The sequence below is a fragment of the Pinus tabuliformis genome, chromosome J (assembly GCF_031772625.1).
Source record: "Pinus tabuliformis cultivar Carrire ecotype Pingquan chromosome J, CPIR1, whole genome shotgun sequence".
NCBI lineage: Eukaryota > Viridiplantae > Streptophyta > Pinopsida > Pinales > Pinaceae > Pinus > Pinus tabuliformis.
This window is the reverse complement of record NC_142295.1, coordinates 1,014,303,536-1,014,365,140: the sequence shown is the minus strand read 5'-3', so window position 1 is coordinate 1,014,365,140 and position 61,605 is coordinate 1,014,303,536. Positions and strand designations below refer to the sequence as shown.

At 38.2% G+C, this 61,605-nt stretch overlaps 1 protein-coding gene and 2 pseudogenes across 1 annotated transcript; 1 reads left to right on the top strand and 2 right to left on the bottom strand.

Annotated features, from left to right (window-relative positions):
* The first annotated feature begins 14,574 nt into the window (after positions 1-14,574).
* On the top strand, positions 14,575-15,853 carry LOC149230302 (L-type lectin-domain containing receptor kinase S.4 pseudogene; annotated as a pseudogene).
* Positions 15,854-20,742: 4,889 nt separating this feature from the next.
* On the bottom strand, positions 20,743-21,540 carry LOC149230301 (L-type lectin-domain containing receptor kinase IV.2 pseudogene; annotated as a pseudogene).
* Positions 21,541-49,173: 27,633 nt separating this feature from the next.
* On the bottom strand, positions 49,174-50,387 carry LOC149230300 (uncharacterized protein At4g08330, chloroplastic-like). The gene is made up of 2 exons (XM_089376034.1): positions 50,083-50,387; positions 49,174-49,763 (listed from the first exon to the last, which is right to left on the bottom strand). The coding sequence occupies exons 1-2, from the start codon at positions 50,160-50,162 to the stop codon at positions 49,370-49,372; spliced, it is 474 nt and encodes a 157-aa protein (XP_089232160.1). The 5' UTR covers positions 50,163-50,387; the 3' UTR covers positions 49,174-49,369.
* Between the last annotated feature and the right edge of the window lie 11,218 nt (positions 50,388-61,605).

Here is a 61,605-nt window from a genome sequence, read left to right as displayed (position 1 = left end):
CGCGATGAAGCCCTTGGAAGGATTCTTTCTCACTTATTCCAAGCCCTATCATTCCAAAATCTATCTTTCATCCATCAGCTCTGTATATATTTTATTCCCATACTCCTAAAATTGTGAGCATCATGTAATCTACCCAGAAAGTTTTTGATTTGCAACTGAATCTGATACCTATCTTACTTACAGAAAATTATTAATGGTTTAGAATGAAGATGGAGACTGTATCCTCACAAAGGGAGTACTATCTGAGAAAGAAAGTGATCTTAACAAAGGGGATGATACTGACTTGAATATTTTGTAATTGTGACCATGGACAGACCACTGGTTAAGGTAATTGTAAAAAACACAAGTTATCAATTGGTTCATAAATGGTATTACCGACCTTTTTAAATTTGTTTGGAAGATCCTATGTCTTATATTCTATGATGGAATTACCTTGTCGTTAGTATACCATCACACAGTGGAAACTATTAAATTAATTAATATGTTTCCATAGTATTTAATAGTTGTGAAAAGGTTAAATGTGGTAAGAGATAATAGTTATTCATTGTTGGGATTTAATAATTTTTCCTCTAATTGTTATAATCATATTGGTAACTGTGATTTGCTTTTAATCCTTAATACACAAATTAATACATTTTTAAACATTTAAGCAATCCTGCCTGAATTGTTTACTGGTGGTATTATTTTGCAAAGGTGATGTTTTATTTGTATTTGAGGTGGATGCATTTTGATTGTTTTAATATTGTGAATTATATGTCGTCTTAATTCTAGCAATGACTTAAGATCTCAAATCTTGTGTTTACTTTACAAACTTCATCTTATGTTTTAAGCATTTTCATTGCTCATCCAGACTTCAAGACCCAAACAATAGTGTAATTAGAAGGCCTTTAGCTAGCTGAAATTGCTCATCCATTAGGCTTGAACCAACATCTCTTCTAGAGAAATTCAACAATTCTAATTTAATAATCCTATCGGCCTCTCTTTGTACCTTTTGGGACAATTGCTAGTTATATAATTTTTTAATATTGATAAGCATTAATTTATAATAATTGTGTTTGTGTGTCTTTTTGACGGTTTAAAATTATGATTATATATATAATTTATCACTTTATAATAAATAATTATGTATTTGTGGTTTTTTAAATGTGAGGATATTTATATAATTTTTTAACATTGATAAACATCAGTCTATAATAAAATTGTGTTAGTGTGTTTATGTTTATTTAAAAATAATTATATATATAATTTATCACTCTACAATAATTTTGTGTTTTTCTTTACTTAAAATTATATATATATATTTATTTATATATAAATATTATATAATTTTTAATTTTCTTTTAAATTTAATAAATATAATTTAATATTGTATACATATATATAAAAATATAATTGAAAATTTTATATTATCAAAACATTAATAATTTCATTTTTTATGTTATAAGAATAAAATTCAAAATTTTATTGTTAATTTCATTTTTTATGTTATAAGAATAAAATTCAAAAATTTTATTGTAAACATATTAATATGGTACATGTTGTGTTGGTTTTGAATAAAAAAATTGAGGATTCTCTATAGATTAACTTTGCTAATTAAAATATATTATTTTTTAATATAAAAAATTATTTATTTATCTTAAATTTTATTGGTTGAAATTTTATTTTGCAATGATTCAAGTGAGTACTGTAGTGTACCATCCAATCAAATCAAATCTAGGGTGCAGTGTACCACATTGCACCATCTATCAATTCAAATGAACATAATAAATGTTAAATCAATTGGTCTCAAAGGTTCTGAACATAAGTAGATTTCATTACAAAACTCACGTCGTAACATATATATAATACAAATATCAATAAATTGTCTCACAACATTGCAACCATTGGCCCATATATTACATGCCACATAATTCTAGTCAAGTACAATGCCACATTATGCCTATGAGGTCAATATCCCATAAATATCGTGTTCAATATAATATCTTTGACCTTATGACACGCATTATATAAAAAACTTGTCATCATTCAATATTAAATAAATGAATATAAAAAATTTGTCATCATTCAATATTAAATAAATGAATATAAAAAATTTGCTTAAATCAGTCTCTTCAATGGTCATTCTATATACACATTACATAATATTTTTTAATTTAAAAAAAAAAAAATAATAAAAAAGGAAAATGTTTTAATTAATAATACTATATAACAAGCCTTGTAATAATAATGTGTTTTTCTTTTATTATCATAAATTAAATTAACTAGTAAAAAAATCATAAATCTAAAATTTTAATCAATTTTAAAAAATCAAATTAATAGTTTTTTGGGGTCATTTCAAACATATTGATCTATCCTCTATTAATGTCTAAGATCCTAATATGCAACTACATCATCATGTGCATGTTGACAAAACTTGACCATCTAAAATACTTTGTTGGTAGTTTTTAAGGGGGTGAACTTTCACTCATGCCAAATGCTTTTGGGTTTTGGGTTATTCACATGTTTTCTCACATCTAAAGAAGACAATCGAATAGCCAATGAAAAGTAGTTTTAGATCATAATCCACTTATGGTGGTGGATGAATTCATATTTCAACAAATAAAATTAGCAACAAAGTTGTTCATACATGCAAACAATGCATAATTACAATTTAACAAAATACCTCAATTTACGTATTAGTAAAAGTTAAATTGATCATATTGTAAACCGTAACATTAGCTTGAATTCAATGTTTTTACTTTAATTTAGTTATATTTGAAGAGTCAAAGACTAGCTACTATGTAACACTTTATGTTATATATTAAGATTTATCATATGTCAATTTTACCTCACAACTAATATTGTGAGTTTAAATATTTGTCTATAAAAAATTAAAAATTAAGTATATTTAACCTATGTATTTTTTTCCACAGGTGGGAAAATCTATCATAACTCAGTTGTCAAACCAGCAATGAGAACATCCATCTCAAGTTGTTATCCACAAATGCACGCTGACTCATCACCCTTATTCAAGAAAAGCCATGCCACCTAGAATAACATACCTATTTCCTTACATCCCAAGAAAATGAACTCGGCTTGGGTCGTTAACTTGTTTCCTTATGTCCAAAAAAATGAACTCGACTAGCTCTTAGCCAAACAGAAAAACAATTTTAAGACATACTCGAGGCTATTAACCATATATTTATATGTGTGTAAATAAATTAAAATGCTTATTTATTAGCTTATTTATTATTTATTATTTAATTAAAAAAAATTATTAACTTTTTGAAAAATTAAAATTCGTGAATAGACCATTGATAAGAAATTTTCCCTACCTAAAATACGAATTAAATTTAAAAAATAAATGTAAATTCAAGTATTTATGAATCATCATATTAGAATATTTTATTAGCTTCCTAGAAGAATTAGGGTCAGTAAAGGGATCATTGATAAGACACTTTCATTCGTACCAAATTAAGTTAAAGAAATGGAACATGTTCTTTCCGAGGTGCAACACTAAATATTGTTGACCAAATTAGAATGTTTGGATACATGAGGTATGAGAGCCAACTAGAGATATAAGTTCTACAATGGTTTATAGCTGATGTGCTATGAAATGTTTTGATAATATACTTTTTTATATTGTTTGCAAGGTTTATATGAATAAAGTAATAATTGTGGATTGAGTAATAAACATTCTTTCACAAAGTTAACATTACTAATTTTTTTTGGAAAAAAATGAATCATTATACAATACAACTAAAGGAATTTTATTCATCGAAAGTCATTTTCTGGAGAAGCTAAAGAAGTTGTGATCGCTGAAATGATATCTTAATATACAGGATGCAAACAACACTCTATCAAACCATTCAAGCTTTAAGAACTATATTATTATTTGGATAGTCTTTTATTTTGATCGGAAAATTTTAGTTTTCAATTAGTTTTGAAATTTTTAAATATATTTTTTTGAAATTTATTAAAATTTTGAAAAATAAATAAATATTTAAAAATATATATTAAAAAATGAAAGTAAAAAATTAAAAAATTTATTCTCCAAGTATTATAATAATATAGGATTTTTTACAATACTATGGGATAATATTATAGACTATCAATATCACATGTCCAAAAATTATAACTCATTTCAAAATCAAAATATTTTATTATAATTTAATTTTATAACATTTTTAAATTAAAGCTTAATACTTACAATATAACAAGATTCTTAAGTATGGATATTTACTCTCATTTTATCATGGATATTATTAACTTCTAAATAGACTTTGTTACAATACCATGGCTTATCAATACTACTTGCCAAAACCATAACTCATTTCAAAATCAAAATATTTTATAAATATCCCCGATCGGGGTGAGAGCTGGTGAAGTGGTCTCAATGTAATTGTGAGGTATAATGATAGATGGTCGGATGGCAAACATCATTCACTGCTTCGCATGTCTAAGGTGGCAATGAATGTTGTTACATGTATTGTGAGGTGTGGGCTCTGATTAGTAAGCTCGCTTTAGAGGTCTGGCTCAAGAATTTCAATCTGGTCGATTGTTGTGGTAAAATGATTCCTCTAGGCTCCAAGGGTGTCTGCGAAAGGGTGGTACGAGTGCATCTTCGTCTCCCAGTCTGTAAATGATGTTGGGGCTTTAACCATTGTTTCGGGTTTATGGGTTTTTTTTCAAATCGTTCCCTTAATGATAAACCAGTTGCTTGAAATGGTATGGGGAGTCTGTAAGAGGAACTACCATGATTGGAAAGAAGCCCTGATTTCAAAGGGTTACTGGGCATTGAAGGCAAAAAAAGGTGGCCTGATGTGTCAAGGTTGGGTCAACTATGTGAAGCATACTCTGTTTTCTAAGTCTCTTGCTTACTATTATGTTGTATCACGTTTTTTCATCTTTTCAGCGATACATTACTTCTAGTCTTGAAAGGCTTTTGTGCCATGTTGTCTCTCTGCGTGATGGTTGCCAATTCAGACAAGCTCCTGCATGGTGGTTGATGTGATTCTCATATTTTGGTTTAGTGTGCTCTTGTGTGGTCTGCAAGTCATCCTTATGGCTCGACCCTCCTCTCATAGAGAGAATGCAAGACAGGGGGGGCCATGCTCAAAGCCGAAGCAAAGGATGAGGTCGATGTGTTGGGAAATCTCAGCCTCTGCAACCCAGGCCTCGAGGGCAACATAGCATTAATGGGAAGACCCAAGAAGATGCTCAGGTTTATCATCTTAACACGCCTCGCTCTATCCATTAGTTGTTCTCACGGGGAGGAATCAAAGTTAAAACAAAAGGCCGAGAATATTGACCTGGACTTGGAGGATTGGCAAACTTTGGTCCAGGATCCAAGCCATTCTCGAGGCGAATATACTCAATTTCAGTAGACGGTTAATTTATATTGGATTATGAAGAATATTGTGGCAAAAGCAATGGCGTCCATTTCTATTGGTTCATCCAAGCCAAACACAAACCTACAAGAAATTCACAGGCAATTTTAACTTATCCAGCGTCAAATTCAACTCCAAAATGCTTGCCCTAACCAGATCAAGAAGCACATCGCTTGCCTCCGTCAAACAGAGCTGTCAGGATGATCCAAGTGGCTCCAAAGACACACGGAACAAAGAGGGATTATGAACGCTCGAAAATCAAAGTGCTCATAATGATTTCAACCCAAGACCAAAGCATAGATCTCGTCGCCATGATCGTGGAGGTGTGAACAGTTTGTCAATCCGAGCTCGTATGAGGGAGAATGAACCAGTCAAAGTTCTGGTCAAAGTTGGGTTGTGGGCCAGGTTTAAGTGTCCTACAATTTGATCGACCCTGGGGAATGAAACCTAGCTCCCGAAGGCAGTCGAAATTGTGGCCTCGTTAATTTTCCCAATATCCCTTATTTTCTAAAGATTTGAAAATCTCCCCCATTTTTAAATAAAAATTAAAAATAAATAAATATATATATATATATATATATATATATATATATATATATATATATATATATATATATGAATATGGTGGCGGGTCACCACCCCCGCCGCCCCCAAAGCCATATAACAAAATTTTATTAAGGGGCCGACGATCCATGACCCCCGCCAGCCCTCCCGCAACCACAAAACCACATTGTAAATCAAATGGGGCTCGGCGACCATCACTCCGCCGAGCCCTCCAACCTCCAACTCGCATTTAACATTAAACATAACACACTGGGGTGGGCACGGGCCACCTCCGGTGGACCCAGCGCACACCCCCTCCCCCCAAACCTTAACTGTATGTCAATGTTTAATGCGGGGCCGGCGGGGATTGAACTTGCCCAGCTCACATGGGTCGGCCCCCACCGGGCGGCCCCCTATCACGGCCATCAAACAAGTTAATGCGCCCATCCATAACGGTACAAACAACCACCCCCGTACGTTGACTCCAATACGCCAAAACACACCCCTATTTTGGTTAAACAAAACAATAATGTATAAAAAAAGGGAGGGGCGAGACCAGACCCCTCCTCAACAAACCACTTAACTTAACCATTGCGCCCAACTATTTCATTGGGTAATTTGCCCTCCAAACCTTAAATGAAATTTCATTTGCACAGTGCGGACAGATGGAGGAACTAGGAGCGGGCACGGATTTCGAGACAAAGGAGGAAAAATCTTGGCACGCAGTTCGAGGCAGCGTTTCGCAGGAGGGGTGAAATTTCACTTTGTTAAATTTTGACAAATTTTATATGGTTTCATCACTTCTCGACACCACGAATGCAATGGCGTTCTCCGTGTATCCATCAGAGTTCTGCATTTTTCAGCCATTTTCAATGTGAGGGTGGAACCATCACTGCTGCAGAAATAGGGAGTGGAACCATGATCCTTGAAATTTTCCCGATGAGGTAATTTTTCTCCATGTTGGAGTGTAGTCAAGTTTACAGTCGTTTTTCATGGTTTTCCGCAGGGATCACAATGGCGAGGTCAAATTCGCTTTTGGAGTTGCAGATTTCCAGTCCACCTATGGAGCAGAATCTTCGAGGAATCTAGGGGGAATCTAAAAGATTCCTTGAGCCTTAGATTCTCAATTTCTCAGAATTCAAAAATTGGACAGTCGATTTTACACTATTCGACACCACAAATCTGATGGTGCATTCAAATTTCTCATTCTCTCATTCTATTCTTCAGCCACTTTTCTAAGTGGGATGCAGGGGTCAGCGTTCATGTGCGAGCAGCGATTTCCATGCGATTGATGTTGTGAGGTCGATGGCACAAACAGCTTCAGCAGTTTGACATCCGCTTCTTCAGATGGCCTTTGGTTGTGAAGTATATGCAGTGTTCATGTACTTCTTTTGCTATGCATTGTGCTGCACAAGTCCCTGCTTGATGGTTGATGTGGGATCATGTTTCTTACTCGTTTGTATGATTCCTTGCTTGATGTGATGCAGAATCATCTATGTGATGTACTTATTTTCATGATTTGTCATGTTGTGTTTTGAGATCCCTTTGTTGTATGTTGATGGGATACTCATGTGTCGCCATGCATGTTTGCTTTGAGATCCCTTTTATGCCATGTTAGCGAGATACTCATCATGCATAAGTTTTTGTGTCATACTAATAGGAGTCTTTTGACTGAGAGTTCTGGTGGTGGAACATCTCATGGCGCCACTCCTGCATGAGGGCATTTTCCTTGTATGATAGTGACATCATCTCTATGTACATCATCACTTTTGACAGCACTTCATGCAGTGGCCTACACCATCTTGACATCAGAGCCCAGAGACGTAGTGCCTCCTAAACGAACTCCGTTATCAACGGCTTATGTTTTCTTGTGTTGATGATTGACATGTTCCTCTTCTTTGCAGTATGCACATGTATTCATTTATGTTCATTTAAAAATGCAATTTAACACATCACGAAAGTAAAAGGTCTTGGAAGGGTCCTTTATCACACCCGGCCCTGGATCAAGTGGTATTAGAGCGGTCTTTGCATTGATGTGAATTGCAAGCGTGAACAATGGAACGTGCAGCGACAGAGGATGAAAAAACATTGTACGAGACCATGCTCAAAATTTCAAAAAGAGTGGAAATGATGTATGAAACTCTACAGAAAGAGACAGAGGAAAATGAGCGATTACAACTTCAGTTGCAAGCCACGGAAGAGGCCCGGAAAGAACTGAAGCACAACAACCAAAATCTTCAAACAGAGAGCGTTGAATTGAAAATACGCCTACATGAAGAGAGAGAGGAAAAACAAAGTTTGCTACAACAGCTACAAGCTAAGGACGAGGCCTTGGAAACGCTGCAGCGTGACCCATGCGAGGTAAAAGTAGTTCTCCATCTTCATATATGTGTCCTGATGATGATTTCGTTGTTTTTGAAAATCATACCACAAGAATTGGCTCCAAATTGTTGAAGAAAATGGGGTATGAAGGAAAAGGCTTGGGCGTTAATGGCCAAGGCATTGTCAACCCCATCAAAGTAGAAGAATTACCCCATCAAGTAGGACTTGGGTATGTCAGAAAGGAAGTTGGGGAATGCATGACCACAGTTAGTAAACCATGAACAATAGATGATGAGAAGCCCTTATCAATTCTTTCCAAATTGACATAGGAGGTAAAATATGTTGATTTCATTTTAGTTTTGTCTTCATATGGTATGATTTCTATTAGAGATTTGGGGATCCCAATTACAGGGACAAACATGAGGCTCCTTACCAGGACAAGGCATGAGGAGGAAAAAGAACTTGGTGTTAATAACCAAGGCATAACTCAACCTTTGGAGGTTATGCATAAACATCAATTTGCAGCCTCAAGATACACTAAAGGAGAATGCTCAAAGGTGTCAGAGTCATCCGAGACATCGTCGAAATCGTCGAGAAAAGAGAATGATGGGAACGCACCCCCTTCATCCCACGACAATGCCCATTGTAGGGAGAGAGCTAAGGCAAGCTCTCATCGCCATATTGACATCAGAGACAACAAGGAAAGGTTTAACCAGTTTTGATATTCGAATGTTCATTTCGGTTATAATCATGTTGTTAGAGATGAACGTAAAACATGGCATCGAAAAACATGTACCTTTTGTGGATTACATAACCATACATTTTCTAAGTGTTGGAAAAGAATTGCAGCACACAAAAGGATGAGGTATGAAAGACCCTCTCAACAGCATGTAAAGAAACAGGTTACGCAGATCTGGAGGAAGAAGAACTATTGCAGTCATTGCGACAGAAGTGGCCATCAAAGAGCCACTTGTTGGAGGCTCCATCCAAAGCAGCGCCTTAAAGACAAGTGTCGGTGCGTGAACTAGGTGAAGCAGTTGTTCGACAAGCAAAATCGCCACAAGGAGGTAACCCATTCACCTTGATAATGAAAAATGGTTTCTAGACATGTTGTCATCTCATGGTCGTGCTTTTGTAAATCATTTGTTGCATTTTAAAATGTAAAAGTGATGATGTGTTTTCCATCACTTGTTCAGCAACAATGATGTCTGGTCTTATTTTGAGTTGCATTTTACACTGTGAAAGTGATGTTGTGTTTCCATCACCTGTCAAAGCAAAACAATAGTGTTTGGACTTATGTTTGTAAATCATGTGTTGCAGTGATTATGTGTTTTCCATCACTTGTTGGAGCAACAATGATATGTTGGCCTTGTTTTCATAGGTGGATTGTTGCGTCCATCTTGATGTAAACTTGACCACGAAGTACGTGTTATAAACTCGTGGAAAGTGTGGGACGCTTGGGTCATTAGTTGGTCATGATAGGTAAGTGTATAGTTTGTGAAACAATGTACTACAGGTTGCAGAGGTTGCAGGTGTCGGCTCATCGCCTAAGGCTCTGAAGAACAAAGGTGAAGGAGATGGAAGTGAGGCCTTTTAGGGTTCCTGTGATGAAGACAAGGTATATAAAAGTTGTAGATTGTTTTTCATGCTTTTGGAAGACCAAAAGCTCCTCAGTGGTGAGGATTGATCCAGCTGACTCCAAAGACACACAAGACAAAGAGGGCTTATGAACGCTCGAAAATCAAAGTGCTCAGAATGATTTTGACCTAGGACCAGAGCATGGATCTCATCATTCCGATCGTGGAGGTGCAAACGGTTCATCAATCCGTGCTCGTATGATTGAGAACGAGCCAGTCAAAGTTCTGGTCAAAGTTGGGCTGTGGCCCAAGTTTAAGTGTCCTACAATTTGACCGACCCCGAGGCATGAAACCTAGCTCCCAAAGGCGATCGAAATTGTGGCCTTGTTAATTTGCCCAATATCCCTTATTTTCTAAAGATTTGAAAATCTCCCCCACTTTTAAATAAAAATTATATATATATATATATATATGGTAGCGAGCCACCACCCCCACCACCTCCAAAACCATATAACAAAATTTTATTAAGGGGTAGACGGGCCATGACCCCCGTCGGCCCTCCCGCAACCTCAAAACCACATTATAAATCAAATGTGGCTCGGCGGCCATCACCCCACCGAACCCTCCAACCTCCAACCCGCATTTAACATTCAACATAACACATTGGGGTGGGCACAGGTCACCTTCGGTGGACCCGGCCCACAACCCCTCCCCCCAAACCTTAACCGTATGCCAATGTTTAATGCGGAGCCGACGGGGATTGAACCCGCCCAGCCCACATGGGTCGACCCCCACCGGGCGGCCGCATGTCACAGCAATCAAACAAGTTAATGTGCCCATCCATAACAGTACAAACAACAACCCCCGTACATTGACTTCAATACGCCAAAACGCACCCCTATTTTGGTTGAACAAAACAATAATGTATAAGAAAAGGGAGGGTTTGGGTTTGACCACCCGACCCCTCCTCAACAAACCACTTAACTTAACCATTGCGCCCAACTATTTCATTGGGTAATCCGCCCTACAAACCTTAAATGAACTTTCATTTGCACAGTGCGGACAAATGGAGGAACCACGAGCGGGCACATATTTCGAGACAGAGGAGGCAAAATCTTGGCAAGCAGTTCGAGGCAGCGTTTTTTGCAAGAGGGGTCAAATTTCACTTTGTCAGATTTTGACAAATTTTATATGGTTTCAGCACTTCTCGACGCCACGAACGCAATGGCGTTCTCCGTGTGTCCATCAGAGTTTTACATTTTTCAGCCATTTTCAATATGAGGGTGGAACCATAACTGCTGTAGAAACAGGTAGTGGAACCATGATCCTTGAAATTTTCCCGAGGAGCTAATTTTTCTCCATGTCGGAATGTAGTCAAGTTTATAGTCGTTTTTCATGGTTTTCCGCAGGGATCACAAAGGCGAGGTCAAATTCGCTTTTGGAGTTGCATATTTCCAGTCCACCTATGGAGCAGAATCTTTGAAGAATCTAGGGGGAATCTAAAAGATTCCTTGAGCCCCAGATTCTCAATTTCTCAAAATTCAAAAATTGGACAGTCGATTTTGCACTATTCGACACCACAAATCTGATGGTGCATTCAGATTTCTCATTCTCTCATTCTATTCTTCAGCCACCTTTCTAAGTGGGATGCAGGGGTCAGCGTTCATGTGCGAGCAATGCGATTGATGTTGTGAGTTCAATGGCACGAACAACTTCAGCAGTTTGACATTCGCTTCTTCAGATGGCCCTTGGTTGTGAGGTATATGTAGTGTTCATGTACTTCTTTTGCTATGCATTGTGTTGCACAGGTCCCTGCTTGATGGTTGATGTGGGATCATGTTTCTTACTCATTTGTATGATTCCTTGCTTGATGTGATGCAGAATCATCTATGTGATGTACTTATTGTCATGATTTGTCATGTTGTGTTTTGAGATCCCTTTGTTGTATGTTGATGGGATACTCATGTGTCGCCATGCATGTTTGCTTTGAGATCCCTTTTATGCCATGTTAGCGAGATACTCATCATGCATAAGTTTTTGTGTCATACTAATAGGAGTCTTTTGACTGAGAGTTCTGGTGGTGGAACATCTCATGGCGCCACTCTTGCATGAGGGTATTTTCCTTATATGATAGTGACATCATCTCTATGTACATCATCACTATTGATAGCACTTAATGCAGCATCCTACACCATCTTGACACCAGGGCCCGGAGACGTAGTGCCTCTTGAACGAATTTCGTTATCAATGGCTTATGTTTTCTTGTGTTGATGATTGACATGTTCCTCTTCTTTGCAGTATGCACATGTATTCATTTATGTTCATTTAAAAATGCAATTTAACACATCACAAAAGTAAAAGTCTTAGAAGGGTCCTTTATCACACCCGGCCCTGGATCAAGTGGTATTAAAGCGGTCTTTGCATTGATGTGAATTACAAGCGTGAACAATGGAACGTGCAGCGACAAAGGATGAAAAAATGTTGTACGAGACCATGCTCAAAATTTCAAAAAGAGTGGAAATGATGTATGAAACTCTACAGAAAGAGACAGAGGAAAATGGGCGATCGCAACTTCAGTTGCAAGCCACGGAAGAGGCCCTGAAAGAACTGAAGCACAACAACCAAAATCTTCAAACAGAGAGCGTTGAATTGAAAATACGCCTACATGAAGAGAAAGAGGAAAAACAAAGTTTGCTACAACAGCTGCAAGCTAAGGACGAGGCCTTGAAAAAGCTGCAGCGTGACCCATGCGAGGTAAAAAGTAGTTCTCCATCTTCATGTATGTGTCCTGATGATGATTTCGTTGTTTTTGAAAATTATACCACAAGAATTGGCCCCAAATTGTTGAAGAAAATGGGGTATGAAGGAAAGGGCTTGGGCATTAATGGCCAAGGCATTGTCAACCCCATCAAAGTAGAAGAATTACCCCATCAGGTAGGACTTGGGTATGTCATAAAGGAAGTTGGGGAATGCATGACGACAGTTAGTAAACCATGAACAATAGATGATGAGAAGCCCTCATCAAAGAGCCACTTGTTGGAGGCCCCATCTAGAGCAGCGCCTTAGTGCGTGAACTAGGTGAAGCAGTTGTTCGACAAGCAAAATCGCCACAAGGAGGCAACCCATTCACCTTGATAATGAAAAATGGTTTCTAGACATGTTGTCATCTCACGGTCGTGCTTTTGTAAATCATTTGTTGCATTTTAAAATGTAAAAGTGATGATGTGTTTTCCATCACTTGTTCAGCAACAATGATGTCTGGTCTTATTTTGAGTTGCATTTTAAACTGTGAAAGTGATGTTGTGTTTCCATCACCTGTCAAAGCAAAACAATAGTGTTTGCACTTATGTTTGTAAATCATGTGTTGCAGTGATTATGTGTTTTCCATCACTTGTTGGAGCAACAATGATATGTTGGCCTTGTTTTCATAGGTGGAGTGTTGCGTCCATCTTGATGTAAACTTGACCACGAAGTACATGTTATAAACTTGTGGCAAGTGTGGGACGCTTGGGTCATTAGTTGGTATGATTCCTTGCTTGATGTGATGCAGAATCATTTGTGTGATGTACTTATTGTCATGTTGTGTTTTGAGATCCCTATGTTGTATGTTGATGGGATACTCGTGTCGCCATGCATGTTTGCTTTGAGATCCATTTTATGCCATGTTGGCAGGATGCTCATCATGCATAAGTTTTTGTGTCATACTAATAGGAGTCTTTTGACTGAGAGTTCCGGTAGTGGAACATCTCATGGCGTCACTCCTACGTGAGGGCATTTTCCTTGTATGATAGCAACATCATCTCTACGTACATCATCACTATTAATAGCACTTAATGCAGTGGCCTACACCATCTTGAGACCGGGGCCCGAAGACGTAGTCCCTCCTAGAAAAACTCCATTATCAACGGCTTATGTTTTCATGTGTTGATGATTGACATGTTCCTCTTCTTTACAGCATGGACATGTATTAATTTATGTTCTTTTAAAAATGAAATCTAACACATCACGAAAGTAAAAGGTCTTGGAAGGGTCCTTTATCACACCCGAACCTGGATCATAGGATCCAACTCCAAAGATCTTGCGCCCATCGACTCCTCTAATGAGTAACTGGACGATCAACATGGTCATGTTTTACTAAAATTTTGAGAAGTTTACATGATGGCTTTATAGTCTTTTAGTTTTTGTTCTAGTTACATAGTTATTAGGACAATTAAAGATATTCACACTTACATTGCACTAGTAGAAAGTCTAAGACTCTTTAAATTTTGGACGGCTTATAATGCAGTTAGATGGCCAACATACCTAGTTTCCCACTGGGCAGGTTGAGGCCATGTGACCCTGTTGGATGTGGATGTATACATTGTCTGCTTTTTGAAATGGGAGTAGTCTACCTAGGCGGTAGAATGGCCCGTTTTCCGGCACCGGCCGGAAAATCGTCCGGCTCAGGCCACCGGGAATGTCTTCACCCTCCACCACCCTCTCGGAGCTCTGCCACCCTCCTTCTCCGCTTCTCCGCCACCCTCCCTGGCAATCCTGACATTCCCTGCCAGGGCCTGACAAGATATCGGATTCGGATGCAGAGAATGGGGCCTGACATCCCCTGACAAACTAGCCGCGGTGTATTGTTCGGGAGCTCCTTATTCCTGTTCCATTCAAATTGTCACCCGGTTGTCACCCGCGCACTAGTTTCTGAAACTAGTTTAACGAACAGCAGGCGTGAACGAACAGCAGGTGTGACTTCAGTTAGGAATACCAGTTTCAGGATGAATGGGCCTGCACAGGACCTTAAACTCTCAAAGCTTCCTCAGATTACATCTGCAAATTCTATGGTGAAGATTAGAAGGTTCATATTTGAGGTATCCATAGCTGCCGTAAGTATCACAGTTCTTGCAAGTCTGGCAGCAGTTTACCTTATTAGGGGGATTCGACAGAGTGAGGTGATTGAAGAATGGGAGCTTGAATATGGTCCTCATAGATTCCCCTACAGTGAACTTAAAGTGGCCACAAAGGGATTTAGGGACAAACAGCTGCTGGGGTTTGGAGGTTTTGGCAGGGTTTATAAGGGCGTTATTCCCAGCACTGGGCGGGAAGTTGCAGTGAAGCGGGTTTCGCATGAATCCAAGCAAGGGGTGAGGGAATTTATTGCAGAGATTGCAAGCATTGGCCGGCTGAGGCACAAGGAACTTAGTTCAGCTTCAAGGTTGGTGTCGGTATGAGGAAGAGCTTCTGCTTATCTATGATTACATGCCAAATGGTAGCCTTGACAAGCTCTTGTTTGAGAGCACACAGAATATGTTGACTTGGTCGCAGAAGTATACAATTTTGAAAGGGGTTACTTCGGCTTTGCTTTATCTTCATGAAGAATGGGAGCAGACAGTAGTCCATAGAGATGTCAAAGCAAGCAATGTATTATTAGATGCATATTTGAATGGCAGGTTAGGGGACTTTGGGCTTGCTCGTTTATATGAACATGGTTCAAATCCTCACACCACCCATGTAGTTGGAACTACTGGATACCTTGCTCCAGAGCTTCCTCTTACTGGTAAGGCCACAACAAGCACTGATGTGTTCGGATTTGGGGCTTTATTGCTTGAAGTGGCTTGTGGAAGAAGACCCATTGAGCCGAAGATGTCTCCCGAAGAATTAATTTTGGTTGACTGGGTTCGAGAGTTGCATTCCAAGGGAAAGCTTTTGGAAGCAGTTGATCCTAGACTTCTTAATGAGTACCATGTTGAAGAAGTTGGTCTCGTTCTTGAATTGGGTTTGCTTTGTTCCCATCCTCATCCCGAAGCTCGACCTAGTATGAGAGAAGTAGTGCAAATGCTTGCAGGCGATAAAGCACATCCTGTGCCACCTTCTGAACCTCCTTCGGCGGACACACCTACAAGAACTGAAAATCTTGATGAATTCATTGTTTCATTTTCTTCACGCAAGCATGGTTCATCTATTGCTATCTCACATCCTAACAGAAGCTCAGATGGTAGGCTAGTTTTCATACCGGATAGAACATCACCACTTTCACTGTTAGCAGCAACAGCTTGAAAGGTGTGTGTAATTAAAACAAGTCATGGAGTAACTGTTGTTGAAAAAACATATTTATTTTGGTCCGTTGGTGCATGATCCATGTCTTCTTGTTTATTGGACTGGCCAATGATGAGTTACTTCCTCTTCAAACAGACTAAGAGCTGGAGTTCCAGAGATACAGAGCTTGGAGTTTTCCTTTTGATATATCAGAAAAAAAGGCTAACAGATCTGAAGTCTATGATTGCTGAGTGTAGACAAACTGTGTGCAGTTTTACTAATCTTCAAAGAGTATTTGATGCAACAAAATGTAGTGATTTTTCTTCAGTTGACCCAGTTTTTCATCTCAGCAAATGGCTTGATTATCTGATACAACAGAGATTGTAAATTTAGAGGAGAATTTCTTCTCTCATGTTTAAATTATATTTACAAGTCACAAAAAAATAACAGTGTGTGTTGAGTTTCTTTCAAGTGTGAAGATATGCCGAGTTACATTATCTGTGTAACTAGCAGTTTCCATTGTATATGAAATGCATAAAGAAATCTCTAGCTTGCATTCTTGTGCTTCAAAAACAAAGTTGTTTCCCAATTGTATTTCTGATTTTAGGGGCGACATTGTTTCAACGTTTGTACATTCCTTATAGAAAAAAAGGTGAACAATCATCTGTTCCCTCTATATTAAAAAAACAATCCTTGTTGCTTTATGTACTTCTTTGTTATAGTTTTAAATATTTTGAATTTCCTATTTATCTTCACAATTTTTCTGCTATAGATTCTTCTCTAATTGCTATAGGTTGCTCTCCAGGTAAAACAATTTAGTATCAAGTGGTTGTTGGTTTCAAAGGGGGGCATCTTTGTTGCCAAGTTGAAGAAGCTTGGTTTGCAGAATCTTGTGTTCTTGAGGCCTTGTTTTGAGGTCTTGATCAGAAAGCTAGAGAAATCTCATTTTCTAGGTAAAGAAGCTCAAGTTGGACAATGTTGTGTTGTTGTAGTAGTGATTATTTTGAGGTAGCTAGCTTCAGTGAGAGGCTAAGAAGATATATGTGGTAGGAGAAATGACATCTAGACATTTAGAGATCGATAAATTCTATGGCCACAACTTCCATTTATGGAGGTTGAAGATGGAATATTTGCTTATTGAATGAGAGTAGAAATCAGTACGAAGGACACAAAGTCTGACATCGTGAAGTAGGAGGACTGGGGCAAGATGAATGATAAGGTCATGGCCTTGATTGGTCTTGATATATCAAATTCTATGTTAATGGATGTGTTAGGAGAAGCTACAATAAAGAAGAGTTGGGATAAGCTTGGCTTATTGTATCAGGCTAGACTCCTCATGAATTTGATATTCCCGTGGAAGAAGCTATATGCTCTAAAGATGAAGGATGGTGACAGCGTTATATATCACATTAATGCCTCCAATGCCTTGCTCAATCTTCTTGACCATTGGTGATGAAGCAAACGAAGAGAAATGATGCATAGCTTTTTCTTTGTAGTCTTCTGAATTCTTGGAAGAGTTTGATAGTTTCCATTGGTGGAGCTACAGAGGTAGAAATCTCAAGATGGATGAGATTATAGGTTAGTGGCTACAAGATGAGATGAGGAGAAGACCTTTTGAAATAAATGTTGATTCAAAAACTTTAATGACTAGGGGTCACTCTAAGGAGTGAAATGATGAGAGATCTAGTGGGAGGAAATTTAAAGCTAGAGGAAGATTGTAATATCCCCAAATAATGCTTAATGCTTCAGAAAAGCAAATAACTGTATTCTATTACCATGCCACAACTAAATGATATACAAACAGAATCAATAAGAGCCATGCTAAATATAAGCTATAACTCATTCATATAGTTGAATTACCAATATCAAGCCATTCATAGGCAAATATAAAAGAGATCTGTTCACTTCCATTCCAACATTGTTTGTTCACTTAATTCACTCACTGAATGCTAAAAGGGACTAAAACAAGTATATAAGCAATGGGTGAAACTGTACACAGAATTGAACATCTTCATTTAATCTCAATCTAGTTCTCACATTTAGGTTTCTAAAATATGTGAACATGTCTTTGATCAACCAGAGTTTGTTGATGGAGAGGCAAATCACTTCAACAATTTCATAAAGGTGACTTAGACACTATAACCTTGATATGAGATTCAATCAATATTTAACAAAATAATTTTTCTATATTTCCCAATCATTTGTGTCATGAGATGATATAAAACTATGATGATGTCAACATTGTAGTATGTTACTATGCAAGAAATTTAAGGCTGGAGGCCTATAACCCTCCTCAATGTCTCCCACAAGGTTATTACAAACATTTTAAGAAAATGATTCAAGTCGCAATTTTCCACAATCATAAGAAAGAATATTATCACCTTGCAGAGCATCAAATTGGCCAGGGAGATGAGTAAGAAGGCTCACTTCCTTGAATTTGATCTTGACAAGTCATATAATATAATTAAGTGAGGATTTATTGTAAGCATGCTACATGGTTAGATTTATTGTAAGCATGCTACATGGGTTAGTGAGGATTTATTGTAAGCATGCCATTAAACTCTGCATATACGGTGCTTGTATACAGTGCTTGTATACTCTGCATATACAGTGCTTGTATACATCTGTTCCTCATTTTCCGAAGAAGTTAGATAAAAATGTCATAGTGCACAATGAAGCAGTGTCAAGTTAGTGGTTCAAGTCATTAATTGACAAGAGGATGGATCATCTACAACACAAATGACATGAGGAATGCATCAAAAGCATGGACAGCACCATGATTTCTTATGTAAAGGAGACAAATGCGTTGGTTGATATGGACATATTTTTTATTTGTGTACTTTATAAAACTACAAACTTGTATTCATGTAAGCATTGAAGGTTATAGAGTATGGACAAGATGCATAATGTATTGGTTGGTATGGATGTAAGGGTTTATTTGTTTACAATGAGAAAAAAGAAACTGTAGCCTCTAGAAGTGATCCATTATGTCCATTTAAACAAAGATATGATATGCAGATACATGATGTTAAGATAATAAATTCACACAAGCACCCAATTATCAAACATTGACACTTGAATATGCAATACCAAGCTTTCAAGTGGTATCAGACCTGGGCATGGGCAAGTTTATAATCTTCTTCAAAAGTACCAAATCAGGCTTCATAGAATAGAAACTATTTGCTTTTGATTATTAGAACTTACAGCCAAATTTTTCTTCCCTAAAATTGTTTTTTGTCATTTGTTTGTAGCATAAGTTATAAAGCCACTAATGCCCTAAACTCTGCATATACAGTGCTTGTATACTCTGCATATACAGTGCTTTTATACATCAATTCTTCATTTTCCGAAGAAATTAGATAAAAATGTCATAGTGCACAATGAAGCAGTGTCAAGTTAGTGGTTCAAGTCATTAATTGACAAGAGAATAGATCGTCTACAGCACAAATGACAGGAGGAATGCATCAAAAGCATGGACAACACCATGATTTCTTATGTAAAGGAGACAAATGTGTTGGTTGGTATGGACATATTTTTTATTTGTGTACTTTATAAAACTACAATATTTATGTAAGCATTGAAGGTTATAGAGTATGGACAGGATGCATAATGTATTGGTTGGTATGGATGTAAGGGTTTATTTGTTTACAAGGAGAAAAAAGAAACTGTAGCCTCTAGAAGTGATTCATTATGTCCATCTAAACAAAGATATGATATGCAGATCCATGATGTTAAGATAATAAATTCACACAAGCACCCAATTATCAAACATTGACACTTGAATATGCGATACCAAGCTTTCAAGTGGTATCAGACTTGGGCATGGGCAAGTTTGTAATCTTCTTCAAAAGTACCAAATCAGGCTTCATAGAATAGAAACTATTTTCTTTTGATTATTAGAACTTACAGCCAAATTTTTCTTCCCTAAAATTGTGTTTTGTCATTTGTTTGTAGCATAAGTTATAAAGCCACTAATGCCCTAAACTCTGCATATACAGTGCTTGTATACTCTGCCTCAAACCTATTCAAACAAGAACACAAGATTCTGCAAACCAAGCTTCTTCAACTTGGCAACAAAGATGTCCCCCTTTGAAACCAACAACCACTTGATACTAAATTGTTTTACCTGGAGAGCAACCTATAGCAATTAGAGAAGAATCTATAGCAGAAAAATTGTGAAGATAAATAGGAAATTCAAAATATTTAAAACTATAACAAAGAAGTACATAAAGCAACAAGGATTGTTTTTTTAATATAGAGGGAACAGATGATTGTTCACCTTTTTTTCTATAAGGAATGTACAAACGTTGAAACAATGTCGCCCCTAAAATCAGAAATACAATTGGGAAACAACTTTGTTTTTGAAGCACAAGAATGCAAGCTAGAGATTTCTTTATGCATTTCATATACAATGGAAACTGCTAGTTACACAGATAATGTAACTCAGCATATCTTCACACTTGAAAGAAACTCAACACACACTGTTATTTTTTTGTGACTTGTAAATATAATTTAAACATGAGAGAAGAAATTCTCCTCTAAATTTACAATCTCTGTTGTATCAGATAATCAAGCCATTTGCTGAGATGAAAAACTGGGTCAACTAAAGAAAAATCACTACATTTTGTTGCATCAAATACTCTTTGAAGATTAGTAAAACTGCACACAGTTTGTCTACACTCAGCAATCATAGACTTCAGATCTGTTAGCCTTTTTTTCTGATATATCAAAAGGAAAACTCCAAGCTCTGTATCTCTGGAACTCCAGCTCTTAGTCTGTTTGAAGAGGAAGTAACTCATCATTGGCCAGTCCAATAAACAAGAAGACATGGATCATGCACCAACGGACCAAAATAAATATGTTTTTTCAACAACAGTTACTCCATGACTTGTTTTAATTACACACACCTTTCAAGCTGTTGCTGCTAACAGTGAAAGTGGTGATGTTCTATCCGGTGTGAAAACTAGCCTACCATCTGAGCTTCTGTTAGGATGTGAGATAGCAATAGATGAACCATGCTTGTGTGAAGAAAATGAAACAATGAATTCATCAAGATTTTCAGTTCTTGTAGGTGTGTCTGCCGAAGGAGGTTCAGAAGGTGGCACAGGATGTGCTTTATCGCCTGCAAGCATTTGCACTACTTCTCTCATACTAGGTCGAGCTTCGGGATGAGGATGGGAACAAAGCAAACCCAGGTCAAGAACGAGCCCAACTTCTTCAACAGGGTACTCATTAAGAAGTCTAGGATCAACTGCTTCCAAAAGCTTTCCCTTGGAATGCAACTCTCGAACCCAGTCAACCAAAATTAATTCTTCGGGAGACATCTTCGGCTCAATGGGTCTTCTTCCACAAGCCACTTCAAGCAATAAAGCCCCAAATCCGAACACATCAGTGCTTGTTGTGGCCTTACCAGTAAGAGGAAGCTCTGGAGCAAGGTATCCAGTAGTTCCAACTACATGGGTGGTGTGAGGATTTGAACCATGTTCATATAAACGAGCAAGCCCAAAGTCCCCTAACCTGCCATTCAAATATGCATCTAACAATACATTGCTTGCTTTGACATCTCTATGGACTACTGTCTGCTCCCATTCTTCATGAAGATAAAGCAAAGCCGAAGTAACCCCTTTCAAAATTGTATACCTCTGCGACGAAGTCAACATATTCTGTGTGCTCTCAAACAAGAGCTTGTCAAGGCTACCATTTGGCATGTAATCATAGATAAGCAGAAGCTCTTCCTTATACCGACACCAACCTTGAAGCTGAACTAAGTTCCTTGTGCCTCAGTCGGCCAATGCTTGCAATCTCCGCAATAAATTCCCTCACCCCTTGCTTGGATTCATGCGAAACCCGCTTCACTGCAACTTCCCGCCCAGTGCTGGGAATAACGCCCTTATAAACCCTGCCAAAACTTCCAAACCCCAGCAGCTGTTTGTCCCTAAATCCCTTTGTGGCCACTTTAAGTTCACTGTAGGGGAATCTATGAGGACCATATTCAAGCTCCCATTCTTCAATCACCTCACTCTGTCGAATCCCCCTAATAAGGTAAACTGCTGCCAGACTTGCAAGAACTGTGATACTTACGACAGCTATGGATACCTCAACTATGAACCTTCTAATCTTCACCATAGAATTTGCAGATGTAATCTGAGGAAGCTTTGAGAGTTCAAGGTCCTGTGCAGGCCCATTCATCCTGAAACTGGTATTCCTAACTGAAGTCACGCCTGCTGTTCGTTAAACTAGTTTCAGAAACTAGTGCGCGGGTGACAATTTGAATGGAACAGGAATAAGGAGCTCCCGAACAATACACCGCGGCTAGTCTGTCAGGGGATGTCAGGCCCCATTCTCTACATCCGAATCCGATATCTTGTGAGGCCCTAGCAGGGAATGTCAGGATTGCCAGGGAGGGTGGCGGAGAAGCGGAGAAGGAGGGTGGCAGAGCTCCGAGAGGGTGGTGGAGGGTGACGACATTCCCGGTGGCCTGAGCCAGACGATTTTCCAGCCGGTGCCGGAAAACGGGCCATTCTACCGCCTAGGTAGACTACTCCTTTGAAATGGAATAGAAAAGAACTGCCAAGCTTACAATATATATATATATATATATATATATATATATATATATATATATATATATATATATATTAATATTATTTATTTTAATTTTATTTTATAATATGAATTGGGCAAGCGCAACCCATGTATATCAATACACATCATCTGACCATTAACGTGTACCGTTGTCAACTTCCTCCAAGCATACACATTACAAACTAAATTCATTGAGACAGTGTATGTTAGCCATTAAATTTAACCAAATACAAAATCCAATAAATAACATATCTAACCCTAATACATTAATAAAATTATAGCTCCATAAATTTTGATTACCCACATTACATAGGTGTCACCTACGAATAACTCTCAAATCAATTTAATAAAATTAACTTTGGTTTCTCCCTAACACTACCCCATAGCTCCATAAATTTTGATTACCCACATTACACCACATTACATAGGTGTCACCTACGAATAACTCTCAAATCAATTTAATAAAATTAACTTTGGTTTCTCCCTAACACTGCCCCGTGTCGTACAGCTGGATTTAATCTTTAATAATCTTTAATGCTTTTCTTCAGAGCGTTACTTTCCTTTAACGAAACCATTATTCATCCAAAGTTGATTCTATAATAGGTTTTTTTTTTATATACACTAAAATATCAACATTTTATAATATTAGCATTTAATCCAATTTTATTGTGAATACACACTTAGATTTTATTATATATTTACTTAAAAGTTTTTTATATTAAAAAAAAATGAGTAATATTAGTCACTAAAAATAATTAGTTCATATCATAAACAATTATCATCACAATATGAGTAGTGAGTTGAGTATTTTAGAGATGTTATGTTTTTTTTAAACGTATAAAAATTCTCCATTATGGTTTGTTTTAATCAATTTTTGTTGGGTAGTTAAAGTAAATTTGAATTAAAAATAAAAATAATTTTATGTTAAAATTAAAATTCTACGTTATTATTTTTTAATTAATTTTTGTTGGGTAGTTAAGGTAAACTTGACTTGGTCAAATTATCAGTGATTTTTGAGTTTTAGGTTTATGAGAACTCATGGTATTCAAGCGGAATATAGCTTACCTAAAAGGGAAAATACCCTTTAACTCCACATTTATCAAGCACCGAGGCGAATCAAATTCTTGAGATGTGAATATATTAAAACGCAGTAATTCCTCTCTATGCTTGGTAAATCCGGAAATAGATATAGGCTAATTTATTTTATACAAATTTAAAACTCAACCTCTTCAAATAAAATAATATTATCTATATATTAAATATTAACTCTTTAAAAAATAAAAAATAAAATATTTTAAAACTAATAACGAGCGAGTCAAACACTTAAAACAATAAAATAATATAACAAAATGAAGAAATTAAAGAAAATGTCCCCTATCATCAAATACAAAACCCTTTTTAAGCTTGAGCATTTCGACCATGTTAAAATTTACTTAGAACCACATAAATAAACCTTTATTAGTGTTTCCTCTAATATTCTTCCAAAAATACAACAAATAATTATGATGTAGGATAACAATAAATTAGATTTATTTTTTAATGGATTTTAAAACTTATATGGAGATATTTTGATAAGGTTCAAGGAATAGGCTCCCCCATCCTCTTAGAATCTAAACTCTTATTAAATCATAAGTTTTTAAGGTTCAAGGAATAGGCTCCCCCATCCTCTTAGAATCTAAACTCTTATTAAATCATAAGTTTTTGTTTTTCGGGAAAAGTGGAAACAAAAAAGCATTTCATTTTAGAATATGAGGCCTTCAAAGACAACTTCAAAAGTTATGCGCTGCCAGCTAGCTTTTGGGATAATCTATTTGGCGAGGGGTTTGTCCAGAAGCTGGAAGCATTTAAGGGTCAAATACATCAATCTGTCCCCATAAGTCTTTAGCAATACATCAATCTGTCCCCATAAGTCTTTAGCCTCGTATACGTTAAAATAATTTCTTTCTTTCTTCTTTATATACTCTTAGTGTTATAATAATAATAACTAAATTTAATTTTAAACCTCACCAAAATTCCTCTAACAAATTATTAACTAATTATAATAATAAAATATAATTTAACAAAAAAAATTCCATATAATAACATAATAAATTATTATAACGCTCCTCTTAGAAGAAAAAGGCAAAGCAACATGCCATAACGACCACGTACTCAAAATAATAAGAGTTTCCATGGGAATTTCTCCTACAAAATAACAACCTCATCCCTCGAAAAGATACCATAGGAACATGTGCAACATGGTCCACAAATATACCGTAGGAACATGTGCACAAATACATGTGTTATGGCATAGATATGTGTGCATATATACCAAACAAACTCCCCAAAATAATGCCTTGAAGAATACTATGGCTGCTTCAAAACCACGTGCAATCTCATGAAACAACATGCACCAGCCGTAATCCACCATCCAAACAAAGGGAACTCGGGAGAAGCGACCTAGATGACTGTGTAAAAATTATCCACAACCTCAAAATAGGTGGCAAATTGCCAAGTAAAAGGAGGAATTTACATAAAATAATTTTAAAAAAATTTATCCAATTTTTCTATAACTCTTTTGATGTTGAGTGATGTACCTATGTCACTGATTCTAATAAGTATATACATTTGAGGTATGAGTATGTTATCTATATTCGCCAAATCAACATGCTAATACATACTAGTTAGGGTTTCATATTTGTAATGAACTATGTATTGATATATTGGTATCTTACGCGTATGTTACCTAGATATCAATATATTGGTATCTTTTGATAAGTCACTTAGTGGTTAATTAATTGGAGGATATGATAGGTCATTGTGGGAGGTTAGTGGCATTAACTATTTAGTTATGGGTTGAGGATATGATAGATCATTATGGGAGGTTAGTGGCATTCACTCGAGGGGGAGATAAGTGTGGGAAACTTTGAGGAGAGGGAGCAATTTTATAGGGAGCTTCTAGAAAAACTCCGGGAGGGGAAGGGGGAAGGGGCAGAGGAGGCAGCAAGAGGATTTGTGGTGGAATTTTTATTTTGGAACTTGGGAGTGCAGAGGTTTCACTGTCATTATGAGGTAAATTCTGGTGTTGGACACTGGAGGGGTGTCGACACAGGCATCTCAAACACACTACAGCCGCAGTTTGGAGTTGGACTTGAAGGGCTAGGGAACATCTAAAGATTCCCTGAGCTAAGAAGTCAGGTAGACTTCCTTGGTTGAGAGGGTGACATATTTAGTTGAATAGTCCTAACAAGAGCACTACAATTGAGCCATTATAACTAGGTATTTTTCTTATTGTTGATTAAGTTATGTAAATTGCCACAAATCAAATTCCTTTTGCATGCTTTTATTATTATATATATATATATATATAAGTTGTTAAATATGTTGTTTTTCCTTATGTTATAAAATTGTGGAAGTTTGTTAGCCATTGGTCCTTTCACATGATATCAGAGCTTGTAATCAACAAAAGTCCTATAATCGAAGGATGTGAAGGATCGATGGTAAGGCGGTGTTTCACTAGAGGAGGTAGGCAGTTTGAATCCTCCGTCACACCACTTTGATACGCTATGGAGGATACATATGGACTACTTATAAAAGACATAGATAAAAGTGCAGTTCATCTTTGTATTGTTTAATGCCTCAATGAGCTCAATTGGTTGGTATATATTCAAGATTGTTTCGAGAATGCAAAGCTTAACACAACAGTTGAATTCTTCATGAAGACTCATGTTAGGGTGTTGTGTGAAGATGACCATAACTTGAGCAAGAGCTTCAAGATTTTCATTGTTTCGAGAATGCAAAGCTTAACACAACAGTTGAATTCTTCATGAAGACTCATGTTAGGGTGTTGTGTGAAGATGACCATAACTTGAGCAAAAGCTTCAAGATTTTCTATGATCATATGTGTGGAATTTTTAGATGCTTGGGAAAAGTGGGTTTATTTATCATGTTCCCCCACTTCCTCGCTCTTCTAACAACCTTCCATGCATTTCAATATCTTTGGATATCAAGGGAGTCAGCAATTTAGGGATGCAAAATCGGTTTTAGGCATCTGGGTTTATGGGTCTGAGCATTTTGACAATCAAGCCCTTCATAGACCAATTAGGATTCCCCACCCACCCCTTCTGAGAAATTTGGATCCATAGCCTCTATATTATTATTTTGCAGTTATGATAGTGGATGTTGCATCTCGGTTATGTGCATCCCAATAGTTGGTTGACTTAGTTGGGCCTACTCTTATGGATTTTTCTTGAACTGATTAGGTCTAGGTTAGCCGTGGATGAAGTGTTGGAAATACTAAGAGGGGGGTGAATCAGTATTTCCTTTAATTTTTACAATTGGTTAGATTTTTTTACTCATCGAACAAACGTCACATCACAGATACAGTGCACAAAAGATTTCTCTCAACAAAAGCTTCATTATGTATGGCTACATACAAATTTACTAGTCAGGGCTAGAAGGAAGTAGAATACTCCCAAGAGTTTTACCAGCAAGGTTGGAAGGAAGCAACTGCTCCCTAAGTCTGAAGATATTTGCAGACTCAATCTGAAGGGGTCTTCAGTCCCCTAAGCACTTCAACTCAACCACTCTGCGCCACAACACTCTGCTGCTCTAAACAACGACTATGTTTGGGCTCTCATACCAGGGAAAATGACCCAACTGTACTACAATTTGCTCTTCATATTTCACTGTCACAAGTACTACAACATCCGTGCCTCTCTACTCAGAATTCTCTGTTAACTCATTACATCATCAACCACACTTTGCTCAACAACAATAGTAGCATTCTCTCACATTGGTAATAGTAACCCTGCTTGGTCAACACCTCTTAGCAGCGCCCATAATACATGAACCATCCATACACATCCCTTTCGTATCCTCAGTAAATCAGCTCTAAACATATCTCTATCGTTGATGCCCTGAAGATGTCTTGATGCAGTGCCTCTGAAGTAGTGGAAGATAAGAGAATGATGACCCCTACTAACAGACTTCTTCAATTGAGCTGCAAGATGTGACTACTAATAGTGAAAAGCCTTACTCAAATCCAAAACTCAAAAAGGTTTATTCTCAATTCATCAACTCCAGCGAGTAGCCATAGGTCAATAAAAATCTAAAACCCTACATGATATGTCTTAGCAGAGAGAGTTGGAGAATTAGATCAAACAATCCCTACAACTACAGATGCACTGTCATTGTGATCTAACGAAGCCTTCAATTTAGTCGGATATTAACTATTGTTGTAGGATGCATTTACCAGTCAAGTGCCAGAGAATTTGTCACACACCTTATTCTTTCGTTCTTTCTTCAAATCCTAGCTCACTTTACAAGTCCAACAAGGTAACAAGTAATGGTCTTTAGATTTGTACCTATGTGCAACAGAAATGGTTGCCACAAAGGGATTCTTCTCTAGTCAAGCTTTTATGTAACAAACACACTAATTTATAAAACAATGATTCTGATGTAAACAGAATCAGACCCAAACATACCATTGTACTTAAATACACCAGTCAATGATACAATGTTATGGAATCTAGAGCCTTCACCAAACTTCAAGTATACTATCTAGATTTCGTAAGTTCAACAAATATGTTTCAACATAAAATTAATGTTCCAGGGGCCAAATTCTTGAGCTTGTTGTAATACTTCTGTGACTTCATAAACTTGAATGCACCAGTAGACAAATTTACCAGAGATATCTAGGGTACTGCCAGCCGTTTTCACCAGCAACATGTAACATTTATCTAAAACAGGGTTCTTGCCTTCAGCGGCCCTCCTTAAGATTTTCAACACTCCACAGAGCTGCATAAGTATATAGCCTCAAAATTGCATTCAAATCTTTCCCATGAAGTGAGACGAGTGTCTCCTTTTAATGTTCTTTAGGATGTCAAATGAGGGAGCCAACCTGTATCATCTTGGAGGGAAAATTTGAGATTTAAATTTCAATTTGGTGCCAAAAACCCCAAATTAAATTAGGTTGACTTGCCTTTGATTTAAATTTAAAAATTAAAATTCCCTAAATGAGATATTTGGTGACAAGGATATTTAATTTAACTTTTGACAAAAGGTCTTCCTGTCTTCATGATTCTGTCAGCTAATAATAATTTTCCACACCATCTCCCTTTGGGAGCTTTGACCATAAGATGGGGGCATCATCTTTAACTAGGCATATCTCTCAAACCGTGAGGACCCACAAAGCGCTCCACATATCAGCAGAAACAACTTGATGAGGACTATCAACCTAGAGGGGTCCCATGCCAAGAATCATGACGAACACGATCAAAAGTGTGGGGCAAGAGTGGGGTATGATCATCTTCCAAGGGATTCAAACCCTAGAGATAGAGTTTCACCAATGCATCATCTCATTCATGCATGCTAGCATACCGAGGACGTCAATGACGATATTTTGCACCCAATTTGACATCAATGACAACATACTCAACAATCTCCCCCTTCGTCATTGATGTCAACACATTGACCATAACCTAACATGTTGCATAATCTCCCCTTAACTTCATGCTTCTTTTCTATGTTTCTTTCCAAGATAATCAATGGCAAAGGGTGGCTAACACATCCTTTTCATTAATGATATCTTCGTTTGACATTACTCCCCCTGATAATGTGCTCTCTTGTTGCATCATCGCTTTCATTACACAGGCTCCCCTTAACAGTGTACTTTCCTACTGTATTATCTCTTCCATTACATAGGCTCCCCCTATCTCTATGCATCCTTTGATCATGTGATGTAGCTCCCCCTGTTTCCATGTTTCCGATCTTCCATTGACTGGTTTGTTTTCTCCCCCTGATAGTTATGCTTCTTCATAGCTTGCCACAGTTGATTTCATCTGGTCTTCTTGCTTTTGGATTTTTCTCCAAACTTTGGTGGTCATGCTTTCCTGCTTGGTGAATGTCTTTCCTTCCTGGTTTTGTGAGGTCAACTTTAAGTTGCTTCTACAATCTCGTGCAAAATGGCCAAAATTGTGACATAGGTAGCACTCTAATTCTAGTTTGAACAATGGAGCAAATCCTCTGTTGTCTTAGGCATATGGGACTCTGCCAAATATGCCTCTAGGGTTTAGATAAACCCCTTTATCATCACTCCTATTGTATTCCCTACAATCTCCAACTCTATGTCCATAGTTAGAACATGCAAAGAAATATCTCCATAAAATGTTCAACCGTATCTGGGTGAATAAGGTGATGATCTCCTAAAGGTGTCTCGCCCTTGAGGAAATCCAAGGCCTTATTGCTCTCCACTTTTGAATGTTCTTCTATGATTTGGCGTCTTGAATGCATTAACTTGACTCCTTGAGGCATTGATCTTCTATATCCTAGTGTTGGTTGACTTGTGCAAAACTTTGACTTTGGACTTCTCTTCATCTTTGGCATGAGGCTTCGTTTCTTCTTTGATATGTGGCTACTCTTTATCCCTTATATGAGTGCTAAGTAACCGGATTCGTTATATAGGGTCCACGAATCCGAATCCGTCGTGTTGGACACGATTCGCCCGAAAATCGTGTCCAAAAAACATGACACGTCGAATCCCAAGCGTGTCACGAAAATCACCAGCTTGTCACGATTTTTGACATCTTGTCCTATTTTCCAGGACTCATTTGGCAGAAAAGTGACCTGCGCGGGTATGAAAAGGCCGCATTTGTTCATTACAACCACATTGTTTATCATTTGGCAAGCGTTGTTTGAGCTGTTGGCAAGTGGAGAAGGGTTTGGAGCAAGGAGTTAAGGGAGTAGAGCGTTCGGCAAGGAGATTCAAGCACCAGGTAAGTGCATTTCAGCTCCATTTTTTTGCATTTCTTATTCTATTACAGCAGTTTGTATATGATTTTTTGTTTACAAATTTGTGCATGTTTTGTTCATTTCTTTTACAGTATTCATGGCTCAATCAAAGGCAGCAGTTAGGGGGCAAAGGAAGGGCAAGAATGTCATGGGTGGAGATGCCCCTCCTCCCCCAATATCATCAGAGTCTGCTGCAAGTAATGTTGAGGGAAGAGGAGGACCTAAAGACAATGATAAATATCCATTGTGGAAATATGTCACAAGAGAGGATGGGACAAACACCAAGGGAAAGGGAGGAGGCAATGTGCAATGGAAATGCAACTTTTGTCACATTTCTTTCAAAAGCACATATTACTGTGTGAAAGCACATTTGTTGGCTTTACCAGGTTGTGGGATTGGAGCTTGTAAAGTTGTTTCTTTACAAAAGAGAAAAGAATTGGAAAAGGAGTCCAATGTTGGTATGGAACATGTGGCTTCAAAATCAAGAAAACCCAAGAATGAAGACCCCCTTCCATTTTTGAGGAAAGCCACCACCAAATTTCCATTTGAGAGTTCTACTTCTACTGGGGGACAAGCAGCAAAAAGAAGAGCACTTGGTCCAATGGACAAGATTTTCCAAAAAGAGAGACGGGAAGAGCTTGATCTCACCATTGCCTTCTTCTTCTATCAAAACTTCATATCATTTAATGTTGCACGCTCACCTCTATTTATTGAGATGTGCCGAGCTCTAACTCAAGGGGCTCCAACAGGGTATGTGCCTCCTGGGTCAGAGAAGCTGAGAACCACATTGTTGACGAAGGCAAAAAAAGAGGTGCAAAAAATGCTTGAGCCTATTGTAGCATCATGGCCAACATCTGGGGTTAGCATTGTTTCTGATGGATGGACAGATCCAGCACAACACCCAATCATCAACTTCATGGTGTCTTCCTTGAGTGGTCTAGTTTTCATGAAAGCAGTGGATACACTTGGCGAATACAAGGATGCACAATTTATTGGTGAGTTATTTATTAAAGTTATTGAAGATGTAGGTGTTGATTCTTGTGTGCAAATCATTACAGATAATGCACCTATTTGCAAGGCCGTTGGCATGATTGTGGAAGCTAAATATCCACAAGTGTTTTGGACACCTTGCATTGTCCATTCATTGAACTTAGCACTGAAATCCATTGCTTCTGATGTGCTTTGGATTGGAAGCATTATTGAGGATGCAAGACATATCCGTAACTTTGTGCAAAAACATACAAATGCCCTCACTATCTACAAGGAATACACCAATCTATCATTGTTGAAGATTGCTGAGACACGGTTTGCCTCTTCATTCATGATGTTGAAGAGGTTGAGGGAGGTCAAGTCCGCTCTTGGGGCCACGGTTATTTTTTAGTTTTGATCTTTTTGGAGAAAGATAGATCAAGTAGCCTCTAAAAGAGTGAAGGACACAGTGCTAGATGATGCTTGGTGGGAGAGGGTAGATCTAATTATTTGGATCATGGACCCTATCATTTCTTTGCTTCAATTTGCAGATACAGACAAACCCATCCTAGGAGAGGTTTATGAGGGATGAGATTCCATGATGGAGTCTGTGAGGAGCATTATTCTACAGAGTGAGTGCCCCGAGTATGAGACATCACCAGAGGCCTTCTGTGATACTATACAGAATATTCTTGTCAGCATATGGGACAAGAATTGTACACCTTTACATTGTTTGGCTCACTCATTGAACCCCAAATACTACAGCCATGAGTGGCTGAATGGTGGACCTTCCCGCAGATTCCCTCCTCACATGGATGGTGAAATCTCACAGGGGAGGAAAGAGGCATTCAGGCGGATTTTTCATGATAGTGCATTGCTTGCTGAGGTGGAGGATGCCTTTGCAGAGTTTTCCACTGGCAGTGGTCGATTTGGAGGTTATGATGTGATTAGAGACAAGGGGGCTAAGAAGCCCTATTCTTGGTGGGCAAATCATGGGGCAACAAGCCCTCCTCTTCAGCAGTTAGCCATGAGGCTCTTCTCTCAGGTAACTTCATCCTCTTGTTGCAAGAGGAATTGGAGCACATATGGGAATTTGTATAGTGTGAAGAAGAGCAGGCTTGAGCAGTCCAGGGTAGAGACACTGGTGTATGTGCACACCAACCTTCGTCTTATTTACAGGCAGAGGGAAGAGTGGTTGAGGGGAAAGACAAAGATGTGGGATGTCTTTCCTGATGATATGGGTCTGGACACCAGTGGGCATTGGCCAACATGGATCTCAATGATCCAGTGCTAGAGCCTATTAGATTTGATGACTTAGAGGGGTCATCCTCCACACCAGCAGATGCAGAGGCGGCTATGGATATAGGGGAGGAGGATGCAAAGGAGAGAAATGGGGACCGTGATGATGAGGACATTGACGTTGATTCTGAGGATTGATGCCTTGAGGCTTGTATACCTGTAGTTGTTTTATATTTTCTATTTCTATTTGCCATTGGCATTGCACCAACACTACCTATGTAACACATTTTGATTTGATGACTTAATGAGAAAACTACAGTTGTCAGTGTGTTTATCTTACTATCTTGTAGTTGTAAGTTGTCTTTCAATTATGAATTATGAATCATGATTTATGTGACCAGTACCACTGACATGTATTTGAATTTTGTATGTACTATGCATGCTATAGATGAAGATCTATGTTTGAAATCAATAAATTTGTATCATTAATTAAAATTTGTGTAAGAAATATCTAATTATATATATATATATATATATATATATATACGAATCCTATGTGTCCTGTTCCGGGGGGTCAACGTGTCCGAATCCGACACCATGAACCCCGAATCCCCGTGTCAGGTGACTTAGTATGAGTAAGACTAGGGCATGCATCCTTGCAGCATGAGGGCTCTGTCTTCATAAGTGGTAACCTTTGGAAATTGAGAATGTCATCCAAAACCTGAGAACTCCTCAATCTTTGGTTCAACTTGTCTACTTTTTCTCTCAAGGTGATGATTTCATGTTCACGTTGCATGCAATCTTCTTCCTTCTGCTTCATATGACTTCTTAAGACATCCTCAATCCTTTTGGTTTCTTCAAGTTCCCTCTTCTAGGAGGTGATTTGCTTGCCAAGTTCCTTATCATGCTTATTCCATCCATTTGGCCTTTCCTTGAGCTGGTCTATCAAGGTGTTTTATTTATTGCTTGCCTCTTGTAGCATGCTTTTGAGAGGGACCACTTTCATCTTTGCTTCATCAAGTTCATGATCCTTTTATCGCATTTTCATCTGCTCCTTTTGCATTTCAAATTCCCTTCTTAGCATGTTCATTTCATCAAGACCATGCTCATATGTAGCTTCCTTCTGCTCACTATTTTTCTTTAGATCTTTTAATTGTGAACTGAGATTGTTATACAAACTCCTTATCATCATCTCTCCTTTTTCAGCCTTCTCAACATGGACTTTGTGAGATGCAACTTCTTCGGAACTGTTGCCATCATTTTGTAGACATTCTGGTAGTTGCTTCACTTCTTATTAAGAAATATTGTTCTCTTTTCTTGCACCATTGAGCTCAATTAGAGCAGTAATCAGTTCCTCTTTCAGATTAGCTGCCATCTTATCTTCAACTGCAGGCTCCTCACCAGTCAACTCCTTTGACTTCCCCATCTCAGATGATACAGATCTGCCTTCAAAGCAGTTAAGCTTCCATAGAAGGACCTACTCTGATTCCAATTGTTGGAAATACTGAGAGGGGGGTAAATCAATATTTCCTTTAATTTTTACAATTGGTTAGATTCTTTTAACTCATCAAACAAACATCACATCACAGAAACAATGCACAAAAGATTTCTCTCAACAAAAGCTTCATTATGTATGGTTACATACAAATTTACTAGTCAGGACTAGAAGTAGAATATTCCCAAGAGTTTTACCAGCAAGGCTGGATGGAAGCAACTGCTCCCTAAGTCTGAAGATATTTGCAGACTCGATCCGAAGGGGTCTTCAGTCCCCTAAGCACTTCAACTCAACCACTCTGCCCCACAACACTCTACTGCTCCAAACAATGACTAAGCTTGGGCTCTTGTACTAGGGACAATGACCCAACTGCACTACAATCTGCTCCTCATTTGTCACTGTCACAAGTTATGTCAGTGCAACATATGTGACTCTCTGCTCATAACTTTCTATTGACTCGGGACATTATCAACCACACTCTCCTCAGCAACAGTAGTAGCATTCTCTCACATTATTAAAAGTAACCCAGCTTGCTTAACACATCTTAGCAGCATCCATAATACATGACACATCCATACACATCCCCTTTGTATCCTCAATAAATCAACTCTGAACATATCTCTACAGTTGATGCCCTGAAGACGTCTTGATGCAGCACCTTTGAAGTAGTGTAAGCTAATAGAATGATGACCCCTACTGCCAGACTTCTTCAACAAAGCTGCAAGATGTGACTGCTGATAGTGAAAATCCTTACTCAAATCCAAAACTCAAAAAGATATGTTCTCAATTCATCAACTCCAACGAGTAGCCATAGTTCAATACAAATATGAAACCCTAACTAATATGTATTAGCATATTGATTTGGCAAATTAGATCAATCAATCTTTAAAACTACAGATGCACTATCGTAGCGATCTCACAAACCCTTCGATTCAGTCAGATGATTAATTACTTTTGTAGGATGCATTTACAAGTCAAGTGCCAGAGTATTTGTTACAGGCCTTATTCTCTTGTTCTTTCTTCAAATCCTAGCTCACTTTACAAGTCTAGCAAGGTAACAAGCAATGGTCTATCAATCTGTACCTTTGTGCGACAGAAAAGATTGCCACAATGGGATTGCGCTCTAGTGAAGCTTTTATGTAACAGTCACACTAAGTTTTGAAACAACAATTTTATGTAAATAGAATCAGACCCCAGCATACCAATGTACTTAAGTACATCAATCACTGATACATTGTTAAGGAATCCAGAGCCTTCACCAAACTTCAAGTATACTATCTAGATTTCATAAGTTCAACCAATATGTTTCGACATAAAATTGATGTTCAAGGGACCAAATTCTTGAGCTTGTTGTAATACTTCTATGACTGCATAAATTTGAATGCACCAGTAGACAAATTTACTAGAGATATCTAGGGTCTATCCGCCATTTTAACCAGCAACATGTAACCTTTATCCAAAACAGGGTTCATGCCTTCATTGCCCCCCTTTGTCCTGATCTTGAAATTATTGCATCAGCTCAATTGTATAGACATCCCACCGAAATGGGCTAAATAAGCTCAGGTTGTTGCAAAAGAAAAGCCCAAGTTTTATCTTAGTTGAGGCCTCAAGGCCTAATCAATTTGTTGTCAGACTCACAACACTCACAACACCCTCGGAGAGGTCTCTGAAGTTTTGTGTGTAATACAGTGCCTTGTAATTTAAGGGCTGCAAATATCTCTGGTTAGGTCTTGTTACCATATTTTCTTTAACTTACAGTGGAGACCGAATGCACTTCCAAGGAAAAACTTTAGGCAGCTTCAACACATGTTTTGTTTCAGATCTCGTGGTATGCCTTCGTCCATTTGTGGCAAACATTCAATAGGATTCTAGTGGTCAAATTATCGAAGAGATGCCCTTTGAAGAGATCCAGGAAGCATGAAGGTGTGCATAGAGCTCTGAACATAAGGGTCGAAATAACGCTGAGCTTTACCACTTAGATCACTATCAAGTATTTTGTAACTTGAGTGCTAAATCAATAACTTTGCATCAGAGTTTCATGAGAACAAAGAGGTTGAATAAGAACTGCTTCAAGATATGCTTACCGTGTGCAAATTTTTCAACCAGAGGGCCATCGAAACCAAGTCATGGAGGTAAGGCTGCAGGGCTATACACAACTTCAGAATCAATGATCAATATAGCCCATAGCAAAAAACCCTCATAAGCCACTTTAGATAGGCTGAAATCCCACAAAGATGCCTAATGAGTTATGAACCCAAATGCAAGCTAAAACCATAAACCCTTTAACAAAAGACAAAAACAGAATACGCTGCTTCAGAGAATCTTTTCTTTAGGTCAGTGGACTTTCAAGAGATTTGCAATAGGAGTATAGACTGGTAAGAAGGCTAAAAAATCAAACGAAACCTTGCCAAAAAGAAACCAAAAGTCCTGAGAGAAAACTTCAATAATATCGACCTCCTTAATATTTTCAACACTCCGCAGGGCCGCAGATGTATCTAGCCTCAGAGTTGCGTTCAAACCTTTCCCATGAAGTGAGACGATTGTCTCTTTTTATAGGTCTTTAGGGTGTCGAATGAGGGAGCCGACTTGTATCATCTTGGAGGGAAAAAATGAGATTTAAATTTCAATTTGGTGCCAAAATTAAATTAGGTCGACCTGCCTTTGATTTAAATTTAAAAATTTCAATTCCCTCACGGAAATATTTGGTCACAAGGATATTTAATTTGACTTTTAACAAAAGGTCTTCTTGTCTTCATGATTCTACCAGCTAATAACAATTTGCCACATCATCTCCCTTTGGGGACTTTGACCATAAAATGGGGGCATCATCTTTGACTAGGCATATCTCTCAAACCATGAGGACCCACGAAGTGCTACACATATCAACAAAAACAACTTGACTAGGACTATCAACCCAAAGGGGTCCCATGCCAAGAATCATGACGAACATGATAAACAAGTGTGGGGCAAGAGTGGGGTATGATCATCTTACAAGGGATTCAAATCTTAGAGCTAGGGTTTCATCAATGCATCACCTCATTCATGCATGTCGGCATACCAAGGACATCAATGACGATATCTTGCACCCGCTTTGACATCAATGAAAACATACTCAACATGAAGCCCATCAAATTTTGGGTTAATGGGTTGGAACAAGCAGTGTTGATGCCCATGGTTGAAGTATTCTCCTAGGTGATCAGCTTAAGTGAGTTGGAGTTCGTATTGAATTTTGTTACCCTATTTTAGCAATGGGTATGCTCAAGTATGTTATAAGGTTTTCATGTCAAACTCATGCAAGGGCCTCAGTTTGGCTCTGTAAATGCAAGGAGAAAGATCATGGTCCTGAGATTGAAGAAAGATTGGTGGAAATTTCTAGAAGGATTGGGAGTATGTTAGAGAAACTCTTTCAAGATAGCTGGTATCAGAAGGTTACATTAGTGCACTAGAGTGGGAAGCAAACAGAACAAAAGTTCGAGGAATATGCCCTTGAACTAGATGGGCTGTCAAGATTTCGAGGAAGAATGTACATCCCTAGGGAAGGAAGTATGCAAAGAACCATCCTCGAGGAGTCACATAGGACAAGTCTTTACTATGCGCAATTTGGTGTGAAGAAGATGTATGCAGACATGAAGAAACTTTTCTTTTGGACAAGTATGAAGCATGATGTGGTCCAGTTTGTCGCCAAGTGTCTTAAATGTTAGTGAGTGAAAGTTGAAGGTTTTCATGTCAAACCCACGCAAGGGCCTCAGTTTGGTTCTGTAAATGCAAGGAGAAAGATCATGGTCTTGAGACTGAAGAAAGATTGGTGGAAATTTCTAGAAGGATTGGGAGCGTGTGTTGGAGGAAGTCTTTCAAGATAGTTGGTATCAGAAGGTTACATTAGTGCACTGGAGTGGGAAGCAAATAGAACAAAAGTTCGAGGGATATGCCCTTGAACCAAATGGACTGACGAGATTTCGAGGAAGAATGTACATCCCTAGGGAAGGAAGCATGCAATGAACCATCCTCGAGGAATCACATAGGACAAGTCTACACCGTGCGCATTTTGGTGTGAAGAAGATGTATGCAAACATGAAGAAATTTTTCTTTTGGACATGCATGAAGCATGATATGGTCCAGTTTGTCACCAAGTGTCTTAAATGTTAGTGAGTGAAAGTTGACCATCATCACCCACCAGGAATCCTACAACCACATGGCATCCCTATGTCTAATGAGAGGTCATTTCTATGGATTTCATTGTGGGTTTGCCAATCGCGTCACAAAGGCACAATGCCATCTTGGTTGTAGTTAATAAGTTGACCAAAAGTACCCATTTCATCCTAGTGAGAGACATGTATGATGTCACTGATGTGGCACGAGAGTTTATTATAAAAGTTGTCTCACTACGTGGGTTACCCACAAAGATCATTTTTTATAGGGACTCTCAATTTACAACTAGGGTTTGGATAAGTTTGTAGTCATTGCTAGAGACTAAGTTGAACTTAAGCATTGCATATCATCCAAAAATAGATGGGCAGACTGAAAGAGTAAATCAGGTTATGGAAGATGTTGTAGCAATTTCTTGCCTAGAAAAATAATGAGGGTTTTTTAAGCATAAACCAGGGAATGACTGAAAAGAAAGTGTCACTTTTTAAGTTATGTGCTGCCTTGTAAGGAAGAATAACATTCCCATGGGAGTTCGAGATGTTACGTGACAAAATTCTTTTAATGTTGTTTTTATTCTAGAAGTTCTATGCTCTTGGCTTCTATAAATTCGGTTCCATGATTTAGTCTTTGAGTTTTCTTTCTTCTCCATGGATATATATTATTGAAGTCCACCAACCATAAGTTAAGCAGCCAAGCTGAGAAATATAGAGCACACACACAAAAATATGACGCCACTATTTTTGGACAATTGTCCCCGGAAAAACCCAATGTGGGAAAATTGATGCAGCAACTGAGGATTTTTATTATTATGCGGCAGTGAAATTTTGAATACAACTAGATACCCAAAACTGTCAATCCTCTACAAGATAAAATTGCCACAAAAATTGGTGAGACAAATCTTGCCTCACTCGACACTGATCCAACTCCAAATTTGACACCAACTGGGCTGCTCAAAACCCCTGCATCATCCTCAGTGCCAATGTTGTGCAATCCCTCACGCATTGTCTAGAGTTGCTTTGATCAAATCGTCTAGCCCAACGTAGCCTCTAAGAATGACTCGCTAGCCCCTCTGGAAAATCTCACGGCCTCCAACAACTGAATCAACCCTCAATCCAGCTAAATCGAACTCTGCATCTGAAGCTTCTTGCAAAGTCCCTACATAGACTCACTGAGGAAACTCGACCCTCTTGTCGCTGATTCTCCAGAACATGAAAAGTTCCTTTGAATTCATTGTCTCTGCCCTTCACTGTCTTTATGTCCCCTCTCTGGCTCGAACTTCTCTCTGTTGAATCACTGCAACTGGGAAACTCGATCTCTGCCAAGGAACTCAACCTCCAAGTGTTTTCCTCCTCAACCCCATCGACCTCCTATTATAATCTCCAGTTGGATCACCAACGCCCAAAATCAAATCTTTATCGACGGTTGAGATCATTTCTAAGTTGATTCGTGTGAGTTTTTGGAGAAATCTCACCTTTCTCAATTAATTGTTGTTAATTAATATTTTTTCCTGAGTTATACTTATGAAAAAATTAATTACTAATTAATTAACTTAATTGAGTAATTTCTAGGTGGATTTTCCAGAAACGATTTTTGAGTTTTGGAGTCCTAGTGTTTCTTAGCCACTCTAACCAAAGTCGATACAAGAACACCATCCGATGCTACAAAAACTAACACTCCCTCTTAGCAAGGAAGGTGTTCTCCCATACTCTTTGTCTACGTAACATCCTCCATATACATTGTTGATGACAGACATTTGTGACTACTTGCCATCACCCACCAACGACTGTGCAACTCTGATAAAACTGCATTTGTGTTGTTGACACTGCATTGTACAATTGTACTACTCCCAAATCTGCCACTACATAGCAATTAATCTAAAGTTGTTGTTGTTGTTGGTGATGTTGCGACTACTACAATTGAAATCCAAAAATACTAAACCAATTGTGTCCTCATGCTACAACTGTATCCTGGGTCTGTGGCTGCTACTAGCCTCTGCACTGCCTACTGAGTCTTTTTGTGTTGCAACTGCACTCTTCAATACCTGACTGCAATTGTCCCTCAAGAACTAGCTGCATCAATCTAAAACTAATCCATCTGCTACTGAAAGTTGTGGGCCCCTGTAGCAAGGGTAATGATCCATATGAGGAACAACCTACAACTGTTGCTTCTCATCTATGGACCCTGCCCAACTTTGCACAATTCTGGAGTCTAGAACTCAATGTCTCCCCACCTCCCTCCTAGAGATATAACTGCATACAAAGCGAAATATTCCTCCAACCTAGAGGACAACTGATTAATCTCTGCCAAAGTTGTTCCCTGCTCCTGCTTCTCCTTCTTGTCCTTCTTCCTCTCAGGACACTGGGTATTTTAGTGACCGAACTCACCACACTTGAAGCACTTAATCTTCGACAGATCCTTCTTTTTCTTCTCTCCTCCTTGTGAGCCTTGTCCCTGACTAGGACCTTTCTTTGCTTTCCCTTTTGATGCAAGAGCTACGTTTTCCTCCTTCATATTCTTCGATCCTTTTCTATTGTTGCTACCGAGGTTACTCCTGACTAGAGTAACTCGCATTTCCTCCTGTGTGAAGTTTGCTCACAACCGATACCATCCAGGTAGCATATCTCATCCAGTAATGCCTTGGATGAAAGTAGCCCACTACTCGGTGAAACGGTTAATAGCCACACACAAGCTCATTGTCTTTTGGTTTCTCACCCACCTATAGTTGCTAGCTCATTTTGAACATCCTGAATTCTGGTGAGGTAGGGGTTAACTTTTTCTCCCTTCTGCATCCTGGTGGTTCTTAGCTTCTCCTTCAAGAACATATTCCAATTCTCAGAAGGATTTTGGAATAGTGATGCAAGAACATCCCACATTTATTTGGTCGTATTCTTGGCCACTAAGTGTGAGACTATATGATCCTGAACTCCATCAAGGATCAACTACTTCACCATGGCCATCTCATTTCTGAAATTCTTTAGCTATTGTTGGTCTGTGGGTTCTTCCACAACTGGTTCTGCATACATCTTTAAACCATGCTCATCTAGCAGAAAGGACATCCTGGCCTTCTAAATAATGTAGTTGGTTGCACCATCCAATCTGTCATGATCTCTAAGTCGGGTTGATGCCATTTCATGCAAAAACTCACAACCGAAATATAAAGAGAAATATCCTCCTCTCTTTCTTGCTTATCAGCTCTGCAATTCACACTCCCTTCTAGAACGCACAGTCCTACTAGCTAGTTTTGCCTTTGCAACTAGAAATCATGAATTTCCTAAAACAAGAAACCCTCTAAGAAAACTCCCTCTGTGTGTGCAATTTCTCTTCCACCCAGCGTTGATTCTGCTACTGCAAACCGCTGCAAGAACAATTGCGACTAGATCAAGAATCTGCTTTGTGAAAAAAATGAGTTGCTCACCTGCTACCTGGTGGAATTACTCCGAACAAATCAACCCTTCCTACACTCTGCAATTGGATATTCGACCCCTGCCCAGCAATTCGCATTCCCTGGCTAGACACTATGCAGCCCCTGAAAAATTGTGTTGTTGCTCCCTCTTCTCCTCCTTCCTGCCAGACTAGCTCTAATGCCATGTGAAAATTTTAACGCTATTGCAACAACTAGAAATTATTCTTCTAACTGATTAATTATAAGCAGTTTATTTGCTACGACAAACAACGAATAAAAACACAACTGCAATTTTCACCTTAAAAATGGTGCATAAAATAAAATGATAGAAATTAAGAAATATAGAGTGCTCACACAAAAATATGACACCGTTATTTTTGGACAATTGTCCCCGGAAAAACCCGATGTGGGAAAATTGTTGCAACAGCTGATCGTTTTTATTATTATGCAGCAATGAAATTATGAATACAACTGGATGCCCAAAATTGGCAATCCTCTACAAGATAAATTGGCCACAAAAATTAGTGAGACAAATCTTGCCTCACCCGACACTGACCCAGCTCCAAATCCGGCACCAAATGGGTTGCTCGAAACCCCTGCATTAGCCTATGCGCCAATGTTGCGCAATCCCTCGCACATATTGCCTGGAAGCTGCTTTGATCAAGCCGTCTAGCCCAACTCGGCCTCTGAGAATGACTCGTTAACCACTCCGGAAAATCTCTCGACCTCCAGCAACTAAATCGACCCTTAATCCAGCAAAATTGAACTTTGCCTCTAAAGTTACCTGTGTAGTCCCTGCACAACCTCATTGAGGAAAGTCAGCCCTCCTGTAGTTGATTCTTAGGAACTGGAAAGCTTCCTCTGAATTCACTGTCTTTGCACCTCATTGTCTCTGCATCCCTTCTCTGGCTCGAACTTCTCTCTGTTGAATGATTGCAGTTGGAAAACTCAATCTCTACCAAGGAACTCGACCTCTAAGTGTTATCCTCCTCAACCTCATTGACCTCCTCTTATAATCTCTAGTTGGATCACCAATAGCCACAATTAAATCCTTATCAATGCCTGAGATCATTTTTTTAGTTGATCTGTGTGAGTTTCAAGAGAAATCTCACTTTTCTCAATTAATTGTTGTTAATTAATCATTTTTCCTAAGTTAGACTTAGAAAAATTTAATTACTGACTAATCAACTTATTTGAGTTGTTTCTAGGTGGATTTTCCAGAAACAATTTATGGGTTTTGGAGTCCTAGTGTTTCTTAGCCCACTCTGACCAAAGTCGAGATTAGAACACCATCTGATGGTACAAGAGCTAACACGATTTACTTAAATTTGGTCACTACATCCTTCTCCCTGTTTTGTTATGCCTTATTGTCATACAACTTTCTGACTGCTTCTATCCTCTTCGCTCTAACTTCGGGATGAGGTTTTCTAAAGGAGGGGCTTATGTAATGCCCACTTCCTGATCCCATTATCTTATTCAAGGTTATTAACCTACCTGCTAAGTGATTTACTTAAGTAATTAATTCTTATTAGAATACGTATGAGATATATGTATGATAACTACATACCCACACCTCGCATGCTATACATCAATATCCTATAATTAGCATTAAGCTTGATTAGTGATTAATTAATTGATTAATCTTTAATCCCAATTAATAATTAATTAATTAATTATAATCTGTGTTGCACGGGTACCCGCACCCGGGGGTGGGGTTCTCGAACCCGTCCCGGGTTCCCGCACCCAAGTACCGGATTCGGGTACGGGTTCTTCCCAGACGAACCCAGAAGAACCAGGTTCTTCCATGAAGAACCAGGTTCTTCAAAAAAAAAAAATGGGTTCTTTTCCTTTAACGGGTTCTTGGGTTCTTCGAGTGCTTGGGTTCTTGGGTTCTTCGAGTTGGGTTCTTTGGGTTCTTCATAAAAAAACTGCATTAAAAATTTAATTTTCAAATAATTTTTTTATTGAAATTTAAAAAATAACTTATAACAAAGGGAAAACTTATAACAAAACCTAAAAAACCCTAAATCAATTCTTGTAAATCAATTTGGAATGAAACATTCTTCCATGGTCCTTACCATCAAAACCTGTGTTGCACGAGTACCCGTACCCGGTTTTTTAAGTTTTTTACAAGTCTTGTTTTTTAAGAATTCTTGTAAATCAATTTGGAATGAAAGATTCATTCCCGAGCCAAATAACCATCAAATTGTAAATTGTAAATGCACACATACAAGTTCAGACATTTTCGGTCAAATAGAAAGTAGGATTGAGACCAGCCATAAGCTATAATCAGCTGATGTTGTTAAATGGCGAAGGGCTATTTTGGACAATGGCTAAATTAAGTATCAAAATCTGCCAATTTCTCACATCATTCTGATAACATCATGTTAAGATTAAAACTAGGAAAATATGCCTAAATCATATAAGGTCTCTACATACTTGTACACCAAGTAATCTCTAAAAACTGCGAAGATGTTTTATGTTTAGATAATTAATATTCAGGCAGAGCTTCGCACTCAAAGACAAACTATCCCTCAAGCCATCAGATGGCTGCTGTGCATTTTATTGGGAAACAAACACTGATAAGCGTGTTTTGTGGAAGGGTAAGGCTGCCACTGTTTTTGGGATTGCTTTACCATAGAGCACACCATGCATGGGGCAGGTGGATGATTAGACATCAAGAAAATTCTAGACCACTATCAGGTTGAGAAGAATCTCCTATGAAAAAATTGTGTTTTTATATGGGAGAGACTAAACATTCAAAGCAAAGTTACAAGCTCAAGCTCTAGCCAGAATGAGAAATTTCAATAAGGAGAGAAGCTGTCTTGAAATTAGAGCAGGAGGCAGAAATGCTAACACTCCTTGGCTGTGTAGGAGGAAGGGTCTGTACGACCACAACCTGATTCATTGATAGGCATCCTTGCAAATGAACCTAAGCTACATAGTTATTTTAAAGCCTGTGTGTGACAAAATCTGTCCCAAGTTTCACCAAAATCGCCGAGTCTAGCATTTATCCTAGTATGTATTTTGAATTTTCAGTTTTAGTAGTAGCCTTGAGCTCTCTCACATAGCTGTCACAGTGTCATGGTTACACGGAAAAGATTCAAAAGAACAGTTTTTTGGTGATAAATTTTGAAATTTCAATGTCAATGTTGAATGTTCAATGATGTGCATGTTTAAATGATTATCATTAAAGTTTTCTTGTTTAAAGTTGAAAAAATATACAAATTCAAATTTCATATAAATTATTAATTATAAATTTATAATATATAAAATTTAATTATTAAAATTTAATATTATTATATTACCCAACGCACCCACGCACCCTGTTTCCAAAAATGTCGTCCCCGTCCCCGTCCCCGTCCCCGCACCCACGTTTTCTGGCAACATAGATTATAATTATTATGATTAATTCAATATTTAATTAATCAGGATTCATATGAATCCATTTTGATTTGATTGACCAGTAAAAGCAAATATTATTGTTTTATTACCATTATTATTTTATTGATTGCCTCAAATTATTTTTTGGATAAGAGAATGGGTGGAGGATGGTAGGAGCCATTATGGGAGGTTGGTGGCATTAACTGGAGGGGGGTAAGTGCAGTGAAGTTTGGGGAGAGAGGGGGGGCATTCATATAAGGAGCTTTGGGGGAAGTTTGGGGGGTGGCGGGAGGCAACAAGAGGATTTTCGGGTGGATTCTTGGTTTTGGCACTTGGGAGTGCAAATGTTTGACTATCACTGAGAGGTGGATTTTGGTGATAGACACCGAAGGGGTGCTGGCACAGGGATCTCTGACACACTTCAACCATGGTTTGGACTTGGGCTAGGAAGGCTAGGGAACTTGTGGAGGTTCCCTATACTAGCAAGTCAGATAGACTTTCCTAGTTGGCAGGGTGACATATTTAGCCAAGTGGTCCTAGCAAGAGTACCGCAATCGAGCCACCATAACCAGGGATTCCTCTTGTTCTTGGTTAGGTTATGTAAACTGTCATAAATCAAGTTTCTTTTACATGCTTTTATTATGTGTGACAAATATATATATATATATATATATATATATGAGTTGTTAACTATGCAGTTATTTTTTTAATTTGTAAAATTGTGGGAGTTTTCATAGTTTGCAGACCCCAAAATGTGTCCTTACAATTTCGAACAAAAATGACTGAAAAAGGGCCAAAACATAGAAAAGTTAGACTGCAACCATAAAATATCCAACCACTCAAAGCATGTCACATCACCGTCAAACTATCAATAGGTGATATGGAGTTCCACAACCAAACCATAATGTATCATAAACCATGCAACAATATAGCATTTGGAAGGCTACATCAAATTACAAATGTGGGCAAGAATGAAAATAATATCTGAAGTAAAATGCCTTCAGGAAGAGGATAATGAGCAATCAATTGTGTAACAAACACTCCTAGTCAAGACACTTTAGCAGTTAGCACCCACCTAATTGATCAACAGATGAACTGTCACAAGGGAATTGTTAAGGAAGAAGGAAAGCGTGTGCACTAGCTAAACCCTCCCTGAATAATCAATAATGCTCCATCAGATAATCCTGCATCTTCCATTCATGTGCAAGGATAACAGCAACTGAATAATGATCTTGGAGATCTGTGAAATCAAAAGTAAGGGATGACTCAAAGCCATCACTCCAGTGCAGCCAACCAGAGCAAGTTCTTCAATCTGGATAAAATCCTCGTGCTACATGAGAGGGTAATAGAAGGCATGGGCCATTTTGTTCATTTTGATAAGGGAGTAACGAATTTCAGAAATTCAGATGTTTGGGGGTTTCAAATTGGTTATTGACAACAATTGGATCTTTGGAATGCAAATTTGACTCTTGAGAACCCTGTTCAATCAAGTCAAATCACTCTCTTCAATGGCATTTGCTATATCTTCAGGGAGAACAACATGGAGGCAGACACTTTCTCCAAACAAGGGCTTGATCGGGAGGAAGGGCCATCAGAGATACTGGAAGAAGAGGCTGGTGTACTACTGCTAGCCTCAAGATGATCTCTAAATTACTTTTAATCTGATTTCTGTTTACTCTTTCTGTTACTGTTATGTTGCAAGCCTGTCCCGAGGTTTTTCCTGTTTTGATATGTTGTTGGTATGACTAAGTGAAGAATGCATATCCTGTAATATGGAACATTGGAATCTAAGTCCTGGACATCTTTTTTAATGAAGTTACTTATAGATTTTTCTGTTTATTTTCTCTCTGGTTTAGCCAAAGAGAGATGAATATGAGGGTACCTCTGGCCCTACAATATGCTATTATTATTTCTACTAAAATAAAAATTACATTTTTTCCCAGGCCAAAAAAAAATATTTGAGGAAGAGATAAATTCATATCCGTTCATAAATCACTTATTATTTTTTCTACTTATTTTGACTTTGAAGAAGCCTCTGGATGAAACCTTGCTGGAACCAATAACATCAAATGCAAAATGACAAAGGAATGAAAAAACTCAAAACTATAATGGACACAAATGTTTGGGCAAAAATTTATTTATTGATACTCAATTGGAATCTTCTTAGACAGCCCCTTCAATGAATAGTCACATCTCCTCTTTCAAGGATAACTCCTCCATGCTTCAACAACCAACAAACCAACTGGCAACTGGCTGCAACCATTAAGCTTTTCCTTCTCTGAAGTTGAATGTAGATATCTGAGAATCAAATACAATACTAATGCTACATACAGAAAGGGATCCCACAAAACCAGAATAAGTTCTAACCCCACTTCACTTTACCACAATGATATATACATTAAGTTATGTAATATGAACAATCTCAACGTAGGACCTCTTCAATGGGTTTGACATCAAACAGCAATTTGAACTAGCCTCCAAAGCATTCTCGATTGCCTTAAATTGATAAATTCTTGATTCATAACTTGAAAGCTATTCAGCAGCTCATCTAAGTACCTTGAGGAAAGATTATGAAAAGCTAGAAGTAAGATCTAAATCTCATGCACTTGCCTACTTACATAGGTAGGTAAGGATAAGGCTAGTTTGATTTGATAATGGATTGGCCTGTACTCTTTGAAGGAATGGCAATTGTATCCTTTTCAGTAATTGGACCCTTCTCAAAGAGAAAAAAAATTAATTGAAATCACCAGAAAACTTACCCCAAAGGAAGAGGTAACTCTAAAACTAGCACACAATTAGCTTGAAAGACTGTTAGGCTTGGGAGTTGGATCCATGGATCCACCCAGTCGGTTTCAGATTTGGATCCCCCTCGACCAAACAGGGCCTGTTTCTGAAATGGATCCCTTTCAGGTTTGACTGCAGATCCAGTCAAACCAGACATTTTTTAATGAAAAGGATTGCACTCAATGTTGAAACCCTAAAATAAAAAACCTTAAACCTCATTCCCAGTCTCTAAGAAAACCACTCCATCCCATTCCAAGAGACATGAGATAATTTCATCTACCTGCAATTGCTTGGAAGATTTAGATAGAACTCGAAGCTTGAAGCTAGGAGTCGAACTTTGAATCAATATCCAGGGGCAGTCACTTCAAAGTTCATGGAAGCTACTGGCAGGCCATTGGATCTTGATTCATAGATTCTATTTTCTCTTGTTGTTCTCTGTTTGAGGGTATTTTGAAATTTTCTATTCATATATTTCTTAGCTCTACTTCTCTTGTTGATAGTGCTCTCCATTTGATTTTGCTATTAGTGTTCTTTGTTCCCATAATTAAACTCAATGTTTGCATTCTCTGAATGCCAGCTCAGTGTTCTCTTGTTCTCTCTAGAATTAAACTCTATTAAACTCTGTCTAAGTGCTATCTGAGAAATACCTTGCCCATCCAGTTGCCCAGGAGTTTGTTTCCAATCACTAACAAGAGGAAATCTTGGTATAATAAATAGTTCTATAAAGGCGGCATTTCAATGGTACAGGCTCAAACGAAGGTGAGCGAAATCATATGTTGGATATAGATGGCTTAATAGATTTCAGTTCCTTTGGGAAATGAGGATAGCCTCTATTTTTCAGCTATTAAGATGGATAATTCTTAACCAATTTTAACAGAATGAAAGCTTGGATACTCTCCCCAAGCATGACATATAGTTATCTGTGGTATCTGGTGAGAAGAAATGACTGAAAACACAAAGTGGCTCACTGTTTTCAGGCCTAGATGTCAGCTAAGTTTCTATTACTGAAAATTTCGTGCGTAGCTTACCTAGTTCCAGACACAATATACCCCTTGAAGTCCTCCCTTATACTCACCCATTGCTCTGTAAAAAGATGCTTTTTATCCAGTTTATGGCAGTAATGCATTGGCATCCATGGCGTTATTTTTGTTTCTCCATCAGGCCACTGTGTTCCTACATCCATTCTTTCATTTGGACAGCGCTCATCTTGAAATATCCTCACCCTGATTTCAAAGTTATGGGAGCTGTTTTTAATTTTAGTTAAATTTGGATTCTTATAGTTTTAATGTTGTGACTCCTGAAGGGTTTCCATTCTTAACTCTGAATTTTCATTTATTTAATTATTAATTACATTTTATTTTTATATCTGAATTTTTCCCAGTCATTTCTGGATATTGGCGTTTCAAAAACCTAGCTGACCCAGATCCACATCCATACACATCCATATCAAATCCGGATCCATATCTCTATCCTGGTAACTTAATGCACTCAGTTGATAGACACAGTATTTTATAAAACCCAAAATACTAGTACAAAACTGCATAATACTCATAATTACAAGGTATGTGGGCAAATCTGTATCACTTGCTATGGAAACAGATAAACTGTAACCGATACAAATATTTCAAATTCCATACATGGAAAAAATATTAAAAGATTTTGGATAAACCAATAGCCAACACAAATTATAACAATAATAGTAAACTTAATTCCATAAACTCTATTAGCAAATTTGCCAACATGATAAGCAATCTGGAAGTTCTCAGTTATACATAGAAGAAATAATGAATCTGCCATTCAGTTGTTCCTGCTTGAGAGCTTTGATCTTAAATCTATACCGTGGATATCTGGGCACGGCCTGGCTGGAACCCATGCCAAATTGACCACTACTGTCTGTAGCAGGATGGCCATCATCATAAACATAACCTACGAGCTTGCCACAGGAAGCACAGTTGAGTTTGGTCCTCTTTCTCTGAAATCCCCAATAGTTCAAGGTCTCAAAGAAGGGCATAATCCTGTCTTCCTTTTCAAATCTGAACTTGGTGTCATCAATGGCAGAGAATGAAAGGGTGCCCCTATTGCCGGCTTCAAAATAGAGATCTGCAGGGTACTGATAGCTGCTGCGGAGATTCAGAAATACACCACATTCTGCACAACTGTTGAACAGACAAAAGTTTTGGGTAGGAGTTTTAGTAATTTGGGTATATGAATTATTTGATCAGAATTCATTAAATTCATTCAAATCTTGGGATTTTGGACATATCTCTGTACACAACTCTTTTGACAGAAACAAGTTTTGGGGGAAGTTTTAGTAACATGAGTAAATGAATTATGAGATCGGAATTCATTCAGTTCATACCAGTCATCAGATTTTGGACATATCTCAACCAGAACTAGGGCATAGCAGTCTCTCACACACACATAATGCTGGTAGAAATAAATATTAAGAACAGACTGGAAGCAAGGAGAACTTACCTGTAGGAGATTGAAGCCATAATAGTTGAAGATCTTGATGCAATTGAGGTACAGGCGGAATTGTGATCGTATGGGGTCATTCATAAGCTTTCAGAAACTGAAAGTCAAAGCCTATTAACGCGTATTGTGAAAAATAAGCTTCTCCCGATCAAATTCATTGTCTTCTTTTGGGGGAAAAACAATTCGTTTCTGGAATTAGGACTTCCAGCCGGTTATGGATTTCATGACGTGTTAATGCCTGGTACGGTTGGCCCAGCTGGATATTTGCCTTCAAAGTGTTGTATTCCATCACCGCATAATGTAGTAAAATAGATGAAGTTGGGGGTATAAATATAAAAAAAAATTGAACCTTTGCAACTTCCAAATAAATTCAGCCATTCATATTCTTGTTTAATGTATTTTTTCGGTTTTAAAAAATGAATTTTTTGTAACTTCAAAATAAATATATTTATTTATTTCAGTAAATTGATTTATTTCAAATTTAAGTTGGGGATAGTCTCAAGGTGAATTGGAAGAAAAATCAATATAAAGTTGTTATATGTTGGAAAAATGATTTATCCATAAGAATTGTGAAAAATATATTTATGTAAGGATGTTACTTTTTACAAGTGGTTTTTATTCTTAATTTTTTTCTATAAAATTTGAACCAATAATAAATATAAACTCAACTAAATGTACTCAACTAATTCACATTTCATAAGTATCTCAACTAATATTTGTGATTATGAAAAATTATTCTAATTATAACACTCTATTATCAAATTTCATTGACTCCATTGAATTTGATATTTTTTTTATTTTTGATAACACACTACATCATTAAACTTACTACAAAATTAGTCTTGCCACCAATTATAACCTCTTTAACTTCTCAATAACTTTTTCATAAGTTTGTGAATTTAATCTATTTTGAATGGTTGCTAAAAATGATTGGGAGCTTCCTTATCTAGATTCAATTCTCCAAATGACATAATGAGCTTTGATATAATATTTTTAGTTTAGAAATAAGTTATAATAAGTCTAAAAAATCAATAACAAATTTGATAGTTTTATATTAATCTATTAAAAATTGTCTTAGAAAATGGTGTTTTAATTTCTAATATGTTGATTTTTAGAATTAGAGAATTGTCCTCCACCAAGGTGCTCTATTAAGGTACTTCTTGATGTGAAGTCACTGGTTCAATTTCCCGCCTCAATCGAGGTGATATATTTGACGTGATGAAGATGTAGTCCTATCAAACTTACAAAAAAATGAAGAATTGTCATGCTCCACCACACCTACAGAATTAACCTTGGAAATCAATTATAACCTCCTAACCTCTAGATAAAATTTCCATAATATATGTTAATTGAATCCATTTTAGATAACTGAGAAAAATAATTGAGATATTCCCACTTAAATTTAATTACAACAAATAATTGAGATACCCTAAAAATAAACAACACTGAACGATATGAAATTTTATGTGATTTTAGTTAAAAACTCTTTTCATAAACAAATAACATGATAAACTATGATATAAAATTTTTAATTTAGAAATAAATTATAATAAATCTAAAAAATTGATATCTTGTTATTATTTTATTACAAATATTTTCTAAAATAGTATTTTAATAATAATAATAGTTATTGCTATAATAATAATCAATCTTTTGGATTTTGGTTATATCTTTTTTTAATAAGAAAATATTTAAATAAATATATCCTATAAATATTTTATTAATAATTTTAATATAAAAATAATATTTTCTTAACACATTTTTAATGTTTATATATTTTTCGTTATTGCTAGGATATGATCAAATCTTTTGGATTTTGGTTATATTTTTTTCAAATAAGAAAATATATATATATATATTATTATTAATTTTAATATAAAAATAATATTTTTATAACATATTTTTAATATTTATATTTTTATTTTATAATAAAAAATTATATAAAATAAAAAATACTTTAAAATATATATCATATAAATATTTTATTTATTGTTTGATCATTTGATTTGTTGAAGGGAGTAATAGTGTTCTCGAAGATTGATCTGAGATCAAGATATTATCATGTACACATTAAAGAAGAGGACATTTACAAGACATCTTTCAGGACCCGGTATGGGCATTATGAGTTTGTCGTAGTTCCATTTGGTTTGACTAATGCTCCAGCAACTTTTATGTGCTTAATGAATAATGTATTGTGTCCTTGTCTAGACAAGTTTCTTATTGTATTTATTGATGACACCTTGATATATTCTAAAAATGAGGAAGAGAATGTCGAGCATTTAGCAACAGTGTTGAGATTACTGAGAGAGCATCAGTTGTGTGCCAAACTCAGCAAATGCAGTTTATTTTAGATTGAGGTACATTACTTGGGACGTGTTGTTTCCAATGAAAGTATAGTAGTGGATCCATAGGAGATAAGAGTTACCATGGAATGGGTAGCTCCTAGAAATGTGGATGAGGTAAGATCATTTATGGGGCTAGCAGGTTACTATAGGAGGTTCATGATCCGAACTTAAACAGGAACGCTACAACTTACAGATATAATCATAAATACAGAGATGCAGCAGAAAAACACTTCATTTCATTAATAGAAAAATATTGAACGATGCTTACAAATAAAATGGAAATAAGACAGCGCGAGCGATGGTAGCTTATCTCTGAGAAGAGATGTGGCACCTACATTCCTCTAAACTAAGTTACAATGAGGCTCAAGGGCCTTTCTATTATTGAACAATAAGAGAAAACCCTAAACAACCAAAACCCTAACCCGAGGAGATGTAACACCAAGAGTTTATGAGCCCCGTTGGGGTTATTTGGGCAGCCAACTTCCTGAGGTCGTAACTTGGTCATATTATCTCCATTTGAAGCATATGATACCTCGTTGGAAAGATCTCTCCGAGAACTACAACAGTTGATTTGATTGCTATAGCAATCATCAAAGGAATTTTAGCAAAAAAAAAAAAACAAAACAAAAACAAAAACAAAAAAACAAAAACAAAAAAAAAACAAAAACAAAAAAAAACAAAAACAAAAACAAAAACAAAACAAAAAACAAAACAAAAAAAAACAAAACAAAAAACAAAAAAAACAAAAACAAAAACAAAAACCAAAAACAAAAACAAAAAAAACAAAAACAAAAACAAAAAAACAAAAAAACAAAAAACAAAAACAAAAAAAAAAACAAAACAAAAACAAAAACAAAAACAAAAACAAAAAAAAACAAAACAAAACAAAACAAAAAAACAAAAAAACATCTTTTAGGGCCTCAAAACGGCTCTGAAAGTTCAAGACCCGAAAAACTGTCAAAAATAGTAAATTGTGCTACAATTAAGGAAACTGAAAAATTGAAAGAAACAATGGTGAGGGTCCAAGTGGAATAGGCGGTGACCACCAATATCCACCTGGATCAGTACTCCCCCCTTAAGAAGCAATGGTCCCCATTGCGTTGAGTTCCTCCATGAGATGAGGAAACTTTTGCTAAACTTGGTCCCTAGTGAGCCATTTGCCTTGGTGAAGGAGTTGGCCTGCTTTGACAACTCGATATAGTTGTGTCCTCTATTGCCGATTGTTCTTGATCTGTGTATCCATGATTTGATCAGTTGTGGCCTGTTCCATGTAGTCTAGGTTGAGCTATGTTGGTGTGAGTTATTCTACAATGTCAGATGTGTCCAACAATGGTGGAAAGTATGGTTGAAGGTGATCTACATTGAACACTTGGTGCAGACCAAGGAATAGTGGGATTCTAAGCTCGAAGGCATTGTCACTGACGGCCTTGGTGATGGTGTATGGCCCATATCCAAAGCGGGCGAAGCTTGCGGTGGAGTCCAGCAAGGCACTCCTTCTGCAAATGTAGTGAAACTTTGTCGCCCACCTAGAACTTATGCGGCACTCGATGTTGATCATGGCGTTGCTTGTGCCTAGCATTAGCTCTGTCCAATATATCATGGACCTATTGGCAGATGTGTTAAATGTGCTCAATGAAGTTGTTAGCCCTTTCAGCTTCAGACTGCACGTGAGTCGAATCTACCTGAGTGGCTGCAAATGGTATGGCCACATCAATGGGGCATAATGGTTGAAATCCCAACCCTACCTGAAAGGGGTTGTGGCCTATTGAGTTGTGGAGAGCTTTGTTGTAGTTGTGTTGGAGATAGGGGAGAATTTCATCCCATGTGCGTGGATGCTTTGAGTTGTACATGCACATAATGTGTACGAACATCATGTTGAGAACCTCTGTTTGGTCATCAGTTTGGGGATGGACAGTCATGGACTTAGTAAGTTTTGTATCCAACATCAACAAGAGACTTGACCAAAATGCACTGGGGAATCTGTTATCTCGATCTGAGATAATGGACTGTGGGATCCTAAAGTTTACCCGCACTCACTCAAAGAAGAGCTTAGCAGTTGCCCTCTGTTGTGATATTCTTCTTGCAGGCCACCATGACGGCCATCTTAGAGAATCTATCGACGACCACGAAAACGAAATCATTTTCGTGCTTAGTAGAAGGAAGGCCTGACATATAATCCATGGAGACAGATTCCCAAGGCCAACTAGGAGTAGGTAGAGGAGTATACAGACCTTGTTTCTTGATGGTTGGCTTGGCAATGGCACAGGAGGTGCAGGATCTAATGTACTTCTCAACATCTTGACAAAGTTTCAACCAATAAAAATACTTCTGCAATACCATCATTGTTTTCTCTACTCTGAAATGTCTAGCAACCCAACTGTAGTGCGCCTCCCAAATCATCTTGGCACGCTCACTTGAAGGAACATAGATGTGTCCCAAGTGACATAACAATGCATCCTTAAGGTGAAAATTTGGAACTTTCTTCCCTTCCAGGAGTGTCTGGTATATGCTGCCGAATTATGGATCACTCTTGTAAACATGTGGCTATCCCGACCTCTCATGCCCATAGGAGTCAAGCACAATGATTAGCGCCATGACCAATGGTCGACTAAGACAATCAACGACATTATTGGTGTTTCCCTTCTTATACTTAATGTTGAAATGGAACTGTTGCAGATAGGTGGACCATTTCTGATGGTGATCATTCTGCAACTTCCCTTTTGTCTGTATGAACTGTAGAGGTCAGTGGTCTGCGTGGATGAATGTTTCCTTCCCCATAATGTAATGCTTTCATTGACGACAGACCTGCGCAATGGAATACATTTCTTTGTCGTAAGTGGGGTACTTTCGGATTGTGTCTGAAAGTGTCTCACTGTGGTAAGCCACTAGATGCCCATGTTGAGTAAGAACCGCACCAATAACATAGTCGGAGGCATTTGTCTCAATCTCAAATGGTTTTTGCAAGTCTGGTAATGTGAGCACTGGTGCAGAACTAAGGTGATTCTTCAACTCGGAGAATGCTCCATATTGGGTTTCCAACCCAAAGAACTTTTCTTTTGCCCCACCCTTGGTGACTTGACTTGAAGGCCAAGTGATATGAGAGAACCCCAACACGAACTTACAGTAGAAATTGGCAAGACCCAAAAAGCTGCGGAGCTCTGTTAGAGTGGTTGGGGCTGGCCAATCTTGAATGACTTGTATCTTGGATCGGTCCACATGTACACCCTTCTCATCAATGATGTACCCCAGATATTGAACCCGGGTCAGGCCAAAGGTGCATTTCTATAAGTTAGCACACAACTTGTGTTGTTGAAGGGTTTGGAGGACCTACCGAATATGGTGGAGGTGCTCTTCCCAACTCCGGTTGAAGATCAAGATGTCATATAAATACACCACCATGAATGCATTGGTGAAGGGTCGCAAGATGTCGTCCATCAGTCTCATGAAAGTTGCAGGGGCGTTCGTCAATCCAAACGGCACAACCAACCATTCAAAAAGGCTTTCCTTTTATTTGAAGGAAATCTTCCACACATAGGAGGGCTCGATAGGCACCTAGTGATAACCTGACTTCAAGTCAATCTTGCTGAAATATTTTTCCCCCTTGAGCTGGTCCAGAAGGTCATCAATTCGTGGGATTGGGTACCTATTCCGGACAATGATCTTATTTAGCACCTGATAGTCAATACAGAGCCTCCAGGTCCCATCCTTCTTCTGTACCAATACAATCGGTCTCCCACAGGGTGATGAGCTTGGCCTGATGTGTCCTTTCTTCAGTAGTTCCTGAACCTGCCTCTTGATCTCATCGTTTTACAGAAAAGAGAGTTGATAGATCGATCCATTCGGAAGCAGCACGCCTAGGGTCAGATCGATGGATTGCTTGACCTGACAGTGCAGAGGTACCCCTGTGGGTGAGGCAAAAATATCCCTGTACTCCTCCACGACCTTGTCCATCTATTGTTGTTGTGTAGAGGAGCCCTGCTTGGAAGCTGTGGCCACAACCTTCTTCTTTCCTTGTGGTTGAACCATCAGAAAAACAAATTTCCTTCCTGGGAAGTGATCTTACTGCATTGCTTTACAGTGATCAAAGAGATGGCGGTAGGCGGGGCTACCTCTGGTATCATGTACAACTTATTAGCCAAAGTAATAATCATAGAATGAGGTCTAGACTCATATACAACATGTCGCTTCCACAAATATGGTTGTCCTAACAATAATCAAAAACTTCAAGAGGAGCAACATCACACGGTACCTCATCCGTGAAGGGCTTGATGTTGTAGGAAAGGCAACACTACTCGCAAATTCTAAGATCTCGTCCTTGGTGAAGCCATCCGATGGTGTACGATTGTGGATGTGTTGTAGTATTTAGACCCAGCTTCTTTACGACCTCTGCTAAAATGAGGTTCTTTTGGCTCCCGTTGTCGATAATGAACTATAGGGGAGAACCCTTTACCCACATCTGTGAGTGGAATAGGCATTCCCCCCCTCTGGATCTTTAGGCTCAATTTTCTAGATCTTTGTGGTGGCCACGGTGGCACTGGGCTCTGCATCAATGATATGCTTCCCTTTGTCAGTTCCCTTATCGGGTTCTAGTTCAGAGTTAGAACCTATGTCTAATTCGAAAGCCTTCAGCTCGGCCACCAATGACTGCTTGGCCCGACACTCACCTGTATTGTGAGTGGAGCTCTTATGGAACTCAAACCATTTTGTGTCCTTCTTTTTCTTTGCGAATTGGTTCTTTGCTTGTGGCTTCGGCAACTTGTCCTAGGTAGCCCTGCCTTGGCTTGGTCCTTTGTTATGTGATTTGGGGGCACATTTTCCTATCTTTGGATTCATAGATCTAAAGTCCCGCTTCTTTTGTTTAAACTTCTACTCAATCTTTACAGCGTACCGGTACGTCGTGCCAACAACCGTGGTACTTAAGCACCAAATGCTGCTCAATATCCTTGATACCCAGCTTCGTGCAAAGGGTATGGAAAGTATTTGTGAACTCTGGCACCTCTTGGTCCCTTCCTTGCCATAGCGAGGAGATGTCTAGGAACTCCATCTCGTCCTGGATGTACTTGTGTAGACAGTCGCGGTACCTAAGCACCAAATGTCACTCAGTATCTTTGATACCTAGCTTCGTGCAAAGGGTATGGAAAGTATTTGTGAACTCTGGCACCTCTTGGTCCCTTCCCTGCTATAGTGTGCTCCACTTTATATATTTATCTTCATATCTCCTGATAGGGTAATACTATTCCTTGATGGCGTCTCGGAAAGAATTCCAAGTGGGTGCGGCTGAAAACAAAGAGGGTTCACTCTCATGCTTTTTTTCACAGTAGGTTTCCCACCAGTCCTTGACGTGTGGGGCAACTTTAAGAAGTGCAAAAGTAATCTTTTCCCGATTGGAAAAGTTATGAACTGAAAAATATCCTTCCAACAGATTTAACCATTTATCTACAGCATCTGCATCTATCAGGCCTTCAAATATGGGAATATTGAAGTTAACTTGTACCTTAAAAGGAGTAGCGCCTCCAGAGTGGCTGTTGGATGAAGATGCATCGCCTGTGGGTAGTCGTCGAAGGATCTGGGCAAATTTATCCATCATCACGTCCCTTTGTCGCTCGAGGGCTTCCTCGAGCAACATTTTGAAAGCATCCCCTGCCCCCTCGTCTTTCTTTTCTTCCACCATGGGAGGTCGTCGGGTTTTGCAAGGTTGATCCTGTAATGGTTCAACCAGATCGAGCCCTAACTCCTTATACCCTGACCTCGTTAGGGACATGCAAAGAGAAACAGAGAAAGAGCGGAATGATCTGATACCACTGATCCGAACTTAAACAGACACTAAAACTTACAAATATAATCATAAACACAAAGATGCATCAGAAAAACACTTCATTTCATTAATAGAAAAATATTGAACTATGCTTACAAACAAAATGGAAATAAAATAGTTTGGGTGATGGTAGATTAACTCTGAGAAGAGATGTGGCAGCTACATGCCTCTAAACTGAGTTACAATGAGGCTCAAGGGACTTTTTATTATTGAACAATAAGGGAAAACCTTAAACAACCAAAACCCTAACTCGAGGAGATGTAACACCAAGAGTTTATGGGCCCCGCTGGGGTTAGTTGGGCAGCCAACTTCCCGGTGCCGTAACTTGGTCATATTATCTTTGTTTGATGTGTATGATACCTCATTGGAAAGATCTCTATGAGGAATACAATTGCCAATGTGATTGCCATAGCAACCACCAAAGGAATTTTTCCAAAAAAACATCGTTTAGGGCCTCAAAACGGATCTGAAATTTCAGGACCTGAAAAAAATGTCAAAAATAGTAAATTGTGCTACAATTAAGGAAACTAAAAGACTAAAAGAAACAATGGCGAGGGTCCAAGTGGAATACGTAGTGGCCACCAATATCCACCTGGGTCAGTTCATCAGGAACTTCTCTTGCATTGCATATCCTATTACATCATTGAAGAGGCAAGGTAAGAAATTTGAATGGACAGAGGAATGTGTATCCAGTTTTAAGCAATTGAAGTAGTTGTTGACAAATGCTCCAGTGCTAAAGATTGCATATCCGGACAAAGTTTGTGGTGTGTACAGAAGCTTGCAAGAGGGGACTTGGTGGAGTCCTTATGCAGGAAGGATAGGTGGTATGCTACGAGTCATGGAAACTAAATGAGCATGAGCATAATTATCTGATACATGATCCTAAGTTGGCAATGATCATTCATGCATTGAAGATGTGGAGGCACTATCTTCTTGGTAGGAGGTTTGTATTGATGAGTGATCACAATGGATTGAGATACTTGTTTGACCAACCGATTCTAAATTCCAAACAAGCTAGATGGTTGGTGATGATTAATGAGTTCGACTTCAGATCATGTACATCAAGGGTAAGGAGAACAGGGTTGAAGATGCTCTTAGCCGGAGAATACAAGTGAATCATATAGCATCTATGAGCTCTTATGGGACAAACTTACAGAATCGGATCTTACAGGCGGGACAACAGGATGGAAGGTACATGGAGCTTATGCACAAGTTACAACAGGGTGTAGGTGGTCAGGATGTGGACTATCGTCTTACAACATATGGTTTGATCAGATTTAGGGACAGGATATATGTGCCAGACAAAAGTGAGTTGAAGAAGACTATTTTGTGAGAGTTTCATGCAAAATTGTATTCAGGTCACCCAAGATACCATAAGACATTGACAGCAGTGAAGAAGTTTTATCATTGGCTAAATCTGAAGAGGGACATGGCAAAGTTTGTGGCTAGATGTTGGATTGTTAGCATGTGAAGGAAAAGTGTAAGCACCATGTGGACTACTACATCCAATTCTAATTTCAGAGTGGAAGTGGGAGGTCATTTCCATGGATTTCATCATAGGTTTGTCGAGTACATCAAGACAAGATGATTCCATCATGGTTGTATTAGACAGGTTGACAAAGGTAGGGCACTTCATTCCAGTGAAATCTACTTATTCAGCTAATGATGTAGCATAGGTCTTGATCAGAGATGTGGTGAGGTTACATGGTGTTCCAAGAAGGATTGTGCCAGACAGGGATGCTAATTTTACTTCCAAGTTTTGGAAGGAGTTGTTTGCAAGTTTGGGGATAGAGTTGGTCATTAGCACAACTTATCATTCGCAGATAAATGGACAGATAGAGAGGGTCAACAAGATATTGAATGGCATGTTGAGGATGTATGTGATGCATCACTAGAGGAGATGGGAGGAATACCTTCTGTTGGTTGAGTTTGCTTATAACAATGGGTATCAAGAGTCATTGAGGATGAGTCTATTCGAGGCACTATATGGGCGGAGTTGTAATATTCCCAGCAATTGGAGTATTCCAGTGAGCAAGGTATTGATAGGTGATCTAATTTAGAATATTAGATTATTGTGCTAAGATCCTCCTAAGATTAGAAACAAAATGCTTTCATTGTGCTTAAGGATTCATAAGTTTTGCAAGTGTAAAATGAGTTTTTATGTTAATTTTATGAGAAATTTTAGCATAAATAAGAGATTGAACAACAGCACAAAAATGTACAGAACATCACCAAAAACACATCACAACAAGAACATGATGAAGGAGTTCACCCCTCCTGGGCTACGCCTCCTTGGTCCAATTTCCAATGGCTTGGGTCTCTCTATTATGCTCAAAAGTGTAAAAAAATGTGTTTACAATGCTCAAATGCTTCTGCAACCTGCTCCAATGAGTCCAGAATGCCCAAAAATGGCTACTTGGCCTCTTTTTTCATCCCATTTGGTCAAAATCTGGACAATGTATGACCTCTCATAGTTTCTCCACTATTTGCTCTACAATTCGCACAAAATTCGACATCATCCTACAAATTCACCCCATTTTCCGCTAACGGAGCAACAAATTCTCCGAATTTTGGGCGGATTTGTAGGACCGTTAATTTTTCCACCAAGGCCTTAAAACCAAAATCTTGGTCATATGGGGGCCATGCGCCAAGGGGCTATCCCCCCATGCTGGCCCCCTCCCTCCAGCGGTCACAGTGGATGCTAGCGGTTTCCGCAAGAGTGTTCACATGTGGAGGCCCGTTGGCATTGACTACTAGCGGTCTTCGTTGGTAGAGCGCTTGGTGATTACATCAAGCAGTTAGCAACGACGGTTATAGTGTTCACATGGGGGCGGTTAAGTCCGCCCACCCCCCAACCTTGGCAGTGGTAATCTTTAACATTAACTGGAAACCCTTATGGTTAAGAAACATAGTGTGGGCTCAATGGTAAGTTGTTGCGTTTATGAGTGGGAGCTCATGGGTTCAAGCTCGGCCTCCGCCCTATCTACAATACCAAATTTTACAATGCCAATGGGAGGACATGTGGTGGCCTCAAGCTTATCCATGTGTCACCTCCTTATTAGCCCAAACAAAAAGCACATGGACCAATAGGACAATGTCAACTCAACAAAATATTCTAAAAATATTCTAGGAATATTCCCCTTTCCACCTAGGTGGTTCGGATGCCCAGTTAGCATCCCTGTCAGCCATATGTTGTTTTTTTTACTTGTTTGACAAAGTGAATAGGTTGCATTTCTAGGAGCATACGGTGTCCATTTCATGCGAAATGAGTTGTTTCAGATTCAGGATGACGAGCACTACGCGGTCGTTCAGGTTCCACATCATTCTGACAACTTTTATTTTTGAGCATAATTTTAAGCACCT

Bases quoted from the DNA above. Each gene is read 5' to 3' on its own strand.
- LOC149230300 (XM_089376034.1), bottom strand. From the start codon at position 50,162: ATGACCCCATACGATCACAATTCCGCCTGTACCTCAATTGCATCAAGA. The intron at 49,764-50,082 runs GTAAGTTCTCCT...TCTGTTCAACAG, and splicing joins ATGGCTTCAATCTCCTACAG to TTGTGCAGAATGTGGTGTAT.